The sequence below is a fragment of the Choloepus didactylus genome (assembly GCF_015220235.1).
Source record: "Choloepus didactylus isolate mChoDid1 chromosome 25 unlocalized genomic scaffold, mChoDid1.pri SUPER_25_unloc2, whole genome shotgun sequence".
Taxonomy (NCBI): Eukaryota; Metazoa; Chordata; class Mammalia; order Pilosa; family Megalonychidae; genus Choloepus; species Choloepus didactylus.
The window spans coordinates 7,704,890-7,776,978 of NW_023637607.1; the positions used below are offsets into that span (position 1 = coordinate 7,704,890).

The following is a 72,089-nucleotide window of genomic DNA, read 5'->3' on the forward strand; positions in this document are numbered from 1 at the left end:
CTACTGTCAGAATCTAAGGAAAGGAAAGGTACAACACAAGAGATGAAAAACACAATGGAGACATACAACAGCAGAGTTCAAGAGGCAGAAGAAAACCCTCAGGAACTGGAGAACAAGACACCCAAATTCCTACACTCAAAAGAACAGATAGGGAAAAGAATGGAAAAATATGAGCAATGTCTCAGGGAATTGAATGACAACATGAAAAACATGAATGTATATGTTATGATTGTCCCAGGAGGAGAAGAGAAGGGAAAATGTGCAGAAACAATAATAAAGGAAATAATCAATGAAAATTTCCCATCTCTTATGAAAGATATAAAATTACAAATCCAAGAAGTCCAGCATACCCCAAACAAAATAGTCCTGAATAGACCTAAGCCAAGACACTAAATAATCAGATTATTAAACAGCAAAGACAAAAAGAGAATCCTGAAAGCAGCAAGAGAAAAGTGATCCATCATGTACAAAGGAAGTTTGATATGGCTATGTGCAGACTTCTCAGTAGAAACCATGGAGGCAAGAAGGAAGTGGTGTGATATGTTTAAGACACTGAAAGAGAAACACCACCAACAAAAAATCCTATATCTGGCAAAACTATCCCTCAAATATATGGGAGTGTTAAAATATTCTCTGACAGGTGATGAAAGTGTTTGTTAACAAGATACCTGCTCTATAGGAAATACTAAAGGGAGAATTACAGATAGGAAAATATAGGAGTGAGTTTTGGAACAAAATTTTGGGTGATGGTAGCACAACAATAAAAGTACACTGAACAAAGATGACTGTGAGCATGGTTGAAATGCAAGGGTTAGGAGCATGTGGGACACCAGAAGGAAAGAGGAGAGATAAGGACTGAGACTATATAACTTAGTGAAACCTAGAGTGCTCAACAATTATGAAATGCACAAATATGTTTCTATATGAGGGAGGACAAATAAATGTCAACCTTGAAAGGTGTTAAAAATGGGGTGGTATTTGGGAAAAATACCATCAATGCAAACCAGAGAATATAGTTAACAATTACATTGTATTATGCTTCCTTTAATGTAACAAAGGCAACATACAAAAGCTAAATGCCTATAAGACGGAGATATAATGTAGGGCTATGAGACTGTTGGCATTGGTGATGTTGTCTAACTCTTTTCTTGTACTTCAGTTTTATTCTATCTTCCCGTTTGTTGCTTTTTAGCTATCATTTTTTCTTTCTTTTTTCTTTTGTCTCTCTATCTTCTTTGACTCTTCCTCCTCCTTACTAGAAGAAATGGAGATGTTCTTATATAGACAGTGGTGTTGGTGGTGAGTGCATAAATACGAGGATATACAGGGAAGCACTGTTTGTTTACTTAGGATGAAATGTATAGTGCGTGAACAAAACCATCTTAAAAAAGCAAAAAAAAAAACTGGTTGAGGAAGAAACCATGAGGACATTATATTTAGTGAAATAAGTCAGACACAGAAGGACAAATATAGTATGGTCTCACTGATATGAACTAATTATAATATATAATCTCACAGACATGAAATATAAGTTACCAGAATATAGAATGAGGGTAAAGAATGGGGAGTGGTTTCTTATTATGAACAGAATGCTCAACTAGGTTGAGCTTAATTGTTTGGAAATGAGCAGAGGTAACAGTAGGATGTTATTGTGAGATTATCTAACAATGCTGAATGGTGTGTGAATGTGGTGGAAAGGGGAACTTTAGAGTTACATATATCACCAGAAGGAAAGTTGGAGATTAAAATATGGGAATGTAGAAAATAGTGAAACTTGTGTTGGACAATGTCCCTGATGAACTGCACAAATATTCAAATCTCTTTCATGAACTAGAACAAAGATATGGCATAATAACTAGAAGTTAATAATAGAGGGGTAAATAGAGAAATATGTCTATTGTAAACTATGTACTCCAGTTGGTGGTGTTTAAACATTCATCAACAGTAACAATTATACTATATCAATACTATGAGTCAATGGAGAGGGTGGTTAGCATTATGGGAATAATTGAGGATTTTTTGTTTTTATTTCTTTTCTGGATTAATGGATGCACAGCTGTAGGATGTTACTATGGGCAATTGATTGTGCACTCTGAATCATTGTATGATATGTGAACAATCTCAAAATTGAATTTAATAAAAAAGGACAGTAGTTATCTACAGAGGAGAGACCAAATTCCTTGGAGTCTGCACTGTGATTCTATCATATGATTATGCCAATGGCTCCAAACAGCTTATTTGCCACTGAAACTTCCAGCACCATTCAATCATGTGACCCAAGTTGCAGAGAAGCTTGCATGGCAGACTCGACCTCTGGCAGACCCTCTTCTTTTCCAAGTTATCACTCAAAACTAGAAGCTTTTTAGGTCACTCAGCAAATGGGCTGGAAAATCACACCAAAATGAGGAATTCTTGCCTCCATAATCCAAAGATGCCAAATAGGTGTTTTGCCTGCTTTTGTGTTGTGGGAGGATCCAGATGCCACAGCTTATTTACTTTAGAAGGGATATCTCAACATACCCCATACCACTGGACACCTAGAAATTTCTTTGAGGTAGAAGACTCCTGAATTTTGGTTTTTTGTTCTGCTACCCTCTAACATGCAAATACTTTACCAATAAGTCTGAAGTAACTGCTACTTCTTGTTCTCCAGGTTCAATAAGCATAATATCATCAATATAATGGACCAATCTGATGTTTTGTAGAAGTAAGAGATGATCAAGTTTCCTGCAGACTAGATTATGACATAGGTCTGCAGAGTTGATATACCTCTGAAGTAAGACATGAAGTTTGTATTCCTGGCCTTGCCAGCTGAAAGCAAGCTGTTTCTTGTGATCTTTACTAACAAGTATCAAAAAAGCATCTTCCAGGTCAATAGCTGCAAACCAGGTGTGTGAGTTTCCCAATTGCTTAAACAAATACCTTATAATGCGTTGGCATAAACAATGGGAATTTTTTGGCTCAATCTTTTCAGGCTAGGAAAAGTCCAAAATCGAGGTGTCAGCAAGTCATAGCCCTTGTAGACTGTGGAGATCTGGGGTTGCCTGCCAGCAATCCTTGGGTCTTTGGCTTTTCTCTCAAATGGCAGTACATATGATGATGTCCTCACTTTTTCCTTCTGTGTTCCATTGCCTTCCAGGTTTTCATGTGGCTTTCTCTCTGTGGTCTTCTCTATAAGGCCTCTAGTAATAAAATTAAGACTCATCCAGATTCAGTTGGATACATCTTAACTGAAATAATATCTTCACATTGTCTTAAATTGTCTTCAAATAATGTCAAAAATCTTCAATTTGCTCAAGCAGTGTTATCATATCTGGAACAGGAGCTAATATTGGAGCCACCACCTGGTTAAAGTTACCAAAATCCCCTGTCATCTTCCAATATAAATCAGTTTTCTTCACAGACCAAACAGGAGAATTGAATGGAGATGTGGTGGGATTCACCACCCCTACATCCTTCAGTCCTTGATGGAGGCACTAATCCCTGCAATCCCTACAGGAATGTGGTACTTCTTTCATTTCACTTGGCCTTTCCTGCCCTAATGCCTCTCATTCCACAGATCAGGGAACAAATGTGGGGATTCTGTCAGTTGCTGAGTATGTGTATTTCAATTATGCATTGTGGAATGGGGAAATTACCACAGAATGGGATTGGTAAAAAACTGGAATCACCATAATGTCAGACCTGAGCTAAAACACCATTGATCACCTGACCTCTAAAAGTCCCTACATTTACTGGGACCATGGTGACATTTTGGGTCTTGTGGAATTAATGTCAGTTCAGAACCAGAGTCTGGTAATCCCTGAATGTCTGATCATTTCTTTTTTCCCAAATGCACCAGGTAAAAGACCCATTGTTTATTTGGAGACTGCTGGGAGAAAGATCCACAGTACAAATTTTTGGCAGTGTAGCAGAGTCCTTCTCCATGGTTCATGGTGTTGGCTTCATTCAAAGGATTCTGAGCCTGTAAGCTCTCCAAAGTCTGGAAAGTGATTCAGGGGCCATGAATTGTTCTCTTAAACTAGAGCTTCTGTGCTTATGGATTTCAAGTAAGAATCCAATAGACTGCTGGGTACCATTTAACTTCTGGGTACTCCAAGATCAACTAGCCAATGCCACATGTCTCTGTGTGTCAGAATATTATGATTACAGTTTTGACTCTGCTCTCATTGCAGTAGCCATGACCACTGAATCTTGGCAATTAAGTGCTGCAACTTGGCCTCTGCCAAGTCTTTATGGATCCAAGTTTAGTTATAGCAGTTCCCTCACTAGTATCTGATATACAAAAAGAGTGAGCTGAGCATCCTTCAAGGATGAAGGAGCTGCTGTCACAAATTTAGTCCTCATAGTTGTGTAAGGTGTGTCCTCTGGACATACCTGGGGTGGGTAAGCAGGTCTTCCATGATAAATCCACTTAAACTTCCCAAGCTCTTTAAGCCTTTGGATCCCCTCATTTATTGTTGTATGAGGGCAGTTCTTCCATTGCCACCTTAATTAATGTGTGCCACTTTTTGTTCCATGCTTCAGAGTCAACCAACTGAACAAAGTGATACAGCCTTTCTAACCATCAAGTTACAGGACTGAATCCAGAATCTCTACACAATGGGTATGTGATGGTTAGGTTTATGCATCAACTAGGACAGGTAATAGTGCCCAGTTGTCTGTTCAAGGAAGCACTGGTCTAACCATTATTTCAAGGACACTTATCAAACTTAAATCATCAATAAGTGGATTGGATATATGGCTGATTACATCTACAACTAACTAAGGAATGTGTCTTCAGCAATGGGAGATATTTAATCTAATCAGTTGAAGGTTTTAAAAATAGAAGTGAGTACTTCAACAGTCAGAAGAGAGAATTTTCATCTCTACTTCTGCCAGCCAGCCTCTACAGTGGAATTCATCAGAAACTCTCATTGGAGTTGCCAGCTTGCAGCCTTCCTGAATTTGGACTCATGCATGCCTACAGTTGCATGAGACACTTTCTAAAAACTTCTTATTTACTGATATTGCCTGTTGGTTCTGTTTCACTAGAGAACCCTGACTAATATGGAGCCAATTCAATACATTCAGTGTGATCCAACTTTATGTTCCTTCAACACATATCCAAATTCCTTCATATCCATTCCCACACATATTCTCCTGATTTCTGTCTGTTTACATTGGAGAAAGCATGAACTTATTTTATAGTGCAGCACACCTCCTCATGGGCCACACTTTGTACCTTAATCTTTTGGTGTCTGTTGTAACTTTAGTGTAGTTATAGGTCTGGATGTAAAGAGGGGTTATGGAATGTGTCATGACAGAAATTAGCTGTGTCTTGCAAGCCAAGTGCCTCAGGGCATTCCATTGTAGCTACATCCAGTAAAACAGGGTTAATATCTTTAGCTGAAAGTGGGAAGCCAGATTCCTCAGGGCATACAATTACAGCTTTATCTGTCAAAGACTTAGCAGAATTGAGAGTTTCAATGTCTCCACCATCATGATCATCACCCATACATCGTCATGCCAAGTTTCAGGATCCCCTTCCTTACCAATTAATACTCTCATTTTAACAACAGACGCCCTATGTGATGGGAACTCGATTTGTATTGTAATTCAGCAATTCACACAGTAAGGCTATACAGCTAGATTTCAGAAATCTGAAGCCTGCAGCTACAAATCTAAGATTTTCTTTCAAGGCACAATGTAGAAATATTCACACCCATCAAATAGTGTTTGAGAAATGAATTTGAAGCCCTGAGCTTAATCTTGTCCTGCTTGGATGGCTGTGTAAATCCCAGGAAACATGAATATACTCACTCACAGGAAAATACATGTCCAGAGACACACACAACATGCACAAAAAAAGGCATACTCAAACACAGAAATACATGCAAGCATGAAGATGCACACAAACACACACATACAGAAACAGAAACACACACTACAAAATGGTCTCCTGGTGCCATGTTAATATCATATTCTTCTTACCCACACAAAAACTGGGTAAGCCAGGTGGGTAGAGTGAAAACTGACAGCATCATATTATTTCCAAAAAATATGTAGAAATATTTCCCAGAAATTCCAGTTCAAAAAGCTCCTTGCATGTGAAAACTATGGGCTTCGTTTCAGTATGGCAATTTTCTGCCCTGTGTTTAAAGAAATATAAAATCTGTTCTATAAGCAAAGAGAGTGAAAATGCCATGTACCTGATGAAAAAGAAAAAAAAATAATCTCAAATAGCCCCTGAGGGCCTATGATAAATAAAGTTTCCTTGTTTCTGTTGGCATTTCAACCTTGCAAATATACCCTGATACCCATAATAGTGAATTATAGAACAAAAACTAGTTTAATCAAAATAAAAGTGGTGATATTTTCAGGGTATCAAGACACCAGACAGATTGAATACCCCAGAGTAAAATGAGAAAAGGTAACCAACATTTCACAAAAGAAAATATACTTAGTATCATAAATGTTGGGATTTTTTATGTGAATTAGAAGATTTTTAAATATTACATGCAAAACAACTGAAATCAGAGAAAATTGATTTTGAAGCTCAGATATATCAAACATTAGCTGTTCATATTTGATAGGAAACAAACCACAGTAGTTTTAATATAGACCCTTGTATAGAAGTGATTTTGTTATCCACCCTTATGAGATGGGTAAGATATTAAATTGATAGAAAGCTTAATAAGGTTCTTTCCTGTCAGTGAATGAATGGTTATTATGGGTGATGAAATCAGGCTGATTTTTCTTCTACCTCTTAAATGTCTTGTTCTTTCTGAATAAGTCCCTGATTCCATGTCCTTAGGATCCTTCTCAACAACCACAGTCTGTGCATCATTCTAGATAGTACAAGATAAAGTTGGCCTGTGGTCACATGATAAAGAAGGCAGTTTCCAAGTGAAGGCAGGTGTTGTGGTTTTAGAAATAGAACTAATCACAAAAGACAATGGGTATAATAAGGAAAACAGAGATGTGAAACCAAGAATGCAATACATATAATATTCTAATCATTATTAATCACTAATTCAAAGGAAGCAAGAATTTCTAAGTTTGAAAGGAAGTGAGAGAATCATAATATGTAACACCTGTAGATCAATGTGACCCTACAAAATTTATAATCTTTCACACAATGTCCCTAAATACATCTACACATACATAAAAGAACTAAAAGGAAAACAGGTAAGTTGTTTAAAAAAAACTACAGTTCTGTGTTTGAAAGGTTTCAGTCAAAAGAACAATTAAAACACATATACCCTGGTAGACAGAACAAGACTCAAACAAACGATTAGCTACAATGGAGAAGTTTGGCTAATAAAGCCACATTAATTTAACTTCACCAATAAAAGAATAAATTTCCATGAAATCTTTTGTATACCATACCTTACAGCTATTAAATAAAAATTACCTTTTCTAATTTGATACTAAATGTGGGAGTGTTTGTCTCATGAACTGCTATTGCAAGGTAAAATCTACATGCTTTGGACAGGAACTTTGCCATCAATACCAACACATGCTCAAATATACATTTCTTAAGAAAAAGCCCTGACTCCATTGCACATTCCTCCACTGCTAATACTGCAATTTCCCTGCTCCCATTTAGGACAAGGCTCCATGGACACATGTTCTGCTTTTCCTGGAATCACTTTATCTTGCTCATTTTCTCTGCTTATTTTGCTTCCATTCCCATCAATTGTCAACAGGGACCCCAACATTGCTGAGTCCAATGGACACCTCCTTTTTTAACATAATAAATTAACACATTCTTTAATTATGCTAGCAGGAAAACAAGCATGATGAACTCTCAGCCCTTGGCTAGGCTTGACAGGCTCTCACATGACCTCAGAGAAAAACTCTTGGCTTCCATTCTCCCTGACCTTTTTCCTGTGAAAACTGCTGAGCTTTCAAACTCACCAGAATAGTATCTCTGAGAAGAAAGTCTTTGTGTGCAAGTCCTATCTCCTCTGCAGATGGGTAGTGACAGGACTGTAGCTCTTTCTCCATCAAAGCAGCAGGAAGGAGTCGTGCATGAGTATCCCAACAGAGCTGGGCCTCCCAGAGGAAATAATATGTCCCATCCAGTTCTAGGTGGCACAGGATGAGGGACAGCAGCAAAGGAGATATTTACAGCTCCCTATAGCTGCTCATTAGGCACATTTCCTTGTTATTTCCACCCTTGAACCTTCCTTTCCCTTGGGACACTGGTCTGGACAGAAAGAAAATTTTTCCTACTCATTCTCTGTTCCCAATAGCCCAGGTTATGAATCAGGGGAATCCCGTTTTCATTATTTCTCCATGAACTCTCCTCTCTTCCATAGATCAAACCTCCTAGCAATCTACCCCATCCATTGACTTAAAGTTTGTTCCAAAGTTTAAGGCTGAAATCTCCACCTAGACAAGGTCCTTTAGATCTTCAAAGCTCTGACATGGGGTGATGATACAGCACTTGTGCTTATCTCCAGAAATTTGCTATTCTCCTCTTCAACAAATGAAAGAACTGTGTTAATTTGATATAAAACCATGGGTGCTACATTCCCTTGCTTGATGGCACTGTCAAAACAATTGGGAAGGTCATGCTTGTAACAAATATTAACACCTGTCATTTTGTACCTCATTTATAAAATGTTTCCTTATTATAAGATATATTTAGACTTTCTTACACAACATGCATGAGCCTAGAACCAGGTATGGATTGTCTCATTTATTTTCCCCACATATTCTTGAGTGGTACACAATTTATTTTCTTAATATATCTATTAATATTTCTATAAATTTAAGACTAAACAAGAAACAAAACTATATATTTTTAAAAAATCTTACATTGTATTAGCATAAGGACAATTCAAAATTTGCATTTTAACCATTATTCAAAGGTACAATTCCCTGGTAATGTTTGCATTCGCAACCTGTTGCTACAATCAACATCATTTACCTAAACTCTTTCATCACCTCAAACAGAAACTCTGTACATATTAAGCAATATCCCCTTCCCAACTAGTTCCTAGAAATGTAATTTACTATCTGCCTCTATGTATTTCATGTAAGCAAGATCATATGTGTCTTTTTTGTGTCTGACTTATTCTTCAAATCATGAGGTACTCAATGTTCATCCATGTTGTAACATGCATCAGAAATTCAATCCTTTTTGCTCCTAAATAATATTCCATTTAGTGTATAAATCACTTTGGGCAAAAAGAAGCTCCTTGGGGACTAGCCATATTGTGTTTCTTTGTTTGGGTTCTGGTACCATGAACTATACCCAGTTCTTGAATATCCATTGAGCTTGTAATATTGCACTTTCTCTTAAATATACTATAGACTCAATTTTTGTTGAACTTATACAGTAAAAACTGTAATATAAATACAATTTAAACAAAGATTACACATTAGAACTTTTATGAGTTTTTGTAGCAGTAGGATTGGAAAAGGCCCCAGAGAATGTTACATGTACAAAACATGCAAAGGTAGAGCAAAGAAAAAATAAATTTCTAATGGGTGAGAAGATCTGCACTTGAGTTGGGTAATTTCCATTCCCACAGCATTGAACTGTAAGGCCAAGGGAAGTCACATTTTATGGTACGAAGGTGTGATCATTATGGAGTGATAAGCAAACACTATAACTTTGGATTCCAGGTAGCAAATATAATTAAAATTTGTCAACAAGGGGAACCAATTATTATTTTCCATTTTTAGATACCTTTCCTTTTTTTTTAGTAGAGTTACGTAGTTTTCTTTGTATAGGTCTTTTACATCTTTGGTTAAATTTATACCTAGGTACTTGATTTTTTTTTTATTTGCTATTGCAAAAGTTATCTTTTTCTTGAATGTCTCTTCACTTCAGTCATTTTGAGTGCACAGGAACATTACTGACTTATGTGCATTAATCTTGTATCCTGCCACTTTGTTAAATTTATTAGCCCTAGTATCTGTGTCATTGATATCTCAGTGTTTTCCAGATATAAGAACATATCATCTGTGAATAATGACAGTTTTGTTTCTTCCTTTCCAATTTGGATTCCTTTTATTTCTTTGTCTTGCTTGATTGCCTTGGCTAGCACTTCTAGCACAATGTTGGATAACAGTGGTGACAATGGGCATCTTGTCTTGTTCCTGATCTCAGAAGGAAGGCTTTCAGTCTCTTGCCATTGAATATTATGGAAGCTGTGGGTTTTTCATATATGCTATTTGTCATATTGAGGAAGTTTCCTTCAATTCCTACATTTTGAAGTGCTTTTATCAAGAAGGGATGTTGGATTTTGTGTATAATTTTTCATCATCTATTGAGATGATCATTTGATTTTTCCCTTTCAATTTGTTAATGTGTTATAATACATTGATTTGTTTTCTTATGTTAAACCATCCTTACACACCTGGAATGAACCGCACTTTGTCATGGTGTATGATTATTTAATGTGTCTTTGGATTCAATTTTCAAATATTTTGTTGAGAATTTTTGCACCTATATTCATTAGGAAAATTGGCCTGTAGTTTTCCTTTCTTGCAGCATCTTTATCTGGTTTTGTTATTAGAGTGATGTTAGCTTCACAAAATGTGTTAAGCAGTGTTCCATTTTCTTCAATATTTTGACAGAGTTTAAGATAGGTGTCAGTTATTTTTGGAAAGTTTGGTAGGATTCCCCTGTGAAGCCACCTGGCCCTGGGCATTTATTTGTGGGAAGCTTTTTGATGACTAACTGGATCTCTTTGCTTGTGATTGGTTGGTTGAGGTCTTCTATTTCTTCTCTGGTCAGTCTGGGCTGTTCATGTGTTTCCAGGAAATTGTCCATTTCCTCTACATTATCTAGTTTGTTGGCCTACAGTTAGTTGTTCATCATATCCTCATAATTTTTTTAAATTTATTCAGGGATCCACAGTAATGTCACCTCTCATTCATTATTTTGTTTATTTTGGTCATCTCTCTTTTTTATTTTGTAGGTCTAGCCTGGGGGTTGTCAATCTTCTTGGTCTCCTCAAAGAACCAAGTTTTGGTGTTATTTAATCTATTTTTTTGTTCTCTATGTCATTTATTTCTACTTTAATTCTTGTTCCTTCTTTTCTTCTACCTGCTTTATGATTTATTTGCTCTTCATTTTATAGCTTTTTCAGTTGCTCCATTAGTTCTTTAACTCTTTCTTCCTTTAAATGTATGCATTTAGAACTATAAATTTCCCTCTTAATACCACTTTTGCTGCATTCCATAGGTTTTGATATGTTGTGTTCTCATTTTCATTGGTCTCTATATATTTAGCCATGTCTTTTGCTATTTCTTCTTTAACACACTGCTTAGGAGTGTGTTGTTTAACCTCCAGGTATCTTTGACTTCTCTAAGTCTCTGATGGTTATTGACTTCTAATTGTATTCCATTGTGGTCAGAGAATGAGCTTTGAATAATTTTAATTTTTTACATTTACTGAGGTTTGTTTAATGGCCCAGCATGAGATCTATTCTGAAGGAAGTTCTGTGAGCACTAGAGAAGAATATGTATCCTGGTGATTTGGGATGTAATGTTCTATATATGTCTGTTAATTCAAATTTATTTATCAGATTGTTAAGGTTTTCAATTTCCTTATTGGTCTTTTGTCTGGTTGATCTATCTGTAGGAGAGAGTGATGTATTGAAGTCTCCCACAATTATTGTGGAAACATCTATTCATTCATTTATTGCTGCCAATGTTTGTCTCATGTATTTTGTGGCACTTTGATAAGGTGTATAAACACTTATGATTGTTATTTCTTCTTGTAGAAGTGTACCTTTTATTAGTATGTGATGGCCTTCTTTGTCTCTCATAACATAATTGTATTTGAGGTCTATTTTATCTGAGATTAATACTGTTACTCCTGCTTCCTTTGGGCTATAGCTTGCATGAAATATTTTTTCCATCCTTTCAGTTTCAATTTCTTTGTGTCCCTGTGTCTAAGATGAGTCTCTTTTATGGAATATTTTGATGGTACATATTTTTAAATCTATTCTGCCAATATATAACTTTAAATTGCAGAGTTTAATCCATTTACATCCAATGTTATTACTCTGAAGGCATTTCTTGAATCAGCCATCCTACCCTTTGGTTTATGTTTGTCAGGTATATTTCCCCTCTCACTCATAATGTCCTTTAATATACACATACTGAATATCTTTAGTTCTGAAACTTTCTCTATACCTCTCTCTTGTTTCTTTGCTTCTCTGTCCATAGAGCTCCCTTTAGTATCTCAAGTACAGAAGGTTTCTTGATAGCAAATTCTCTCAGTATTTGTTTGTCTGTGAAATATTTAATCTCTCCCTCAAATTTGAAGGAGAGCTTTGCTGGATAAAGAAATCTTGGTTGGCAATTTTTCTCTTTCAGAATTTTAAATATGTCATCCCACTACCTTCTCACTTCCATGGTGGCTGCTGAGTAGCAACTGCTTAGTCTTATGCTGTTTCATTTGTAAGTGGTGAATCACTTCTCTATTGCTGCTTTCAGAACTTGTTCCTTCTCTTCAGCATTTGACAATCTGATCAGAATATATCTTGGAGTGGGTTTATTTGGATTTGTTATGTTTGGAGATTGCTGGGCATCTATGATTTGTATATTTAAGTTGTTTAGAAGCTTTGGGAAGTTTTTCTCAACAATTTCTTTGAATACTCTTCCTAGACCTTTACCCTTCTCATCCCCTTCTGGAACACAAATTATTCTTATATTTGTGCATTTCATGTTGTCCATCATATCCCTGAGATACATTTCATTTTTTCCCCATTCTTTCTTTTGTTCTTTCACTTTCTATTCTTTCATCTTTGAGCTTGCTGATTTGCTGCTTAGCTTCCTCTAATCTAGTAATTTGAGTATCCAGAATCTTTTTAATTTGGTTGCCAGTTCATTTTTTTCCATAAGGTCATGTATTATTTTTATATTCTCTTGAAAATTCTTCTTTATTTTCTTCTAGGGTCTTCTTCATGTTCTTTATACCCTGTGCCATGATATCACTGCTTTTCATTAGTCCTTTGATTGATTGCTCCAAGTACTGTGTCTCCTCTGATCTTTTGATTTGGGTGTTTGGGTTTGGCTTATCCATATCTTCATATTTCTTCATACGCTTTAAAATTTTCTGTTGTTTTTGGCCTCTTGGCATTTGCTTATCTTAATAGGGTTCTTTTCGGATATGTAGACTTATTTGAACAATTATCTCTAGTTTTTCAGAGCTACAGCTTCTCGGAGTACCTTTCTCTGAGTAACGGGCAGGTGGCATCCACAAGCCACCTATTCCCTTCAAGCCAGTTCTCCTCAACTTTGTCTTTGTAGTGAGTGGGAGTCTGTATCGTGTGGTGGTCCAATTGGTGCACCAAATTTGTTTGTAGTTGGTGCTGCCCACCTTGAATATGGGGTGTGTGTCTGAGCAGTTAGGAAGTGAGGGCAGCTTTAATAATCAAATCTCCCAGGTGTTCCTGGAGACTTAAAGCTGTTGCAGGAGTCCAAATATTTGGTCCAGTCTTGCCACAATTTGGCTCTGCTGCAGACCCACAAGTCCCTGTTATTGGTGTATGGTTCCTGGGCCTTTTGTGTGGGTCCCTCTTCCAAGCCATGCCCTCCTAGGGCTTCTGTTGAGGGAAGACTGTGCTATGTCTCTGGTGAGTGCAGTCCCCAAGGGAAACTCTGGGCCATGGGGCCATGTAAGGGCATTCCCAGCCCACTGCAAAGATGACTTTATGGGGCATGGTAATTATTCCCTTTTCACAGACCTCCACCTTCCTAGCTCTGGGACAATTAGCTGTAGCTGTGCAAGAGACTATCATCCATACCAGATACTGAGGCATGTGAATGAGCTGCAGGAAGGACTTCCCACCATGCTGGATTGTGTGGTGCAATTCTGGGCCATGGTGCTGGGGGCATTCACAGCCTGCTGAGAAGATGGCTCTATGGGACATGGCAATTTCCCCCTTTTCATGGACCTCCACCTTGCTAGCTCTGGAACAATTAGCTGCAGGTATGTGAAAGGCTATTGTTCATGCCAGATACTGAGGGATGTGCATGAATTGTGAGAAGTACTTCCCACTGCACTGGGTTGTACAGCTCTTGCTGCCAGATCCACAGCCACTTTTGGGTTTTTAAATTAATCTGTCTCCAAATGCCAAACCCTGGTTTCTCCCAACCACAGCATGGCTGCTGGTTCTCCAGCAGGCTCACTCACTTGTTTCAGAATACAGACTCTTGGTTTCACCAAGTGCACAGTCTACGTGGATTTAGCAGACATTGTCCAGCCAGTGCATCACTGGGACTGTTATTCTGGAGCACTTTCTATCTTTCATCTAGTATTTTTCACAGAGACCTAATCCACCATCTTCCTCCCTCCAAGAAGAACTTTTTTCATCTGAAACTCCCAAATACTGAATTTACCTCTTGGCATGAGGGGCAGCAGCAACTTTGAGAAGCAGCAATGTAGTGGCAGGAGTGCCCATAGTTGGCCAGCTCTTGGAGTCTGTCATGCTGTGAAGAGGAAGATGTTGGAGGGAGGGACCAGCAATAAAGAACCACTGCCTCATGTGTTTTATTTTAATCATTTTCCTCTATTAGGCTTTCTGTTTCTTTGGTAATTTTTTTCATTTGTCCGTTTTCCCACATTTCCAATGTTTTACTCAATATTGGATGAAAAACAACTTGGACATTCCTATTACCCCAAAAACTTCAATTTCTTTAAGAATCTTGTTTTTTTATTTGATATTTATAATCACAAGCCAGTGTTTCTTTTGTTTTACTGAAAGAGTGGTGTCAATTTGTTCTACTCTCATGGAAAAGTGTATCCATATCATCTAAGTATCTTTCTAAAATTACAATGTAAAGGGAAGTTTAATACTGCAGCTTTTCTTTTCTTTGTCTATCTTCCCATTTTATAATTGAATATTAAAATATCTTTCTACTAATGCCATCTTTCACATAGAAGTGCTTCTTATAGCAGTTCATCTGGGTTTATCCTCCTTATTAAGATGCTGTTTTCTTATTTAACCCATTGTCTTCTATGCTTATGAAGGATGATTTCTGGCATAGGGTACAACAGCTAAACTCTTTGTCCAATATTCATCTATCAGAGGAGAAGTAAAGAGACAAATTTGTAGAAATACATGGTATGATGTGGCCATATCATCACAAATGATCTTATATATGGTGAAGGGAAATTTTCAGTTATGCATTGCTTTACTAAAGATTTCTATTTCATGATGTACCTTTGAGGGCTTATATACATTGTTTGCAAGACTGCTGTGTGTTCTTTGTTAATTTATTGGCTCATCTTCCTCCTTCTTATTGACAATTGATATTGATGTCTACAAATGTTATTGCTCTATTCCCCTAAGCTAATTCTCTACCCTTTTACTAAATATCATAAAAACAAGAAAGGGCAGGTGAATGAGAAAATTTTTATTTTCTCTATCATCCTTTTATATCACTTATCATCAGAATTTGTTTCAATCTTTGTGGTAAAAGGATGCATGACAAAAGAGTTTGGATCCCTGCCCACAATATAATTCTGGTGGTGGAGTCTTCTGTTTCATGGTCCAAGTTACACCTGTACAAATACGCTTCTCTTTCCAAACTCTCCCAGTTATCTGTAAGGGAACCTTATTTGCAGTCATTTTTAAGTACAATTATATGAAGTAAACTTTAATAAATGATCAATTCTGCCTTCACATTTCTGAAGGAAGGAATGCAATGAAAGGAATGTTAATGTTTATTACTGTGTCAGTTAGCTGTTGCTGCAAAAGAAGTCATCCCACAATACCTGGCTTATGATATGGTTTAATTATTGAATTGGAGTCTATGGAATGTAGTTCTTTTGTTGCCTTCTTGACTCATCATGAGTCTGTGGTCAAAAATGAGCCAGCTAAGTCTGTTTTGATCTTCACACATAAGCTCTGTCATTCTTACTGGCACAATTGGCTGTGAGCTGGAGTAGGGTGACATTTACTGGCAAAATTGTCTTCTCCTATAATCATCCTCAAGTCCTCCAACTGACTACCTTGTCATGTGGCTCAGGCAGCATGCCAAGAGTGTTGGTGCTAAACATACAAGGGCTTCTGAGGCACACTGTCAATTCCACTTTATCTTCCAAAGCAAATAAACATCCTCATTCCCACCATGATTCATGGAGGGGTTTAAGTGATTTTACCTTCTTTTTATTCCCTTGCTGTTTTTTCTCTTGCAATTTTATTGAGGTATAGTCACCTACCACAGAGTCATATAAAGTATACAATCAGTGGTTCAGTATCATCATATAGTTGTGCAATCCTCACCACAGGCAATTTTTGAACATTTTTGTTACTCCAAAAATATTAAAAATAAAAATAAGAATAAGAATAGATATAAAAAAGAACACTAAACACAACCCATCTACCCCATCCCCTTCACATTATTCATTAATATTTTTTCACCATTTTTATACCCATCTGTCTATACACTGGATAAAGGGAGTGTGAGCCAAAAAGTTTTCTACAATTATACTGTATAAGCTATATACTTGTATGCACAACTACAAGAAACAAAGCTACTGGGTTGCAGTTCAATAGTTTCAGGTATTTCCTTCTAGCTATTTAAATACATTATAAACTAAAAAGAGATATCTATATAGTGCATAAAAATAACCCCCACAATGACCTTTCAAATTCATTTGATATATCTCAGCCCCTGTAACTTTACTTTGTTTAATTTCTCTTCCCCTTTTGTTCAGAAAGGCTTTCTGAATTCTGCAATTCTGGGTCCAGGCTCATCCTTGGGAGTCACGTCCTGCAATGTCAAGGAGATTTACTACCCTGGGAGTCATGTCCCACTTTATGGGGAAAGCAGTGAGTTTACCTGCTGAGTTGGCTTTGAGAGAGAGGCCGCTATTGAGCAACAAAAATGGTTCTCCGGGGTGATTCAGGCACAATTATAAGTAGGGAGAGTCTCTCCTTTGCAGTAACATTCTTCATAAGGGCAAGCCCAAAGATCAAGGGCTTGGCCTATTAAATTGGTAGATCCCAATGTTTTTAAGTATATAAGGAATTCCCAGTTGGGCAAATATAATATTTTTACATTTTTCTCAAGCCACTTAAGGGGTATTTTCAAATACATCTTTATCACAGGCCAATTACTCTCGGATGTATTGGGGCTTCACACCACGCTCTACAGATAAACCAGGTCTCATTCCATATTCAAGGTCCCATGTAGTTACAGTGTCTGAATAAATTTGTAATAATACAAGTTTAATTATATGGCATGTTGCAGAAAAAAAGATTTTCCACCAAATAAACATCTCTAACTTTGTACTCACACAGAAGTTGAAGTTTTAAATTTCATCCAATATCATCCCCTAAACTTTAGTCTGATTTACCTTAGCCCTGACAAGTCCATTGTGTTCACATCCCTCATTGATGTCTAATCTCTTTTTCAGCTTCTTTAACATTTGCTGTATAGGGTAATGCGGACATTCATAGCTACTGAAATCTTGCTCTGAGTCTCAGGTGTCCCCCAAATACCTGAAGTTCCAGGGACTGACCAGGTTATACATAAGAGCTCAGCATCTCAGAATTTAGAAATAACGATTACAACTCAAGAAGAGAGGTAACTATTGTAAAAGTCTATTGTCTAGGAGCCATTACAATAAGCCTTCCCTGATAACCCATGCTCTCAGATTCAATTCTCAGGGTTACTGATTATAGTTGGTCCACATTAGTGAGGTGTTATAATGTCTGTCTTTTCATTTCTGGCATATTTCATGCAATATATTGTCTTCAAATTCTGTTTGCTTATTTGAATACCTCACAATTACATTCCTTCTTGTCGAAACTCAATACTCCATTTTATATATACATGACAGTTAAGCATTCTGTTCATCATTTGATGTACTCTTACACCAATTCCAAATTGCAAAACATGAATATTGCCACCAAGAAACACCAGTTTAAAAATATCCATTCATGACCCTGCTCTCAGTTCTTCCAAGTATATTCCCAATAACAGGGTTATTGCAACCCCATACTTAGTTTCCTGTGGAACCACAACATTGTCCTCCAGATGGGTCCCACTGTTCTTTTTCCTAACAGCAGTGGTTAAATACATCCCTCTCTTTGCATTTTCTCAAATTCTTGTAATCTACTGTTTACATTTTAAACAATTAATCCTAAGTAAACCATCAGTTTTTCCCAGTATAATCAGAAACTTATGCATTCAACACCACAATCTGTATGTGGACATTTCCATTTCTTCCCACCAAAAAAGGAGAGGGAAAAAAGACAAAAAATAAAGTAAAAGGAAATAAAATGATGACTAAAAATAAAAATGGAAATAAAATAAAATACATTAAAAAGTTCAGACTCCAGTGCCACCACCAAGAATACCATATCTCTCCCTTGTATCCCCCTCTTATCCACATTTATCTTTGGTATATTGCCTTTGTTACAGTTAGTGAAGTCATGTTTCTATGTGACTGTTATCTATAGACTCTAGTGAGCATTGCATTTTTCTGCCAATACCGTCCCGTTCTGAATACCTTGCAAAGTTGTCATTCATCTGTTCTTCCTCATGTAAAAACATTCTCAAATTTGTACATTTAATCACCATCACTGACCTCTCTAATTTTCATTAAGTTATACAGTCCCAATCTTTAACTTCTACCTTTATTTCTGGTGTTATACATGCCACTAGCCTTTGTCTTTCAATCACACTCACTCTCCTATTTTAGTGTAATACAATATTTTGTTACCATCACAGAATATCATGCTATCCATTTCTAGATCTATGGAATCAATCCTGTTGAAAAATGTCTACTCCTTCAGCATCAAATGTCCACAAATGTCCAATATTTAACCTCTTTCTATCTCCTGATAACCATTAATGTTACTTCATATTAGCAAGACCATATGAAATCTGTCCTCTTGTTTCTGGCTAACTTTGCTCACCATAACATCCTCAATATCCATCCACATTGTTATATGCTTCATGACTTTATTCTGTCTTATATCTGATAATATTCCACCTTATGTATATACCAAAGTTTGCTTATCCTCTTCTCCATTGATGGACATCTAGGCTGTTTACATCTTCTGGCAATCATGAATAATTCTGCTATAAACATTAGTGTGCAAATGTCCTTCTGTGTTTTGTCATCAGTTCCTTCAAATGTATACCTAATAGTTGAATTGCTGAATCAAAAGTCAATTCAATGCTTAGCTTCCTGAGGAACTTTGACACTGCCTTTCAGTGTCAAAGGGTGTTTGCACCATTATACAATCCCACCAACAAAGATTAAGTGTGTCTCTTTCCTCATATCCATTCTAGTAGGTGTGAGACAATAGATATCTCATTGTGGTTTTGATTTGCATTTCCGTAATAGCCAGTGAGGCTGAGCATCTGTGCTAGTTTGTATGCATTATGTCACAAAAAAATGCCATTTTCTTTAATGCAATCTGTGAGGGCAGATGTATTAGTGTTGATTAGGTTGGAATCTTTAGATGAGGTTGTTTCCATGGAGATGTGATGCACAGAACTGTGGGTAATACTTTTCATAAGATTATTTCCATAGTGGTGTGGCCCCACTCATTCAGCTGGGTCTTAAATCACTATCTGAGCTCAGAGAGAAGAAGCTCAAAGCTGCAGCTTAAGGAGATATTTTGGAGAACACCATTTTGAAACACAACCTAGGAGCAAGCAGACACCAGCCACATGAATTCTCAGCAAACAGAGGTTTTCCAGATGTCATTGGTGTTCTTCATTGAAGGTATCCCAGTGAAGTCTTGCCTTGTACATTTATGGCCTTAAGACTGTAACTTTGTAACCAAATAAACCCCCTTTTTAAAAGTCAATTTATTTCTGGTGTTTTGCATACCAGCAGCATTAGCAAACTGGATCATTTTTTCACATTTTTTTGAAAAATTGTTATTTATTTTTTTAATTGTGATTGTTCAGATACCATACAACTATTCAAAGATCCAAAGTGTACATTGCCCTTGGCACCACAATACAGCTGTGCATTCAACACAATTAATATCTTTTTCAATTTTTTGAATATTTTCACTACTCCAGAAAAAAGATAAAGACAAAGAAAAGGAAACCCAGATCCTCCCATACCCCTAACCACACCCCCCTCCATTACTGATTTATATTTTTGGTGCACTACATTTGTTACTGTTGATGAAATAATGTTAAAACACTGCTAACTGTAGCATATAGTTTGCAATAGGTATATAATTTACCTATATGTCTCTCTATTATTAACTTCTAGTTATAGTGACATAACATTTGTTCTAGTTTGTGAGAGAGATTTCTAATGACTCTATAGCTAATCACAGACATTGTCCACCACAAGATTCACTGTTTTATACATTTCCATCTTTTAACCTCCAACTTTCCTTCTGGTGACAGGTGTGACTCTGAGCTTACCCTTTCCACTACCTTCACACAACTTTCAGCACTGTTAGTTTTTCTCATAACATGCTACCATCACTCCTGTCCATTTCCAAACATTTATGTTCAATATAGTTGAACATTTTGCTCATAAAAAGCAACTGCTCCCCATTATTTAGCCTCATTTCTATATCCTGGTAACTTATATTTCATGTCTATGAGTTTACATATTATAATTATTTCATATCAGTGATACCCTGCAATATTTGCTTTTATGTGTCTGTCTTATTTCACTCAATGTAGTGCCCTCAAGTTTTCATCAACCCATTTCCTTTAAGATGGTTTTGTTCACACACTGTACATTCTGTCCTAAGTAAACAATCATTGGTTCTCTGTATAGTCACATATTTATGTATTGAACACCATCGCCACTCTCTATATAAGGACATCTCAATTTCTTCCACAAAGATGGAGGAAGAGTCAAAGAAGACAGAGAGGCAAAATAAAAAGAAAATAGAGAGAAAAACAAACAAAAACCAAACCAAAACAAAAAGGCAAACAATAGCTAGAAAGCAACAAAAGGAAAGATAGTATTAACCTAAAGTAGAATAAAGAGTCACCAATGCCAGGAGTCCCATACCCTTCCCCTATTTCCCACCCCCATATGCATTTAGGTTTGGTATATTGCCTTTGTTACATTAAAGGGAGCATAATACAATGTTTCTGTTAATTATAGCCTCTAGTTTGCATTGACTATATTTTCCCCTGAGCTCACCATATTTTTAATACCTTGCAATCTTGACATTCATTTGTTCTACTTCATATAAAAACATATATGTGTCTTTTATTTTAACCATTGAGCATCCTAGGTTTCCCTGAGTTACACAGTCCCAGTCTTTATTGTTCATCTATTGTTATGGTGTCCCACATGGTCCCAACCTTCCTCTTTCAACCACACTCACAGTCATCTTTGTTCAGTGTACCTACATTTCTGTGCTGCTATCTCCCAAAATTGTTTTCCAAACCTCTCACTCCTGTCTTTTACTTTCTGTCTGCAGTGCCTCCTTTAGTGTTTCCTGTAGAGCAGGTTTCTTGTTCACAAACTCTGTCATTGTTTGTCAGAAAATATTTTAAGCTCTCCCTCATATCTGAAGGATAGTTTTGTTGGTTATAGGGTTCTTGGTTGGTGGTTTTTCTCTTTCAATATCTTAAATATATCACCCTACTTCCTTCTTGCCTCCATGGTTTCTATTGAGAAATCCACATACAGTCTTATGAAACTTCCTTTGTATGTGATAGACTGCTTTTCTCTTGCTGTTTTCAGGATTCTCTCTTTATCTTTGATGTTTGATAATCTGATTATTAAGTGTATTGGTGTAGACCTATTCAGATCTATTCTGTTTGGGATATGCTGTACTTCTTGGATCCATAATTTTATGTCTTTTATAAGAGACGAGGAATTTTCATTGATTATTCCCTCTACTATTGCTTCTGCCCATTTTCCCTTCTCTTCTCCTTCTGGTACACCAATGACACATAAATTCTTGCTTTACATTTTGTCTTTAAGTTCCTGGAGACATTGCTCATATTTTTCCATTCTTTTCTCTATCTGTTCTTTTGTGTGTAGGCTTTCAGTTACCTTGTTCTCTAGTTCCTGAGTGTTTTCTTCTTCCTCTTGAGATCTGCTGTTGTATATTTCCAGTGTGTCTTTCATCTATTGTGTTGTTCCTTTCATTTCCATAGAGTCTGCCAGTCAGTTTTTCAAACTTTCAATTTCTACCTTATGTATGTCCTGTGTTTTCATTATATGGTTCAGCTCTTTGACAATATCTTCCCTAAACTTTTTGAATTGACTTATTATTAGTTGTTTCAATTCCTGTATCACAGTTGAAGTGCAATTTTGTTCCTTTGACTGGGGCATAACTTCATTTTTCTTAATGTTGGCTGTAGTTTTCTGTTGTATAGGCATGGTTATCTTGGTTACCCCAATCGGGTTTCCAAGATCAGAATGGGCTCTGGTTCCAGAAAGAAGAAGTATTCAGTATCCAGTTTCCCTGAGGGTGTGCTTAGGAAATTGGTACAACCTGTGATGCCTCAGGTCTCTGTGATTTTCTGTCCAGAAGGTGACACCTGTTAGCCTGTAATTCTTGACTGGTGTAAGGGGGCATGGCTGTTTTTCCCCAGGCTCTGGGATCTGGTTCTGAATGGAAGGCACATAGTAGAGCTGGGCCCCATCCCTTTCCTCTTAAAGAAGATAGACTCCTAGAGGGAGGTCATTAGCATTTCAAAGGTTTCCCTCTGCGTGTGCTATCTCCACCCTTGTCTGGGTCTCAGCACTGGGAACTGAAAATGGCTGAGGCTTTCTCCACTGAGCAGAAAAAGAAAGAGAAAATCCCCTTCAGAGCTAGTCTGAGGTGACCCTCCAGCTCTCCAAGGTCAGTCATCACCCAAAGCCTCTGACTGCTTTTTGGGGATTCATACCTCACAGTGAGGAGTTCAAACTCATTAATCAAAACCCCAGCAGATATAATATTGTATTTAGCCACAGAAATGTTTGTGTAATTTGTTTTATTTTAGTGTATTGGATTTATTCTATTAAAAATGAGAGAATAAACTAAAAATCAGTGCTGAAATGAGTAAACATTTTATAATTACTTTAATGGCCAAAAGCTTACTTCCTTTACTTATAACCAGGTGAAATGCATTCCTGTGACTCTTTCATTAATTAATGATAATGGAATCAATTTTCACATAGATTTGGAAGCATCTTTTGCCAAAAATGCTTTTTATATTGCAGAATTTCAGGATAGAATTTGATAGTATCATCTATGGAATTACAAAATAATGTATTATATATTTGATAAAGTCTTGAATGTACAATTCTCATCAATAATTCGGTAATAATGAGGAGATCTTATTTGGAGATTAAAAAGCCAACATCAATTTATTTCACAGTAGGTGAACTTGGGGCTTAAGATTTTCTATTTCAATGCCACCTCAATGGGTCTGCTTACTCTTTGCAAAATCACCATGAGGGAGTGTTCTTCTAGCATTGAATTAGAATTTTTATAGCCATTTAGTATACTTACAAATAATATAGTAGTCAAAGAAAGAATAATACAGAAAGCTTTTTTAACTTATCTTTTTTGCTAAATCTTTATTGTTGGGATTGCAGTATAGCATCTCTAATAGTAGAATAATTCTGGCTGATCAGAAGTAAGAAACAGAAAGGAAATATGACATTTGTTCTACATTTAAAAAAATTAGAATGTTATCCCTGATGATTATTCAATGTCACTAAAAATTTTTTTTTTCTCCTTTTAGTTCTCTTAATTTTTCTTGTGTTTAGGAATTTTACACTTTTCTGAAAAATTGGGCTCTATTTTTATTTTATATTGTCCATGATATCTCTAGGATATAGAGGTCAACATTTTCTAATAGTACTACTTTTCACAGTTTTATTTTATGCTTATGTTTACAAATATACATTTTTACATCCTTTTACTATTCATCTATTCCTTTTTTAAAAATTCTTTTTCTATATTAGAGAAGTTGTGGGTTTACAGAACAATAATGAATAAAATACAAGATTCCCATATACCACCTCACAAACAATATCTTGCATTGTTATGGAAATTTTTTTACAAGTGACGATAACACATTTTGTAATTATACTGTTAACTAAAGCCCATGGTTTATTTTAGGGTTCATAGTCTGTGTAGTGTAGTTCTATTGATTTTTTTTTAGTTTTATTCTGTTACCATATTTACAATCTAACATTTCCCCTTTTAATAACATTCAGATATATATTTCAGTGCTGTTAATTACATTCAAAATATTATGCTACCATAGCCACCATCCATTACCAAAACATCTCCATCGTTCTTAATAGGAACCCTGCATATTTCAAGCCCGAACTTCCAATTCCCTAGCCCCACACATCCTCTGGTTACTTCTATTCTAGATTCTTCCTCTATGAGCTTGTGTCTTCTAATTGTTTCAAATCAGTGAGTCATAAAGCATTTGTCACTTTCTGTATGACTTACTTCACTCAATATTTCACTCAATTTGATGTCTTCAGGGTTCTTCAATGTTGCTGCATATATCAGGGTTTCATTCCTTTTTATGGCTTAATAGCATTCCATTGTGCTATATGTATATACTACAGTTATTTATCCATTCATTGGTTGATGGACATTTGGGTTGCTTCCATATTTTGGCAATTGTGAATAATGCCATTATGGACATTGATGGGCAAATATCTGTTTAAGTCTCTGCTTTGTGGTGGAACTGCCAGGTCATATTGTACTTACCTTTCTGAGGAACTTCCAAACTGTCTTCCACAGCTGCCATACCACTTTACAATGCCATCAGAAATGAATGAGAATTTGTATTTCTCCACAGTCTCTCCACTATCTGTTATTTTCCATTCTTTTTATCGTATCTATTCTAGTGGATGTGTAAAGGTACTTTACTGTGATTTTGATTTGCATTTCCATGATGGTTAATAATGTTAGTGTCTTTTCATGTGCTTTGTGGCCATTTGTATATTTTCTTTTTGGTTATGTCTATTTAAATCTTTTACCCATTTTTTAATTGGGTAGTTATTCTGTTAACTTGAATTTCTTTATATATTTTGGATATGAAACATTTATCAGAGGTGCAGTTTCCAAATACTTTCTCCCATTGTGTAGGTTGTCATTTTATTCTCATAATAAAGTCCTTTGAGGCAAAAATTTTAATTTTGATGAGTTCCCATTTATCTCTTTTTTTTCTTTTGTTGCTTGCAATATGAACGTAAAGTCTAAGAAACCATTGCCTAACACAAAGTCCCAAAGATGCTTCCTTAGGATTTCTTCTAAGATTTCAATAGTTCTAGCTCTTATAGCAGGTCTTTGATCCATTTGGGTGGATTTTAGAATATAGTCTTAGATAAGTGCCCTACTTCTTTTTTATTTTATTTTATTTTTTTTTTTGCAAATGCAGATCCTGTTTTCTCAGCACCATTTTTTGAAGAGACTATTTTTTTTTCCCAATTGAGTGGTCTTTGCCACCTTGTCAAACATCAGTTTGTCATAAATGTGAGGGTTGATTTCTGAGCTCTCAATTTCATTCCATTGGTCTATATATTTTCCCTTGCACCAGTACCATGTTGTTTTGATTACTGTGGCTTTGTAATAAGTTTCAAGATCAGAAAGTGTGAGTCCAACTTCATTTTTCTTTTTCAACATGACTTTAGGTATTTCACACTCCTTATCGTTCTAGACAAACTTCATAAAATTGGTTTTTCTATTTGTGCCAAAAAAGGTTTTTGGAATTTTGATTGGAATTTAGTTGAATCTATAAATTTCTTTGGGTAAGATTGTCATGTTGATATTTATTCTTCTACTCTATGAACACAGAATGCCCTTCCATTTATTTAGGTCTTCTTTGATTTCTTTTAGCAATGTTTCTTTTAGCAATGTTTTGTAGTTTTCTGTTTACAGGTCCTTTACATCGTTGGTTAGATTTATTGCTAGATATTTGATTCCTTTAGTTGCTATTTTGAATGTATTTTTTTCTTGATACATTTTTCTGATATTTTTATTGCTTATGTATAAAAACACTACTGATTTTGTGGTTGCTCTTGTACCCACCTGCTTTGCTGAATTCATTTATTGTTTTGGATTTATCAGGATTTTCTGTATATAGGATAGTATTATCTGCAATTACAGAAAGTTTCTTTCTTTCCAATATGGATGTTTTTTGTTTGTTTGTTTGTTTACTTTTTCTTATCTAAGTGGTCTGGCAAGATCTTCCAGTACAATGTTGGATAAGTCTGGTGACAGTGGTCCTGTTCCTGATCTTAGAGGGAAAGTTTTCAGTCTTTCACCATTCAGTAGAATGTTAGCTGTGGGCTTTTCATATATACCCTTTATTGCATTGAGAAAGTTTCCTTCTGTTTCTATTGTTCTAATAATTTTTTTTTTATCAAAAACTCATGCTGGATTTCATCAGATGCCTTTTCTGCAACAATTGAAATGATCATGTGGTTATTTTCTCTCATTGTGTTAACTTTATGTTACATTAATTGATTTTCTCATGGTGAACCAACCATGCTTACCAGGAATAAAGCAAATTGATCATGGTGTATAATTCTTTTCATATGTTCATGGATTAGTTTGCTAGTATTTTTTTGAGGATATTTGCATCAATTTTGATGAGAGATTTTGGACTGTACATTTCCTTTCTTTTGGTAACTTTTTCTGACTTTTGTATAAGGGTGATTTTGCCCTCATAAATGAATTAGGGAGCATCCCTCTTTAATTTTTTGAAAAGTTTGAGTAGAATTGGAAATAAGTCTTCTTAGAATGTCTGGTAGCATTCCTCTGTGAATTCATCTGGTCCTGGGCTTTTATTTGTTAGGAAGTTTCAACAACTGATCCAATCTCTTTACTAGTAATTAGTTTGTTGAGAACTTCTATTTCTTCTTGAGTCATTGCAGTTAGTTTGTGTGTTTCTATGAATCTATCCATTTCATCTAGGTTATCCATTTTATCAGTATACAGTTATTCATAGTATCATCTTATAGTCTTTCCAATCCAGCAGGGTCAGTAGAAATGTCCACTTTACATTTCAGATTTTAGTAATTTATGTCTTCTCTCTTTTTTTTTCTCTGTCTAGTAAGAGGTTTGTCAATTGTATTGATCTTTTCAAAGAAATATATTTGGTTCTTTTTATTCTCTCTATTATTTTTTCTTTTGTATTCTGTTTCATTTTTCTCCACTGTAATGTTTGTTATTTCTTTCCTTCTGCTCATTGTGGGATTAGTTTCCTCTTCTTTTCCTACTATGTCCAATTTTGAGGTTAGCTCTCTGATTTGAAATCCTTCTTTTATAATGTATGCACGTAGAGCTATACTTTCCCTCTTAAAACTGACTTTGCTGTATCCCATAATTTTGGTATGTTGTATTTTAATTTTTATTCATCTCAATATACTTCCTAATTTCACTTCTAATATTTTTTTAATTTTCCATTTCTCACTCTGTTATTGAATTCTATCTTCATTCTTTTGTTCAGAGAAGATACAGTATATGATTTCAAAACATTTGAATTTATTCAGACTCATTTTGTGGCCCATGATCTATCCTGGAGAATGATCTTTGTGTTGTAGTCAAGAAGAATGTGTATTTTGATTTTGTTGGGTGAAGTGTTCTATATATGTTTGATATGTCTAGTTGTTTTAGAGTATCAGTCAAGTCCTGTATTTGCTTATTGTTCTGGTTTGCTAAAGTTGGCATTATGCAAAATACCAGAAGTGAATTGCCTTTTATAAAGGTGATTTATTAGTTTACAAATTTACATTTCTAAGGCCATAAAAGTGTCCATACTAAGGCAACTCAACAAGAGGATACCTTCAATGAAGAAAAGTCGATGACATCCAGGACACCTTGTCAGCTGGGAAGGCACATGACTGTCATCTGCTGGTCCTTTGGTCCCAGGTTGTGTTGCAAAATGGCTTTCTCCAAAAGGTCTCTGGACTTCTTTATTTGATACTCTCTCTCAACTCCTGTGTGCCCTTGCTTCTTTCTCTGGGGTGTTTCTCTCTCTGAATCTGGGGGTCCCCTCTCACCTTCTCTGTGGCAAACTCTAGGCCTCATCTCTCAGCTTAGTATCTCCAAACATCCTTCTGTCTGAATCTCCAAGCATCTCCAAGTGTCAGCATCTGTGTCAGTTCTTGCACTCTCTTAAATATTCCAGTGGACTAATCAAGACTCACCCTGAATGGGTGGGGTCCACAACTTCATGGAAACAATTTAATCAATGTTCTCACCCACAATTGGGTAAATCACATGTCCATGGATATAATCAAGTTTCCACCTTAATCAAAAGACTAATAAGTATGCCCCCACAAGACTGCATTAAAGAACATGACTTTTGTGGGGGCCATAATAGATTCAAACTGGCCCACTTTTTGATCTTCTGACTAGATATTCCTGTCATTATTGACAGTGGTGTATCAAAATCTCCTACTATTCATGTTGAACCATCAATTTCTTCCCTCATATCTGTCAGCACTTGCATCATATATATTGGGGCTCTGCTGATAAGTGCATGTGTATTTACAATTCTCAGACTTTACTGTTGAATTGCCCCCCTTTATCAGTATATAATGACCATCTTTTTCTGTCATAACTGCTTTTGACATAAAGTGTGTTCTATCTGATATTAGTATAGCTACCCCAACTCTCTTTTGGTTACTACTCACATCTCTGCCTTTTACTGGAGAATTTAATCTATTTATAATTGAAGTCACTGCTAATAATGCAGGGCTTTCTTCTGCCATTTTGGTATTTAGCCTTTGTAAGTCTTCTGTTTCTCATCCCTTATTTCCATTAATACCTACTTTTAAATATATTTGATTTTTTGTATTGTACTATACTGAGGGCCTTCATTTGTTTATCTGGTTATATTTTTCAGCTATTTTCCTTGTGTTACCATGGGGTTAAAATTTAACATCCTAAGAAAGATAATGAGCATATTGTTTTGATACTAACTTAACCTCAGTAGCATGTACATATACTCTTCTGTCCTGCACCATTTTTAGTTGTACTTGTCACCACTTATACCTTTGTATATTGCATGTCCCAAAATATAGATTTATGATTATTTCTTACACGTACACATTTTAGCATTTCTAGGAAGTAAGGAGATGGAGTCATATGCCAAACCATAAGCTACAATATTTCTGGCATTTATAATTACCCAAATGATTACCTATACTGCAGGTCTTTATTTTTCTATGCTGCTTTGGACCATAGTTTAGCTCCTTTTCCTTTCAGTCTGAGGAACTCCCTTTAGCACTGTTTGTACGGTAGATCTAGTAGTGATGATCTCCTTCTGTTTTGTTTATCTGAGAATTTCTAAATCTCTCCCTTTTTTTGAAAGAATGTCTCACTGGATATAAAATTCCTGGCTGGCAGTTGTTTTGCCTGAATGCTTTATATATTTCAACCCACTGCATTCTTGCTTCCATGGTTTCTGCTGAGAAAATGGCATTCAACCTAGTTGGGACTCCCTTGTTTGTAACACACTGCTTTTGTCTTGCAGCTTTCAGAAACGTCTTCCTGTGATTTGCATTCATTAGTATGATTAATATATGATGAGTTGTATTTTTCTTCATGTTTATCCTGTTTGATGTTCTCTGGGCCTCTTGGATGTGCATAGTCACATTTTTTGCTAAGTTTCTGACTTTCTCTCTCATTATTCCTTTGACAATCCTCCAGCCCCTTTCTCTCTTTCTTCTCCTTCTGGGACTTCCATAAGTCATATATTGGTGCTCTTCATGATGTCCCAGTTGTTTCTTAGGCTATTTTCACTTTTAATAATTCTTTTATCTTTCTGCTCCTCAGCCTGACTCATTTCAAGTGTCTTGTCTTCAAGTTCACTGAATTTTTCTTCTGCCAGCTCCAATCTGCTATTCTATGCATTTCACATTTCAGTTACTGTTGTCTTCAATTCCTGGAGTTCTGTTTTGTGTGCTTTTAGAATGTCTATCTCTTTAATAATGCTTCCATATTGCTCATTCATTGTTTTCCAGATATTGCTTAGTTCATTCTCTGTATTTCCTTTATCTCCTTGAGCATTTTTAAGACCATTTTTTAAGGGCTTTGTTCAATATTTCCACATTCTCGTGTTGTTTGTTTGTGTCCTCTGGATTTTTATGTCATTCTCTGGATGGATCATCATTTCCTGTTTCTTTCTTTTTCTTGTACTCTTGTTGCACATTGTATCTTTTACTATTTCAAAATGAATTGCAAAGGGTTCCTCCTTGGAATTATGGATGATCATTATGTTAGCACAATATTGTGAATACAGTTAAAATCACTTAAATCTCTATTATATATGATTAAAGGGGGAAATGTAAGATTCTTTATATGACAACAGAATAATATTTTTAAAATCTGGGAAACTACATCACATATCCAGTGAATCCTAAATTAAAAACAAACAAACAAAAAAAGGCTGGTCTGGCATTCATTTCCTCAGCTGGTAATACAATAGTGATTTTCTTGAGTTCCAGCACACCTATCAGGAACATTTTTCAATGTTCACATTAGTGGTAACATATAATATTTCTCTTTTTGTGCCTGGTTTATTTTGCTCAGCATTCAGTCTTCAGAGTTCATCCATGTTGTCATATGTTTCATAACCTCATTCCTTCCTACTACCTCATAGCATTCCATCATGTGTATAAACCACATTTTGTTTATCCACTCATCTGTTGAAGGACATTTGGATTGTTTCCATCTCTTGGCAGTTGTGAATATTGCTGCTATGAACATTGGCATGCAGATATCTGTTCATGTCACTGCTTTCAGAACTTCTGGGTATATGCCAACAAGTGCAATTGCTGGATCAAAGTGTAACTCTATATCTAGTTTTCCTAAGGAAATACCAGACTATATTCCAGAATGTCTGTACCATTATACAGCCCAACCAACAATGAATAATAGTTCCAATTTCTCCACATCCTCTTCAGCATTTGTAGTTTCCTGTTTGTTTAATGGCAGCCATTCTAATTCGTGTGAGATGATATCTCATTGTTGTCTTAATTTGCATCTCCCTAATAGCTAGTGAAGCTGAACTTTTTTTCATGTGTTTTTTGGCTATTTTTATTTCCTCTTCAGAGAACTGTGTTTTGTTTTTTTTTTTTTCATATCTTTTGCTCATTTTATAATTGGGCTGTCTGTACTATTGTCATTGAGTTTTAGGATTTCTTTAAATATGCAAGGTATCAGTCTTTTGTCAGATATATGGTTTCCAAATATATTTTTTCCCATTGAGTTGGTTGTCTCTTCATCTTTTTGACAAATTCCTTTGAGGTACAGAAGCTTTTAAGTTTGAGGAGTTCCTATTTATCTATTTTTTTCTTTTGTTGCTTGTGCTTTGGATGTAAGGTCTAGGAAGTGATCTCCTAATACAAGGTCCTGAAGAGGTTTCCCTACATTATCTTCTAGGAGTTTTATGGTACTGTCTCTTATATTCAGGACTTTAATCCATTTTGAGTTAATTTTTATGTAGTGTGTGAGGTAGGGGTTCTCTTTTATTCTTTTGGATGTGGATATCCAACTCTCCCAGCCCCATTTGTTGAAAAGACTATGTCCCAGTTCAGTGGTTTTTGGGGTCCTTACCAAAAATCAGTTTACCATAGATCTGGGGGGTTCATCTACAAATTCTTAATTTGATTCCATTGATCAGTATGTCTATCTTTGTGCCAGTACCATGCTATTTTGAATACAGTGGCTTTATAATAAGTGTCATTTTTTATGAATGATTTTAGAAAGTTGAGGCATCTTTGCCTTCAAGATAAATTTGATAACTAGCTTTTCCAAGTTTGCAAAGTAGGTTGTTGGAATTTTGATAGGGATTTCATTGAATCTGTTGATGAGTTTGGATAGAATTAACATCTTAATGACATTTAGCCTTTCTATCCATGAACAAGGAATGGTTTTCCATCTTTTTAGTTCCCTTTCTATTTCTTTTAATAAAGTTATGTAGTTTTCTATGTATAGGCCTTTACATCTTTATGTTTATTCCTAGGTACTTCCTTTTTTTAGTGCTATTGAAAATGATAGCTTTTCCTTGAGTGTCTCTTCAGTTCAGTCATTTCTAGTATATAGGAGCATTACTGATATCCTGCTATTTTGCTAAATTTGTTTATTAGCTTGAGTAGCTGTGTTACCAATTTCTCAGGGTTTTCCAGATATAAGATCATATTGCCTGCAAATAATGATAGTTTTACTTCTTTCTTTCCAATTTTGATGCCTTTTATTTCTTTGTCTTGCCAGATTGCCCCAGCTAGCACTTCTAACACAATGTTGAATAACAGTGGTGACAGCAGGCATCCTTGTTTCATTCCTGATCTTAGAGGGGAGGCTTTCTGCATCTTGTCATTGAGTACAGTGCTGGCTGTGGGTTTTTTCATATATGCCCTTTATCCTACTAAGGAAGTTTCCTTCAATTCCCATGTTTTAAAGTGTTTTTTATCAAAAACGTTGCTGGATTTTGTCAAATGCTTTTTCAGCATCTATTGAGATGATCATTTGATTTTTCCGTTTTGATTTCTTAATGTGTTGTAATACATTGATTTTCTTGTGTAGAACCATCCTTGCCTGCTTGGAATTAATCCCACTTGGGCATGGTATATGATTTTTTTAATGTGTCTTTGGATTTGATTTGCAAGCATTTTGTCCAGAATTTTTGCATCTATATTCATTACAGATATTGGCCTGTAGTTTTCCTTTCTTGTAGCATCTTTACCTTCTTTTGATATTGGAGTAGTGTTAGCTTCATAAAATGTGTTAGGTAGTGCTCAATTTTCTTCAATATTTTGAAAGAGTTTATGCAAGATTGGTGTCATTTATTTTTGGAATGTTTGGTAGAATTCCCCTGTGAAACCATCTGGACCTGGGCATTTATTTGTGGGAAGCTTTTTGATGACTGATTGGATTTCTTTGCTTGTGGTTTGTTGGTTGAAGGCTTCAGTTTCTTCTCTGGTCACTCTAGGTTGTTCATGTGTTTTCAGGAAATTGTCCATTTCATCTATATTATCTAATTTGTTGGTACACAGTTATTCATATATCCTCTTACAATTTTTAAAATTTCTTCAGGATCCACAGTAATGTCACCTCTCTCACTCATTATTTGGTTTATTTGGGTCTTCTCTCTTTTTCATTTTGTCAGGTTAGCTAGGGGCATGTCAATCTTGTTGATTTTCACAAATAACCAACTTTTGGTATCATTTATTCTCTCTCTCTCTCTCTTTCTCTCTCTCTCTCCCCCACTCTGCTTTTTTTTTTTTTTTTTTTTTTTTTTGTTCTCTATATCATTTATTTCTGCTTTACTACTTGCTATTTCTTTTCTTCTACTTGGTTTAGGATTAGTTTGCTGTTCAATTTCTAGCTTCTTCAGTTGCTCTATTAGTTCTTTGATATTAGCTTTTTCTTCCTCTTTAATGTATGCACTTAGTGCTATAAATTTCCCCCTCAATACCACCTTTGGTGTATCTCATAAGTTTTGAAATGTGGTGATCTCATTTTCATTTGTTTCTATATATTTATTAATTTATCTTCCTATTTCTTCTTTAATCCACTGATTGTTTAAGACTGCAGTGTTTAACCCCAGATATTTGTGAATTTTCTATGTCTCTAATGGTTATTGACTTGTAATTGTATTCCACTGTGTACAGAGAGTGTGCTTTGAATAATTTCAATCTTTTTAAATTTATTGAGGCTTGTTTTATGGCCCAGCATATGATCAATTCTGGAGTAAGTTCCATGAACACTACAGAAGTATCTGTATTTTGGTGATTTGGGATGCAATGTTCTATATATATCTGTTAATTCAAATTCAGTTATTAGATTGTTTAGGTTTTCAATTTCCTTACTGGTCCTCTGTCTGACTGAGGTATCAATAGGAGTGAGTGATGTATTGAAGTCTCCCACAATTATTGCACAACTATTGCTGCCTTTAGTTTTGCTAATGTTTGTCTTATGTATTTTGGGGCACTTGTTTTGGGTGCATAAACATTTATGATTGTTGTTTCTTCTTGCTGAATTGTTCCTTTTATTCATATGTAATGGCCTTCTTTTTCTCTCATAAGATCCTTGCATTTAAAGTCTATTTTATCTGAGATTAATATTGCTACTCCTGCTTTCTTTTGGCTGCAGTTTACATGAAATATTTTTTCCTTCCTTTCACTTTGAATTTCTTTGTGTCCCTGTGTCTAAGATGAGTCTCTTGTAAGCAACATACTGATGGCTCATGTTTTTTAATCCATTCTGCCAGTCTATATATTTTAATTGGGGAGTTTAATCCATTCACATTCAATTTTATTACTGTGGAGACATTTCTTGATGCAGCCATCTTATCCTTTGGTTTATGTTTGTCAGATATTTTTTCCCTCTTTCTCTTAATTTCCTTTAACATATCCTTACTCAATCTCTTTAGTTGTGAACATTTCTCCATACCTCTCTGTCCTTTCTTTGTTTCTCTGGTGGTAGGGTTCCCTTTAGTATCTCAATTAAGGCAGGTCTCCTGTTAATAAATTCCCTCAACATTTTTTTTGTCTATGAAAAATTTAAGCTCTCTCTCAAATTTTGTGGAGAGCTTTGAAGGGTAAAAAATTCTTGACTGGCAGTTTTTCTCTTTCAGAATTTTAAATGTCATACCATTGTCTTCTCATCTCCATGGCAGCCACTGAGTAGTCACTGCTTAGTCTTATGCTTTTTCCCTCGTATGTGATGAATTGCTCCTCTCTTGCTGCTTTCAGAACTTGCTCCTTCTATTCAGCATTTGACAATCTGATCAGAATATGTCTCAGAGTGAGTTTATTTGGATTTATTCTCTGTGGAGTTCATTGTGCATCTATGATTTGTGCATTTATGTTGTTTAGAAGGTATGGGGAGTTTTCCCCTACAATTTCTTTGAATACTCATCCAAGACCTTTTCCCGTCTCTTCCCCTTCTGGAACACCAATGATTCCTAAATTTGTGCACTTTATGTTGTCCACCACATACCTGAGGTCTATTTCAATTTTTTCATCTTTTCCCATTCTTTCTTTTGTATTTGCACTGTCCATTCTGGCCTCTTCCAGCTCACTGATTCCCTCCTTAGTTTCCTCTACTCTAGTACTGTTTGTATCCAGAATCTTTTTAATTTGATTAATAGTTTCTTTTATTTCCATAAGATCATCTATTTTTTTTATTTAGTCTTGCAAATTCTTCTTTATGTTCTCCTAGGGTCTTCATGTCCTTCATATCCTGTGCCATGATCTCATTATTTCTTATTAGTTCTTTGATTAATTGCTCCTAGTACTGTGTCTTCTCTGATCTTTTGATTTGGGTGTTTGGTTTTGGGTTATCCATACAATCTGGTTTCTTCATGGGCTTTAAAATTTTATGTTGTTTTTGGCCTCTTAGCATTTACTTATCTTGATAGGGTTCTTTTAGGATAGGCAGATTTATTTGAACAACTAGCTCTAATTTGTCAGAGCTACAGATTTGTGGTGTGCACTTTCTCTGAGTTACCAGAAGATGGCACCCACAAGCCACCTATTACCCTCAAGCAAGTTCTTCCCAACTTTTTCTATGTGATGAGTGGGGGTCTGAATCTTGTGGGGGGGCAATCAGTGCATAAAATTTCTGTGTATAGTTGGTGCTGACAGCCCTGAATTTGGGGGTTGTGTAGTGGTTAGGGAGGGCAGCTTTAAGAATCCAATCTCCCAGGCATTCCTGGAAACTTAAAGCTGTTGCAGGAGTCCAAACCTTCCACTCAGTCTCCCCACAGTCTGTCTCTGCAATGGGCCCACATTTCCCTGCTATTGGTGTAGAACCACTGGGACTTCTGTGCCAGTCCAACCTCCAAAGGCCTCCATGGGGGGAAGACAGTGCAAGGTCACTGGGGAGTGCAGTCTCCAAGGGAAGCTCTGTGCAGCTGCACCTCACAGGGGCTTACCCAGCCCACTGAGAGGATGGCTGAATGGGGCATGATAAATTCACCCTTCAGCAGACCTCTGCCTTCCTAGCTCCAGAACAATTAACTGTGGGTATGTGAAAGGCTATTATCCATGCCAGATATGGAGGTGGGTGCCTGGGGTTTGGATGGCACTTCCTGACACACTTGACTTTGTGGCATAGCTCTGAGCTGTGGTGACATGCAGGGGCATTCCCAGCCCCCTGAAAAGATGGCTGTATGGGGCATGGTAATTTCCCCCTTTCCATGGACCTCAGCCTTCCTAGCTCTGGGACAATTAGCTGTGGTGGTGCAAAAGGCTATCATCCATGACAGATACTGAGGCAGATGCCTGGGGGTGGGGAAGGCAGTCCCCCATGCTCGATTGCATGGCTCTTGCTACCAGATCCACAGCCACTTTTGGGGGTTTTAAACTAATCACTCTCCAAATGCCAACCCCTGTTTTTTCCTGGCCATGGCATGACTGCTGGCTCCATAGCAGCCTCACTCACTTGTTTCTGAATGCAGATTCTCAGTTTCACCAAGTGCACAGTCCTTGTCAATTTAGCAAACATTGTCCAGTCAGTGCAGCACTGGAACCAGTATTCTGGAATACTTTCTGTCTTTTATCTAGTGTTTTTCATGGAGTTTTTTTTTGCCCTGAATCTCCTAATCTGCCATCTTCTCTGTTCCAGTTTGCTAATTCTGCTGGAATGCAAAACACCAGAAACAGACTGCTTTTATAAAGGGGGTTTATTTGGTTATAGTCTTAATGCCATATAGTGTCCAAGGTAAGTTATCAACAATTGGGTACCTTCACTGGAGGATGGCCAATGGTGTCCTGAAAACCTGTGTTAGCTTAGAAGGCATGTGGCTGGCATCTGCTCCTGAGTTCTGGTTTCAAAATGGCTTTCTCCCAGGATGTTCCCTTCTAGGCTGAAGTTCCTCAAAAATGTCACTCTTTGTTGCTCTTGGGGCATTTTTTCTCTCTTAGCTTCTCTGGAGCAAGTGTCTGCTTTCAAAGGCCATCTTCAAACTGTCTCTCATCTGCAGCTCCTCTCTCAGCTCCTGTGCATTCTCCAAAGTGTCCCTCTTGGCTGTAGCAAGCTTGCTTCTTCAGTTTGAGCTTATATAGTGCCCCATTAAAGTAATCAAGGCCCATGCTGAATGGGTGGGGCCACACCTTCATATAAATTTTCCAATGAAAGATCTCAGCCACAGTTGAGTGATCACATCTCCATGGAAACATCCAATCAAAATTCTCCAACCCAATCAACACCAATACTTTTCCTGCCCACACAAGACTGCATCAAAGATAATGGTGTTTGGGGGGACATAATATATCCAAACCAGCACACTCTCCCTCTAGGTTTGTTTTTGATATATGATATAAGAGAACCTCCTAAGTAGTTGACTCCCACTATTTACATAACATAAAAAAATACAATTCTGTTTATACTTATTTCTCTATTCTATAAAAAATATATCATTTGAGAAGGAATATGTCTGTAAAGTACTATACCTTATTTAATGCATACATAGGAAATATTTGGAAAATAATTCTATAAAGAGAATGTTTGATTAAATTAGCATATTTTGAATAGAAGCCCTTGCAAGACTGTCCACACACCAAATAAATATAAAACATGATGAATTATCACTGTGCTTTCCCAAGTAAACAGAAACAAAAGAAAATTAGTATTGCATAGCATGTGTGACTAAACTCATGTACCTATAAATGCACAGATATATATTTGCTATTCTGTGATCAATACTTACTTGTATAGTTTTTATCTGATACATGTGCTAGAGGCTGTGAAGAACACAAATATGAAAAAGCAGACTCCTCTCTCAAAAAGAGTACAGTCTTCTTGGACAGACACACACACACACACACACAAGCACACACACATGAAAAAATCTTATTTAAAAGAGCTTCATTAAATTTATTTTTGATTCTTTTTAAAATATATTTCAAATGCTTTTTAATAATTCATTTTTATTGAAATGCATCCACATACCTTACAGTCATGCAAAACAAAGCCTACATTCAATTGTTTACAGTACCATTATATAGTTGTGCATTCATCACCAAAATTAATTTTTGACATTTTCATTACCACACACACAAAAATAATAAGAATAAAAATTAAAGTGAAAAAGAACAATTAATGTAAAAAAGAACACTGGGTGCCTTTTTTTTTTCTTCCCCCATTTTTCTATTCATCCATCCATAAACTAGAGAAAAGGAAGTGTGGTTCATATGGCTTTCCTAATCACATTGTCACCCCTCACATGCTACATTTTTATACAATTATCTTCAAGATTCATGGGTTCTGGGTTGTAGTTTGATAGTTTCAGGTATTTACTGCTAGCTACCCCAATTCTTTAGAACCTAAAAAGGGTTGTCTAAAGTGTGCGTAAGAGTGCCCACCAGAGTGACCTCTCAGCTCCTTTTGGAATCTCTCTACCACTGAAGCTTATTTCATTTCCTTTCACATCCCCCTTTTGGTCAAGAAGATGTAATGGCCCAGCTCATTCCTTGGATTTGTTCTCAGTGATTCATGTACAGTTGAGACAGTACTGACAGACAACATTTCTAATGGTCATGTGAAAACAATGACTGGGAGAGTACACTCATCTAGGTTTTCATTAAAGAATATTTTTTCAGCCGTGCAATTCTCTCTTCAAGGGAAAATCAATTCTTATTAATATGTTAGATCATTATTAACATTTATAGCTTGATTTAGAGACATGAGAATCTCTCTATGTACTTCCAAATTGTTTCAGGAACTGTTGTTGAGCTAGTGCTTCATTTATCTACACATGAAAACACACACACACACACACACACACACACACACACTCATTTATTGTCTTTGTAGTTAGAGAGTCATACTATAGTTATTCAAATACTGGTCTCTGTTGTTTTAAGTGGAAAATATACTCTACTGAAACAAAACACTTTTTTTTGGTAACCCCAAGACAATAGCATGTCTAATCACAGGTAAATGATCAAAATTTTAAATATCATAGCAAAATGACCCCACGTTAGCCAAACTACTCAATAGCCCCATTGGAGCTTGCACCTCACCTAACTTTTCAATGGGGCTTATATATACTATTATTAGTTCAACACTGTTTCCTGCTTTACTGTAAGGCTATCAGCAACCATTTATTGTCTTCCTTTAATTTAGAAGTCCTCACATCTTTATTTCTTAATATTCTACTCTTAATTTATTAAAACCTAAGAGAACAGAATGTCAAGCTATATCAAGCATCAGTTAACTATTTACACAGGTTACTGTGTGATGCATTATCATATATCATTTTTATGTCATAAATTCCAGGCACTACTCAGATGTCTCATTACTTCCATAAGTCTATATGACCTTCAAATACACTGTGTCAGTGTTCAATCAAAAAAATAAAAAGATAATTCATCTCTGAAATTTAATGACTGAAAGTGATTACTTTGTGTCATCCTGTTTGATGTTAGTGTAATATTTTCCCAATTGCTGGAGCAATTGAATGCTATGGCCATCCAGGTTTGTTTCAATTGTTACATGCATAGAATACTCTGAAAAATAGTGTTCTGTGTATGACTCTCAGGGAAGCTGTTTTCACCCTTTGTTCCTCAAACTATACATCATTTGATTTAGCATTGGAATGACAATGGGATAGAATACAGAAGCCCATATACCTGTGTTGGGGAAGGTGTCAGTCCATAAGCTATGGCTCATTGGTTCAACTCCTATCATTTCCAAAACAATCAGATCAACTGGTTAACTTACTACACTGTATTCTATTAGATCCTTTCATATTAAATGAGACTTAAGTTTTTCTATTCCCTTAAACAGTCTGGTAGGAAAGGTAAGAATTACTATACAAAATTCAAGAAATTATTTTTATTCAATGTAGTATGCTTGTTTATATATTGTTGACTGTGAATTTAGTGAAATACCAACTAAATAACTATGATCTATGTAATAATTAAAGTAATTTAAATAATTAAAATAATTAGTTATTACTGTGAAAGTGAATAAAAATCTTCACACCTAGACATAGACTTAATATTTAAGAGGTAAAAAACAGGAAAACAAATGGAAGTTAGAAAAAATTAAACATATTTGTAGATAGTCTTATAGTTAAACAAATTAAGAGTCAAAGAATTACCTGTGCCAGAAACCATAATTTCCTTTATTATCCCTTAGATAACACTGTTTGGAGTATAGATTTTACTTGTTATTTAATACAGATATTTTTATTTTTCATGTGCCATGTCATTGGAATTTTGAGTCACTCTTGAGGTCACATAATCTTCTACAAATAATATTCTGTAAAATATTTAAGTTTTCCATGTTATTCAAGCTTTAGTTTTACTATATTGACATGAATCCTACCAGTAAAAGAAATAGCCATTTGGAGTGGAAATGATGGAAAGAAAAGGAAGTCCCTTTCCAACATTCCACTGGGAAAGTTAAGGTCTAGATTGCTTAGACTAATTGCCAATATCAGGTGAAAACACCTTCACAGAATTAGTGAAAATATGAATTCTTGAGAAGAAGCTGGCTGGCTGAAATAGAGATGGAAATTCTCTTTTCTGACTGCTAAAATCATCACTTCTCGTTTTAAAGTCTTCAACTGATTTAATGAATCTTCTCTCATTGATGAAGGTAATCTCCTCAGTCTATTGTAGATGTAATCAGCCATATATGCAAACAACTTCCTGATTATTAAAGTCCATGATATATCTCACAGTAACAATCAGGCCAGTGCTAGCTTGACCAAACATTTGGACACTATAATCTGGCCAAGTTGGCACATGAATTTAATCATCACAATCCACACCTTGTCAACTAAGAACCCATGACCTTCTCCTTCAAGTGTATGTAATCTCTAAGTAAAAACCGTAATAACCATATTTCCACCTAACTATATTCAACTATCCTCCATACAAATGGACATGCACTAACTCTCCCCAGAGTAAGATGCAAATTCATGGGTACTATTCACTCTTTAACATAATATCCTACAGCTTAAGTACTATGACATGAAGCTAATACAACTTATGTCGTATGAAAAGGAAATAAGATAGGGAAGAAAACAAAGATGTGCTTTATGCATAAATACATATATAATCATAGAAAACCATGGAACAAATATTCAAAACAATGACAGATCTCATTTCTGTAACTGGTCACATGATCTTAGCTCATATTTATAACTACCTACTTTAACTATCCATTTCATATCTCCTTTACATTCAGCAAGCACCTCAGCTGGCTGTGATCTTTGCCTAGTGAGGTGACACAAACCTTCGTTCCTGAAGTCACTGGGCCATTAATAATCCCGTCTGGTTGGGATGCTGCAGTTTTCCATTGACTTTAATCACAGTACTTAGAGACACACCATGGGATCTCCTGTATTCCAGGCAAACTATTTACCTACATTCTGTAGTTGTATTACAGTCCTGTTTCCTCTTGATAGCCAGGATCAAGCACCCCAGATAGTACAGTAATTCCCTTGTTTGACTCTTGATTCAGAGTCATGAGGAGCCTGAAGTGGACATGTGGAAATCTTAACTATGAGTTCAATAGAAACATTGTGTTTCCTGGTGGAAGCACTCCATCTTTTAGTACTAGTACCTGTACACCAGCACAGCTTAAGGTAGCAAATGTTTTTATAGTGAGTAATTAGGCATAATACTGAGTATTTGCACCCTAATTTTCACCCCTTGATTCCTGGACCTGTGAAAACTTGGCTATGGATATACAGCATCACAGAATGGTCACTAATTTAGAGCATAGACAGCTTCCTGAAGAACATTGCCCCAGGTCTGTTAGGTATTTCTAGCAAGTTGGCACCATATTTGAGTCTTCAAGAGACCATTCCAATGTTCCATCAAGCCAGTTGTTTCAAGATGATTGGGTATATTGTAAGAACAGTGAATTTGATGAGCCTGTACCCATTGCCACACTTCATTTGCTGTGAATTGGGTTATGCTGTGTGGAATACCAAGGTGGTGGATAAGTCATTCTGTAAGTCCATGGATGATAGTTTTGACAGAAGCATTGCATGCATGGAAGGTAAAGCCGTATATGGATAATGTATCTATTCTAGTTAGAAAAATATGCTGCCCCTTCCATGATAGAAGTGACCAATGTAATCAACCAGCCACAAGGTAGAAGCCTGCTCACCTGGGGGAATACTGCCATATCAAGGATGGAGGGCTGCTATCTTTTGCTGGCAGATTTTGCACTTAGCTGTGTCTATACCTACATTAGTCTTGGTAAGTGGAAGTCCATGATGCTGCTGCACTCATGCATAAGATCCATCACTATCACTATTGTCACTTTGCTCATGAGCCCATTCATTGAAAAAGGACAGGAGTGCCTGGGGAAATGCTCTGATTGGTATTCACAGAGTGGCTCTTCTTATTCACTTGATTATTAGTATTTTCTTAATTTGAATCACCCCTTGGTGAGCATTCACATGGGACAAAATTGTCTTCATGTTTTGCCAACTCAGACAGCTCTATCCACATATCTCCTCCCTGACCTCTTTGCCACCAATTGTCCAATCATGTTCCTTCCAAGTCCCTGACCATCCAACCACACCACTGGTGACAGCCCATGAATCAGTATACAAATGCATTCCAGCAATTTTGCCTTTATAAAAGGATTGATGTGCAATTCTCAAAGTTCTGCCTACTGGGAGGATTCCCTTCAACACTGTCTTCCAGGGATGTCCCCAAAAGGGCTATCATGCTATGGCTATCCACTTTCAGGTGATAACTGTATGTCATGCGGAACCATCTGTATGCAGGGCCATATCTTCTCTTCCTCAGTCAGCTCTCTGTAAGAAACTTCCATAGAGAAAGATCTTAGCAGTCATCTGGGATGAAAGATAATGTAATCAGAGTGGAGGACATGGGCATTTTTGTCACTTACCCATGTAACTTACTGCTGCCTTCAGGACCTCCTCAAGACCTATCTTGTATTACTACTTGCATTTTATGATGGAGTGCTCCTGTGTATGCCCAAATTTATGGCTTAGGGGGTCATAAACAACACTAAGTTTATAATGGACAACTCAGTCTTATGTTAACTTGGGGCCCATCGTTAAGCATTCAGTCTCTACCTTAGCAGTCCAAAGCTGTTCTCGAAAGGAAAGTAGTTATATGCAGAGAATGGAAAAGTTTTGCCCCCAAATCCTAAAGTTTTGCATCATGATTCTCCTATAGAGGCCTGCCAAAAAGCTACAGACAGCATCTCTATTTGCCTTGAGATACTAGCACAGTTGGATCTGCTGGAGCATATGACCCAAGTGGCTTTGCAACATCCTGGACCTGTTGCAGAGCCTCCTCTTGTTCCAGTACCCACTCAGAACTAGTAGCTTTTTGAGTCACTTGTCAAATGGGTCAGAGTTGCACACCCATATGAGAAATATGTTGTCTATAAAATCCAGTAAGGTCAACTCAGCATTGTCTCTTCTTGGTTGTAGAGAGGGCCAGATGCAACAGCTTATCCTCAACCTTAGAAGGATTTCTCAACATGCACAAACATATTGAACACCTAGATATTTCACAGAGCTGGAAGGACCCTGAATTTGTGTGGGATATATCTCCCACCCTTTGATTACCAAATAAATGCCCAATACGGTTAGAGAAGTTGCTACTTCTTGCTCAATAGGTTCAAGAAACATAATTTCATTAATAAAATGAACTAGTGTGATGACTTTTGGGAGAGAGAGATGGTCAAGTTTCTTTCAAGTGAGATTATGACATCAGATTGGAGAATTGATATCCTTCTGTGGCAGGACAGTAAAAGTATATTGCTGGCCTTGGTAGCTGCAATAAAATTATTTCTGGTCTAATTAACAACAATTGAGAAAAAAAGTTAATAGCTGCATATCAGGTACCAGGGGATGTGTTGATTTGCTCAAGAAATGATACCACTTCTGGCACAACAGTTGCAATTAGAGTCACCACCTTGTTAACATTTCTGATAATCCATTGTCATCCTCCAACATCCATCTGTTTGCTGTCCATACAAAATAATAGAGTTGAATGAGGATTACAAGTTTACCTAACTAAGACTCATTAAAATCTGATAGGATAAAACTGATTGGATGGCCAAGATATGGTGTCCAGTTGTGTGGTCTCCTGGGAAATTAATTATAGAGCTTCATCTGAGTTTCCAACTTCTGTCTTCCATACAGAATTTGGACATAACCACCTCACAGTAACATGAGCCAATTCCAATTAAAACACACACACACACACACACACACACACACACACACATATATCTTCACATTTCTGATTCCCTTATTCTCTAGAGAATCCTGATCAATACATAACATTTTCTTTCTTCACACTCCACAAAATTAGAAACAGTCTTATGGTAAGGGAAGGCTATCGGAACTCAAATACTACTTGGGGCAAATAACATGATATATTTCTTTTAGCATTGGATTTTAAAACAATTTTATTAATGATCATTTGGTAACATTTAATATTATTCTAGAAACTACATAAGCAATGATAGTATATTAATGAAATGACTGTGATTTCTTATTTACAGAAACGTGTCACAAAAATCCACAAAAGAGCACTGCAGGGATAATGGGGATATGAATAGATAAATACCTTATATTTTCATTAAGTCAATATGTGAAATACAAAAATAATGGTAAAACATGCTGCAAAGTCCAAATCAGGCAAGGTATCTATATGAATTTCAAGAAAGAAAACTGATAAAAAGGACATTTCATTCCATTTTTTTTAAAACATGTACATCTACCTCCAGAATAATTTCTTTGGCTCTGTTCAATATTATCTCTGAAAGACTAGTGGAAAAACATTCAAAGCAAAGAGCACAAAATCATTTGGCATTATGAGCTGCCCTGTAAGACTGGTTGACATGTGAATCTAAATTATCCCAATTTGTAGTCATCTGGAAATGCTTGAAAATTACTTAATTTTCAGTCCTGCTTCTCCTTTAAATTTAATACAATCTTGTGATATGAATGTGGTTGCTAACATTCATATTTACAACAATTAAGGAAAGGCATTTTTTGTGGCCTATTGTAGCAAATGTAGGACTAATACTCAGATATGCTCTTTCCACAATAACATTTTATGATTTTAAAATTCCAATATTCATTTCTGTTTGTAAAATTTAAGGTAATGTAATATGAGAATAAGATATAGAAAATTGATCAGAAGTGAAGTAGAAATTAATGCTTGATTTGGCAGATTTTTTTCTAATAGAATTATTTAGCAAACAAATGATGTAATTCCTTCCTTTAATTTTCACAAGGAAATTCATTAACTTGAACCCAAATTCTTTTTCATTGCTGATAGTAGCAATACCTTGGATTTCATTATGCCCTTCCAAGAGATAAAGATGAGGATATAGTTATGTGGATGATATTTTTACAGAATATTTTCTGGGGGACCTGTAAATATACACTGAAATGTCAGGGATGCCATACAGTTTGGATACATACAGGATTTCACTGAAGAATGTGACTGCAGTTACCATGTTTATGTTGATGGGATTCATGGATGATTTTGAGCTGCAAGTCTTCCTATTTTTTTATTATTTCTAGCAATTTACCTCTTTGGAAGTAAATTTGGGACTGATTTTATTGATCATTGGTGATTCCTGGCTCCACAATTCCATGTACTATTTTCTGAGTCTGTTGTCATTCTTGGATGCCTGCTATTGTTCATTTGTCACCTCAAAATGTTTGTCAATTTCCTGGAAGACAATAAAACCATTTCTTTTCTTAGATGTGTAACACAGATGTTTCTGCCTGTTACCTTTGGAACTAAAGAGGGCTTTCCCTTGGCTGCAATGGCTTGTGATCACTATGTTGCAATCTAAAGCTCTCTGCTGTACTCATTTAACATGTCACATAAAGTCAATCTGTTACTCATTGTTGCTTCTTATGTTGGTGATATTTTGGGTGCTACTTTCCACACTGTGGCCAATTTTATCCTATCCTGTGCATCCAATGAACCTAGACATCAACCAGCTTCTTCTCTACTAACTTCTTGGGATATCAACCAGCTTCTTCTCTACTAACCAGCTTCTTCTCTACTAACTTCTTGGGATATATTGAGATAGCCACCATGAATTTTCTTGGTCTCTATTGTTTCAATCTGTTGTCCAGTTTGAAGCTGTATACTGCTCAAGGGAGGCAAAAAATCTTTCCCACTTGTGACTCTCACCTAACTGGCTTGGCAATTTATCATGACCATCCATTTCATGTATATGAGGCCAATTTCCAGCTATGCTTTGGACCATGATATGAAAATGTCTATATTTTACACTATTGTGATTCTCATGCTGAATCCTATCATCCACAATTTGAGGGAGAAAGATGTTAAAGAGGCAATGAAAAAACTGAGAGAAATTGGTTCATAAATAAAGTACAATTTTAGCATTGAATAAAACTTCACAGAATGTTAGATGTAAGTCCATATATCTAAGGTCAGAAAATAGGGAAGAAAATGTTTGCATATCTTAGAATATTTCCAAAAAAGAGCATTAATTAGTCCTTAAATGCAACATTTTACATAAACAGATAAATTGTGTCTTCTATATGTCTGATTATATTCAAATTGATCCATATTGAATATTAATTGAAATAACATATTGATATTGTTACTCTTTACATAATTTATCTTATATCTTTATGTAATTTGATTTTTAATGTATTAAAAAGTTTAATTTCTGGTATAGCAAAGAAGATGCCAATTAAACTATAAAATATCATTTTCAATACTTCAAATTAACAAAACTTAAAGGGATGGTGCCAGTACAAGGTTGGTGCACTGAAATCATGATTGGGTGAAATGAGATCACATAGATAGTAAAAGAATAAACTGATAAAACATCTCTAGAAAGCAATTTGATTGTAAGTATTCATAACTTTAAAAAAATTAAAATACTGTGATCCAGTATTTCTGCTTCTATCAACTTATTCAAAGGAAATAATCTGAAGTACATTTGAAGATTTCTGTAAAAACATGTTCTACTATGGTTATTTATTTTATCAGTTAGGAAGGCATTTGGCTGTATGTAACAGAAAATCTAGCAAAGGATTATATTAGCATTGTGCTTATTCTTCTCATTTATCAGGAAGCCCAGAGGTCAGCATCCGAGGCTGGTGCAGCCGGCCCACGAGGCATGCCATCAGGGATCCAGTGATGCTCCTTGAGCCTTTCCACTGTATCACCCACAGTAAGTGGCTGGCTTCCTCATGCATAAAAATGCCTAGGTAATTCTAGGTTTTGTGAATGTGCTTCAGGCAGGATAGAGAAAGAAAGGCAAAGGTTCAGACTTGCCACATCTTTCCTTTTGTATCCAAAAACCCAGTAGCTTTACTGTTATGTATCATAAAAACCAGTAGCTTTTCCACTTGCGGCTCTTAACTTTGCCAGAGTTGAGTCATATGGCCTCCTCTAGCAGGAGCTGGGGAGGTATTTTTAACTATGCACATTATCATCTCCCTCACCGTAAGAAGGATTCCAATGATAAGGAAGATGCAAAAGGGGTTCCATTTAATTACAAAATCCCTTGTAGCTATAAATGTCAGTTTTTAAAAGTTTTTGACCTAGAAAATGCTCACAATTCTACATCAAGTGAGACACAGGACACTGAACATACACAATAAAATCTCAATTTTGCCTAAAAAATACGTAATTTCTGTAGGCACACCCACACATATGAGAAATAACAAAATGTTAATGGTAATTAACTTCTCTTTTATATTGTTAGCATTTCAAGTCAGAGGGGTATTGACAGTGGGACATAGTTTTATCTTTTAATTTTTTTTCTGTATTTTCTAAATCTTCTATATTGAAATTGTATTATGTTTAAATAGGGAAAAGTAATTACTAAAAAATACCCCATATACACTCAAAGGAGACTAAGTCCAAAATGTGTATGCATATTTGTTTTCATCTTCATTATCAAAAGAAAGGAGGCTATTGTTTTTTTATTTGCTTCTGTGAGTTCTTTTTAACTGTCTTTCCTATTTATTTCATCTTCCTTTGTCATCTTCTTTTTTGAGCTTGCTGTTAAACTTGAATGTTTTTCATCTGATTGATGCTTGATTGGTTTTCCATACATGATTCTTCCATTAGCTGGAGCTAGCTAGTCATCTGCTTTGAAAGTCTTTATCTCTGCTTTAATTTTCATCACTTCTTCAGCTGACAGGTCTCCCTTTTTGAAAACCACCACTTGAGGTTGCTCATCTTTGTTGCTGTAATCACCATCTTCATCTGGGAGCTGAGGCTGGATTCCCTTGGTCTCAACAGTGGGCCCTTGCCTATAGCCAGCCCTTTCCTTGAAGTGATCCAGGAACTTTGGCTCAGCAGTTCACACATACACTTGGTTCCCATGTAATTTGATTTTAACTTAACAAAACTACTATAATTATGATGTTAATTTCCCACTCTGGAATCCCTCTGAAAGATTCATTAATGTTACCTTGATTTCTCCATAAGCCCTTACACTCTCAGATCTGCCCCAGCCTCTGGACATGCCCTTTCCACTCTTTGGCTCAACACAATAAATATTTATCCTATTATTTCTTTCCCACTGTCCAATTACAGAAATTTCTTGGATTCATTCTGAAAATCCCAAAGGTATATTGAGATGATACAGAAATATTTATTGAATGTTTAATTAAGGTTCAAGGAAAACAAAATACAGTTCAAATAATAACTTACAACTGGTTACTATGTACAGATGGACCAATCTGAAAAACTAGCAAGCCTACCTTTTTAAGTTCCTTTGACTTAGATTCTTGCTCATTTCCTAGCTCTCTGTTTATCCTCTATCTTTAAGAAAAGAACTTTCATGTGTCATCATCTCCTCACAGTTACACTGAATTAGCAAAGTCCTGAGAAATGATCTCCCATTACCTCAACACACACCTGCTTCTGCTTTATTTATTCTCCTTTGTTTAATTTGTTCTAAGATTTGTTTATTTGAAGGGATATTAGGAATGGATATTTACTTTTCTTTCAATTAAATTGACTCTTTTCCCAGCAGGGATGATTGACCTGTGTATCCACCAATAAAAAATCTCAAGTAAACATGGTGATCAAAGAATTGCTTCTTAAGTCTGAATTTGATATTCAATGTAATAATTTTCAGGATGTCAGTTTTTATTCACTTATGCAAAGAGAACTCATACTTCTCATGGGAAAAAACACGTTTGATAGCAAAGTTTGGTTTTAATCTATACTTAAAATTCCTCTTGAAAAAAAGAGAAAATTTCAGAGACAAATCACTGAATACAATTTGGATATCATGCTGTTTTATAAAGTAATCAAGCTATTTGAAACCAAAGCACCTTAAAATGTACTTTCTTGATTATGGTCTTGAGTTGATTTTGCTTGAATAAACTCCTTTAAAAGGATTTCTGATTATACATCTCTTACACAAATTAAAATTTTTACAGCATCCCAGAACATTTATGGCTTCTTCTATTCAAATAGCTTCTCAAATTATTAAGACAAAATTTTAGTTATGGCTGTACACTCATTTATAAGTTGTTGCTCTTTCAAATTAACAAATTGTTTTTTCTAAGAGAAAGAAAGAGGTTAGCACTAGGACCAAGGAAGGACTCACTTTTGCCTACAAATAACTGATAAATAATTCAGCCCACAAATTATACAAATTGTATTAAGTTAAGCTGCATGAAAATTAAACTACCTCTTTTTTTCCTAGTAAAGTAGAAACAAAATGTTGTGCATATAAAATATCCATGATTTTCTAAAGTCAATACTGAAAACTGGTGTATTGATTCTCAAGTTCAAAACTTTTCACTCAATATCTCAGCTCAATTGTCTCACCTTCAATAAATAATTCTTGGATTTCTATAGCTCACATTGAACTTCTCTTTTTTTATCACTTAGCATTGTTCATTTAATAGATGATATGAATGTTTGATTAATATCTAGGTCTATCACTGCACTGACAATGTAACTTAAAGACAAAATTTTGTCAGTCCACATCATTTGTCAGTCCACACTGTTGTATCCCAGAACATAATGTAGTTCCTGGAATCTATAGTTTACTCAGATATATATATTAATATATGTATATACATATATGTGTGTGTGTATATATATATATATATATATATATAAATGGTGAGTTAAGAAATGAGTAGTAGTTAATAGCTATAGCTGTCACTTCTATGCAACGTATTAGTTACTGGAAAATATATAATGTTTTTCATATACTAACTCATCACATCCTTATAACAACTCCAAAAGGGGAGTCAATTCTTACTCATCATCAAAGATAATGGATGAAAAACAGTGGTATATAAACCTTAGGTTATTTGCTCAAAACTACATAATTCATGAGTGTTACCAGAATTCAAAACTAAGTTTCCTGACTACGGAGTCCCTTCTTTTAAGCACTTTAATATGTAGAATGAAAGCACAAAATGATCTTTTTCCTTTGTCCTGGGATTATCAGGCCTCCTAACCATACCTTACAAAGCAAGGAAGGTCCTCATTAAGTCAATGACAGAAATAAGAGAGAAAGGGATGCATTTATGAAGTAGGGGAGTATTCATTTCACTAGATTTGACAAATCCTTTAGTTGGTTGATAGAATTTGCAGGTTTTCAGCCTGGGTGATCAATAAAATGAAGATGTTAGAAATAGAAGTAGAGGCAGAAAATCTAGATGAAGGAGAAGAAGGAATACAAAGAGGAGAGGCAGGAGAAGGAGAAGTTGAGGTAGAAGTGGACATAGAATAAGAATTTGGAGAAATAGAAGCAGAAGGATAAGAGATGGATAAAATGAGGAAAATGAGAAAAGGAGGAAGAGGGTGGAAAAGAAGAACATCTGGAAAGCAAAGTAGATTAGATCAGTTATGCTTATAATGATTCTTTGGTTTCATTCCATTTTCAAGTTATTAAACTGGAACCTCAGATAGATACTATCTTGGCAAGTATGGAGTTATCCAGAAAGGAGAGATTGAAAGCAAACACACTGGATACAATTGAAAAGGGAATACAAAACTGCCACTTCTAATAAAGATGTAAAAAATCTGCAAAAAAAACATTGCTCCAACTCTACCAATTTTTAAAAAACTGGATAATCTTAAAAAGTCATTTCTTTCTTGAGCCCACCAGAAAGTTGAGAATGGAAACACCCAAGTAATTTTAATTCAATGAGGGACATGACCTTCAAGGAGGAGATGTGACAAGTGAACCATTTCAACTTTGTCAGAGGGTGGTAAAAAGAGGTGGACATAGTACAGCCACCAATGAAGAAATCAGCTAAATTATAAAGAATTGTTAAAGCCAAGTGGGGGCTAGAGTGTCAGTTGGAAAAAGGAAAGAAAGCTGGATTCCAGGGGTTGCCTTAACATTCAATACCTTCTCTGTAGGTCTCTACCAGTGTTCATGGAAAAGCCCGCTAGTAAGCTGGAAGATCTTCATATAAGATCACTTTGCAACCCTCAAAATGCCAAATATCATCATCTCTTACTAAATGAGGGACTGCTATTACTTTGGCAACTACAGTTTTATTCTTACTTTAGTCTGCCCTAATGATAGATAAGATTTACTGAGATACCCAACCATATAATTGTCCCTGCTTTCTGAGAGAATCCAATCTATAATCCACCTTTGTTTCCTTATACACCCACCCAATTATCCAAACAAAGCCTATATCTTATTGTAAGTTCTTTCTTATACCCTTTTATTGGAAACTTCTCATTTCTCCATGGGTGTGTTCTTCCTTGATATATTGAGTAATAAAGCCAATGTCTTGAACCACAGGTGTTCCTAGTGGTCTTTGACAATTATTTGTTTCAAAGATCTAGTGCACTGGATAAACAACATGCAAAGATACATGAGAACTTTCATCAGGGATGTTTTTCTTACAAGGTAGTGTCCAATGAAATGCTATAAATAAATTTTTTAAAGTATACATGCACAAACATAATATCAGAAACAAATTCCTTCCACAGGTTCATCAGTAGTGTCAGTACAGCTGAGGAAAGAATAATTGAACTTGAAGACAAGCCTATCATAATTAACCTAATATAAACAAAATTAAAGAAAAAACTAGAGTAGAGGAAAAATAATTCAACAGTTGTGGGGCGTATCAAACAATTGAATATACATGTAGTTAGAATTCTACAACAAGAATAGAGAGGGAAAATATTCTGCAACAATTAAGCATTCCCCATCTTCCTTCATTTATAGCACAAGTACCATGTGAATACTAAGTGTCAATCATAGGGGTGTATATGAGCATGGGGTTCTTCTTATTGGAGCTATTAAAATGTTCTTAAAATGATGGTGTCAATGAAAGAACAGCTCTGTGATTATAATGAGAGTCATTGGTTATACACATTGAATGAATTGTAAAGTGTGTGAATAAAACTGTTTTAGAATAAAAAGAACAGAGAGGGTGTGCTGGTTTTAATGAATTGTGTCCCCCAGAAAAAGCCATATTTTTTGATGCAATCCTGTGGGGCAGACATTTTAGTGCTGATTAGATTGGAATTCTTTGAGTGTTTCCATGGAGATGTGCCCCACCCAACTGTAGGTGATAACTCTGATGAGAAAATTTCCATGGAAGTGTGGCCCCACCCATTCAGCATGGGCCTTGATTACTGGAGCAGTATATAAGCTGAGACAGAAGGAGCAAGCTGCCTGCAGCCAAGAGGGACATTTTGAAGAATGCCCAGGAGCTGCAAATGAGAGACAGTTTGAAGATGGCCATTGAAAGACTTTTGCTCTGGAGAAGCTAAGAGAACAAATGCCCCAAGAACAACTGAGAGTGACGTTTTGGAGGAACTGCAGCCTACAGAAGAACATCCTGGCAGAAAGCCATTTAGAACCCAGAACTTTGGAGCAGATGCCAGCTTCATGCCTTCCCAGCTACAGAGGTTTTCCGGACACCATTGGCCATCCTCCAGTGAAGGTACCTGATTGCTGATGTGTTACCTTGGACTTTATGGCCTTAAGACTGTAACTGTGTAACCAAATAAATCCCCCTTTTATGAAAAACAATCCATCTCTGGTGTTTGCATTCTGGCAGCACTAGCAAACTAGAACAGAGGGGATGGAGTAGAAGAAACATTGAAGGAAATAATGGCTGTGCTGGTTTGAATCTATTATGTCCCCTACAAAAGCCATGTTGTTTAATGCAATCTTGTGGAGGCAGACTTATTTATTAGTCTTTTGATTAGGATGGGAGGTTTTATTAAGTTGTTACCTTGGAGATGTGACCCACCCAACTGTAGGTCAGACCTTCTCATTAGCTAATTTCCACAGAGGTGTGACCCCACCCATCCAGTGATTAGCTCACTGGAGTACTTTAGGAGAGCTCATGGAGAGTAGAAGCTCAGAGAAGCTGATAGAGACACTTTGGAGAGAAGCTAAGATACATAATCCAGAGTTATCCCCCAGGAGAAGCTAAGAGTTGACACAGGCCAAGAGGCTTGAAGATGCTTGGAGATGCAGACAGAAAGACATTTGGAGATGATAAGCTAAGAAATAAAGCCCAGAGTTTGCTCTGGAGAAGCTAAGAGAGAACTCTCAGATACTTAGAGAGAAACTCCACAGGAGGACCAAGCTGAGAGAGAGAATCTAAGAGAGATGGAAGCCTAGAGACATTTTAGAGAAAGCCATTTTGAAACCAGAACCCAGGAGCAAAGGACCAGCAGACAGCCATGTGCCTTACCAGCTGAAAGAGGTGTTCTGGACACCATTGGCCTTTCTTCAGTGAAGGTCTCTTCTTGTTGATGTCTTAGTTTGGACACTTTTATGCCCTTAGAACTGAAAACTTGTAACCTAATAAATCCTCTTTATAAAAGCCAATCCATTTCTGGTATTTTGCATAAAAGCAGCATTTGCAAACTGGAACAATGACCAAGAATTTTACAAAAATAATGAATGGCATCAAATCATAGGGCCACAAAATATCAGTGAATCTCCAGGAATGATGAAAAAGCCAATCAACTAACCATTTCTTTTTAATTCTGAAAAACAAAGATAAGTATACAATCATGAAGGCATTCAGAGGAAAATACTTGTCACATACAGAAGAAAAGGAATAGTTATTGTAAGAGACTTGCCATCTATAATGATTCAAGCCAGAAGATAATGGAAAGATATATTTAAAGCACTGAAAGATAAAACTCATCCCAGGGTTCAATGCCACTGAAAAAACTTTCCAATATAAGAACAAAATAAGACTTCATAGGAAAATTAATACACATGCACACAGAGAAATATTTTTTGCTAGCATTTTGTGCATTGAAAATTATCCAGGCAGGAATATGATAACAGAAGGACACTAAACATGGACATAAATTGCACTGAAAATTTAAAAATGAAGGTAACTATATGAAATATTTGATTTGTAATGGCTTTAAAATGATTGCTTACAGCAAATTTAGGTTCATGAACTGTTGGGTTTAAACTACCCATAAAAGTACAATTTATGACAAAAAAGAGGAATTGAATTGCTACTACTTTACATTTCTAATGTTTTGTCATGTGATATATTATTTTAAGTAGACTATGGGAAATTAAACATGTGTATAATGGTCCCAAAGGCAACCAGTAAAAAAGAAAGAAAACCAAAATTACAGCATAAATTTTAAAAGGATAGTAAGAAAATCTTATAAACAACTTATAGTTGTTAGCTTTGATTATTTGAGGAAATGTATGAAATGCTCATATCAGAAGAAATGGGTAATCTCTTTAGTCTTATGTCTCTTAAAGAAATTGAATTTCTCCTTTAAACCCTTCCAAATGACAAAAAAACATGAATTTTTTTCTAAATGTAAAAATGTCACCTTTCCCTCACTGGAATGTGGATGGGGGCTATGTGAAATCTATTCAACCCTCTACAAGAGGACATCTTCAGAGAAAGCAGAGTAATGACATAACAGGAACTTGGATCCCAGAATTACCTAAGGGAAAAGAGTTGCCCAAAAGCCTAATCAGCTAAAGTCTGCATGGTTACACCGAAGGACAATATTTTTCCTTTTGCTGATATGTCTTGTTTCTGAAGCCCTTTCCTACACCAACCAGCCTGTACCTGACTAATACAGGTGCTCTTCCCAACCCAATCACCCAATCACATCACCTGATAAAACACTTTCCACAACACAGTTCTTTCTTTCTGAAAATAGGACTTTATTTGTCTGTTTGAAAATATTTAGCAGCTATCTCCAAAATTATATTGCCTTCTAATAGCAGCTCTAGCAAAGTCTGCTAGTAATATACCCATCTCATTCCTGTATTTGTTAGTACTTTATATTATAATAAAATTATGTATTGTATGTTTTCAACTCTGGTAAGAGTAGTATGATATTGTAGAAAAAGAGTCATATGATAAAATGCCAAGTAATAATGTGAACTCTATAGTCAGACTGTCTTGGTTCATATTTGAGCTTATATTTTAACCTGTTGACTGACCATGAACAAGCTGTGAAACCACCTTGTGCCCTTTTCAACATCTGTAAAATTCAGCCAATCAAATACATTTACTGAGGCACTTACCTGTGGGCTGGGGATCCAGCATTGACCATACGTTGCAAAATTCATCTGCTTATTGAGGTTTTGATGCAGACAAAAACAGAGCAAACAAAAGTCCTAATAAAAATACATAGAATGTTTGATGGTGATAACTGCTGAGAAACAAATGCAGCATTGGTGAGTGACGGGCATGTGTGAGTTTAAATACATTGTAAGGGATGGTCTTATGAGGAAGAAAATGAAAAACCCAGGGAGTTATGGGTGGAAGGAGAATTTTAGGAAGGAGAAAAAAATGGAAATATTCCAGGCAGCATCAGAACTAATGTGTATAGGGAAGGATGAGGTCAGTACGGTTGCTTCAAAATGAATGTGACAGACACAGAGATTAAGGATGAGTTCATAGAAGTAAGAAGTAGGGGCAAAATCATGTTGGACTTGTAGTCCCTTGTAAAAATTTCAATTTAAACTCAATGTGATAGGAAATCTTATAGGTTTTGTGAAGAGAGGTGACATGATACAACCTGTATTTTAACAGTATTACTGGCCCCTACCTTAATATTAGACTCAAGGCACAGAAGAGGGAGACAATTTAGAAGACTTTGGAAATAACAAGACAGAGGTGGTGGTTTCTTGGGCCAGGATGGTAGCATGAGCAGTGTTTAGAAATAGTCAAATTCCAAACATATTCTGCACAGAGACTCAAGATGATATGCTGATGGGTAAGATGTGAGGTATGTGACTTAAGAAAATTCCACGATGACTCTTTTATGTCTTTGCCTGAACAAGTAGGATAGCTTTTCATCTCCTGAGATTAAGAATCAATCTGAGAGTTATCTTGTAAAAATGAACTATTTTATTTATATACCTTAAGCCATTAGAATATTTTCTGGTACCCAGTAGCTGCTCAGTAAATATGATCTATTTTTTGCCATTATTATATAATATCTATCATTTGTAAAAATAAAATCCAATTGCTCATATTTTGTCATGCTCTATCCCAGGCTTATTTCCTTTATCATTTTTAATGTAGTTCAACTTTTAAAATACATGGAGCTTTGCTGCACCACCATGAACATAAGAATTTTGTCTTAAAAATAATTCAGACCACATCCTATATAAAACACAATATATATTGACATAAACAGGGAAAATAGAGGGACAACATAAATACTCTTTTGCTTTCACATTCCCCAAAGGTTATGTGACCTTTGTTTCATAACATCATAAATGCATTCTGGAGTAAGTTATAGGAGGACAGGGTAATCTGAATTTAATGAAAACATAAGCAATTCCAGAACTTACTACTGTCTGGAGAATTAGAATATTTGGTGACCATCATTGCCAGCACAAACCAACAGGATACCTTTATACATCATAAAATGTGCATAAATGAAAGCAGGACTAGCACAGTTCATAAAAAACACCAGAAAATGTAAAGGGTGTATAAATATAAGAAAAGACAATTGCATGTATGAAGATGAGAGAGTAATTTAAAAAGTATATTAAAAATGTAAATGGCTATCAAAGACATAGCTATAGGCAAACAAAATGAATTGCAATAAATATAATTCTAGATATGATAGAGTTCAGATCAAAATTCAATCTCAATACAATAAGTTATTTGGGTATTATATAAGTCAAAAATTTTATATGAGCTCAGGATGTAGAGGAAAATAATGCACATTTTAATTATTTGAATAAATTAATTAACAGCAATGAACTTGTAAGAATTCCTTAAAATTTTAATCCTAAAACAGAGGTTGAACTTTCTTTTCATCTCTCAAAAATCATTTTAAAAAAATGAAGAATATAATTCCATAAAGAAATCCTTAATATAAATTAAAAGACTATAAATCACTTGCAGGGAAAAAACATCTCTAACAATCATTGCTTAAAATTTAAATACAAATAATCAAATATAGGAAAATGAATAAAACATACATTCTTAAATATACACTAAAGAGTATAGAAAATTAAAACTGCAATTCTGGATAGCATAGAGATATTTTTAAAAGGAAATATCAGCCAATCTAACAAAAATATATGGGATGTAACAAAATTTGGAAACATTATCAATTCCTGGCTTTACAACTTCTTTTTCAAATGGTTAGCCACTAGACAAAAGACAGATAACTGCATGCAGATATTTAACCTGATGAATTTTAAAATCTTCAGTGCTGAAAGCCTTGCAAGTTGGGATTTTTGACCTAACTCATAAACCAAGAAAACTTTCATCTCCCAAGTTTAAATGTCAAAGGAATAACCAAATTTTATAATGATGAGTGAAAAACAAAAGCTGCAAAATATAAATTGAAAATGACAATCATGAATATATATACATAAAATTAGTCCAGAAGACCATGAACAAAGACCTCAAAAAATGGGTAGGTTACTCCTATTTTCTTTAATAATTTAAAGTATTTTCAAAATTTTCTTCAATGTTCACATATACTTTTCTCTTTAACTTAATTCTATGACAATATTTTACTTTGGGCTACAAACACATATTGAAGTGATCGTTTTCCCTTTTTAGCTGTTTTCGATGAATGAGACTAGCCAAAAGTACTTATAAAATACCAGTGAAAATTTTCATAAGCTCTTGTGTATTCAAAATTTTGCAAGAATGTAAACATTCTGATGATTGTCATCAAAATTTATTAGTACTCCAGTGAAGTCTTCTTAGTCGTCATCTGATATAATCTACAAAATTTGGTATGGATTTAGAATTATTAGTCTAATTTAGTTAGTCCTCTGGAGCAATGAGGAAACAGCCAGGAACAACTAGTAAACAGTCTGGAACAACTGATGGGGGACATCCATAACTGGACACGTAATGTACACCAGCCTGGAATGGGTGAATGGCTGAGATCATAACACAGAACTGTTAGTACAGCTCCCCAAACTGAAGGGCTGGCTCCCCTCCCCCACATGCATGGCAGGCTGCTGGAAAACTTCACTGTGGGAAAAAGAAGCAAGCAAACTGGAGTGAGGGAAAGTAACTCAACCAAGCTGCAATTGTGGTTTTAATTAACAAATTTGGACCACTGAATACAAGCACAGATAAACCAAAAGCAAGCAGGAACGTACCCTAAGGCCATGGCTTCAGGGGCTAACTGAAGAAAAAAAATAAAAACAGAAGCTTTTAGAGATGGCTGAGCACAGAATAGTGGAAAATGGCTGTGTCTCAAGAGAAAGGGCAAAGAGAACTGGGTACCAAGAGCCATTGACTGGTGAAACTGGGGTCTAGGGGTGGCCCAGAAAAGGGGCTTTCTCTCTTTTTTTCTTTTTTCCTTTTTTTTCCCATTCCAAGTAGCTCATTAGAGAAAGCCTCAGAAATTTTCAATTGTCAGTGCTGACCCAAGCAAGGGTGGAGTTAAGAGAATCAGAAAGACAAAGGAGGAATTCAAATGTAAGAGATAACTCCCTAAAGAGTGCATCTTCTCTAAGAAAAGTGGGGTGGGGCACAGCTCAAGTGGCTTCCTTCCCTCATATAATTCAGACTCCAGGGCCTGGTGAGGGGTGAGAGGAAAAAACCAGAAACAACTTAAGCTTCATTTCTGACACCCTCAGACCCTGCCAGGGAAAGGGTCTGCTGAGAATTAATGGGGCTGTACTTCTTTACACCAGTGGGGAGCTACAGGCTGAAAAGCAGCACCTGGGGGCAGGATAGGAAAAGCAAAGAGTCTAGAGGCCTCAAAGGAAAGTCTGACAACCATCTGGGTCTCACCCTCAGGGAAAACTGTTACTGATACAACTTCCTCCTGAGACCTGGGCCTATCTCTCTGGGAAAATATGATTGGGAAAATCAAGGAAACCATAGCCTAGACAACAAAGAATTACAAGTCACATTAGGAAAAAGGAAGACATGGCCCAGTCAAAGGAACAAACTTACACTTCAATGAGATACTTGAAGTGAAACAAATAATTACTGATCAAATATCCTAAATCAATTCAATAATCAAATCAATGAGTTGAGGGAAGATATGGAAAAAGAGATAAAGATATGGGAAAGACATGGGGAAAACATAAGGAATAACCTGAAAATTTGAAAAAAAAAATTGGAAGAATGTACAGGAATGAAAGTTACAATAGAAGAGATGAAAAACACAGTGGAGACATACAACAGGATATTTGAAGAGGCAGAAGAAAGGATTCATGAACTGGAGGAGAGGAGAGCTGAAATCCTACACTCAAGAGAACTCATAGGGAAAAGAAGGAAAAATATGAGCCGGGTCTCAGGGAACTGAATGACAACTTGAAGCACGTGAATATACATCATTGGTGTCCCAGAAGGAGAAAAGAAGGGAAAAGGCAGAAAGAATAATTGAGGAAATAATCAGTGAAAGTTTCCCATCTGTTATGAAAGTCATAATATTACAGATCCAAGAAGTGCAGCATACCCCAAACAGAAGAGATCCAAGCAGATGTAATCAAAGACACTTAATCAGATTATCAAATATCAAAGATGAGAGAATTCTGAAAGCAGCAAAAGCAATCAATCACATATAAAGGATGCTTGATAAGACTATATGGACTTCTAAGTAGAAACCATGGAGGCAAGAAGGCAGTGGTATGATATACTTAAGATACTGAAAGAGAAAAACTGCCAATCAAGAATTTTATATCTGGCAAAATTGCCCTTCAAAAATGAGGGAAAATTTAAAATATTTTAAGACAGACTCTGAGATCAAATACCTGCTCTACAAGAAATACTAAAGGGACCACTACTGACAGGAACTGACAGGAGAGAAAGATTTGGAGAAAAGTGTAGAAATGAAGACTATCCATAATGGTGAAAACAAAGAAAGAAGTAAAAATAAAACTAGAATAAGAGAGGATATATAAAATCCAAAAGACAAAATGGTAGACAGTAGATATTACAATGAGTGAAATTATCCAGATAAAAAAGGTGAGGTACCTTATGGTCTAACTAATATGGACTAATATTGATAAGCAAAATTTGAGAGTTGAGAACACAGGTTACCAGGAGATAGAGGTTGGAGATCAGACATTTGATGCTGAAGGAGTACAGAAAGTTCAACAGGATTTATTGTATAGATCAAGAAATTGAATGGATAGCTTAACACTGTGTGATAGTAACACAATATTGTAGTACTCTGAACAAAGATGACTGTGAGCATGGTTGAAAGAGGAAGGCTAAGGGCAGGTATGACACCAGACAGAAAGATATAAGATAAAGACAGGGATTGTATAACTTAGCAAAACCTAGAGTAGTCAATGGTGTTGATTTAGCATGCAAATATAAGAATGTTTTTATATGTGGGAGAACAAATGAATGTCAAAATTTCAAGGAATTGAATATTGGTTGGTATAGGGGAAAAATACAATCAAAACTAGAGTCAATAGTTAATGGCAACATTGTAAAATGCTTCCATTAATTGTAACAAAGGCAATATACCAAAGCTAAATATCTATAAGAGGGGGACAGAGGGAGTGATATGAGATTCTCGGTGGTGGTGATGTTGTCTATCTTTTCATTATATTTTATTTTTATTTTTCTTATATCTTTTGTATTTTAATCTTCATTTTTTTCTCCTTTTCCTTTCTTTGGGGAAGAGATGGAAATTTCCTCATATATAATGTGGCAGTTAATGCATAATTGATTATACTGGGAATCATTGATTGTTTACTTAGACGGATTATATGGTTTGTGAATAAAACTGTTAAAAAATAAAGAGGGGTACAATTGCTGCAGAAAAGGTGGAGAAATGGATGTACCTATTCCCTGTTGGCAGGGAAGTAGAATGGCACAGCCCATCTGGAGGGCAGTGTGGTAGTCCAACAGGAAGCTAACACTGAGGTTGCCAAATTGTCCTGCAATCCCATTTTTGTGTATATACTTAGAAGAATTGAGAGCAGGAACATGAGTGGACATATCACACTGATGTCTTTGGCACCCATATTCATGATTTGCAATGGATGGAGGTGACCTAAGGGTGCACTGACTGATGAATGGAATGGTGAACCATGGTGGGTACATAAAATGGAATACCAAGCAGCAGCAAGAAGAAAAGAATTTGTGAGGTATGCACTTATGTGAATGGACCTTGAGGACAGTACATCAAGAGAAATAAGCCAGAATAAAAAAGACAAATATAATGCCTCACTAATATGGGCTAACTACAATGTGCAAACTTTGAGAATTGAATCTGAGAACATAGATTATCAGGGGAAGGCTTATGATAAAGGTTCCTAGATTGTAAGCTCTTGCAGCAGTCACACCTATCCATGAGTTGTAATGGTTATCTCTAAATTCTGAGATGCTGAGCTGGTCAGCTTCTGTAACTTAGGGTATATGTGTGACATCTGAGACTCAGAGTCAGAGTTTGTCAGCTATGAATGTCAGCACTACTCCATACAGCAAAAGTTAAAAAGCTGAAAAAGAGATCAGACTTCAATTAGAGATATGAATGAAATGAACTTAATTAGAGCTAAGGTAAACCAGACAAAAGAGAAAAGGATCATGTTGACTGTGTTTTATAACCTCAAATTCTGTGTGAGACCAAAGGAAGAGATGTGTATTAGCAGCAAAATCTAAACTTTCTGTAGCATGCTACCTAATTTAACTTGTATGGTCAGTTTATTCAAACACCATAATTATATGGAACCTTGAATGTGGGTGAGATCTGGTTGGTTTGTACAGGTTAGCATGAAGCCCTGATACATCCCAGAATAATTTGGGCAGAGAAAAAAAAGTGTTTGCAAAGCCACCTTGTGGACCTAGGGGAAAATGTGGAAACGTTAAAATTCTCCCCTGGGAAATTCCTGATATTTTTGCAAGCTTTGGGGAGTACCACTGTAGTAGGCCAAGTCCTTGACCTTGGTGCTTGATCTTTGAAGCTTGTTACTGCAAAGGAGAGAGTAAGCCTATTTATGATTGTGCCTAAGAGTCACCCCAGAGAACTTCTTCATTGCTCAGATGTGGCCTGTATCTCTCTAAGCTCACTTAGTTGGTAAACTCACTGCCCTCCCACCTACAGGGGACATGACTCACAGGAGTGTAAATATTCCTGGCAATGTGGGACATGAATCCCAGGGAAGAACATTGACACAGCATCATGGGATTGAGAAAAACTTCCTGACTGAAAGGGGGAAGATAAATTAAACTAAATAAAGTTTCAGTGGCTGAGAGACCTCAAATGGAGTTGAGAGGTCATTCTAGACGTTATTCTTACACATTATATAGATATCCCATTTTTACTTTTTAGTGTGCTAGCATAGCTAGAAGGAAACACCTGAAACTGTTGAACTGCAACCCAGTATCCTTGATTATTGAAGACAATTGTATAACTATATTGCTTATATGGTGCGACTGTGTTTGCCATAATATTTATAATAATATTATTTCAAGAATTATAACAAAAGCACCACACAGAAATGAAATGCAAACAATTGGGGAAATTGTGTTTATGAGAGGTGTAAGAAATATCTTTTTCCTACATGGTTTTTCTTGAAATCTACAACTTTTCTAATAAAAAAGAATCAAATATTTTCATACCTCTTCATAAGAAATGCAAGAACTTTAAATGTTTCTAATTTCATTTGCTTCCTTTCATTTAAGCCATTGCTGTTTTCATGTATTTTGTTTCCATATGTCTTACAATCCTGAAAATAAAGTGGTAAGCTTTCTGTTGCACACAGTTAACTTTTACAAAATTTCACATATTCTCCATGCCTTGTACTCTTAATTTCTTTTTCCTCTGGTATCATTTTGCTTATGCTGGATGACTTCTATTAGCTATTCTGTGTCACAAGACTTTTGTCAACAACTGTCCTGAGCTTTTATCTTAAATGTCTCCATATCACACTTGAGTTTCATTAATATTTTCACAAGATATAGAATTAGTTTTCTTTTTACCTTCTCACACTTTGTACATTATTTTTCTTATAGCATATTTGTTTCTTTTCTTAAGCCAGCCATGATTGATATGCTCAATGATGCTAAATCCTTTCTTAGTTACTATTGCTGTCTTTATCCTCTATGAGAAATGATTTTGCCTTCCTGAATTTACAGTAAGTGAAGAAATCCCCAAGAAATGATCTTCCATCACCTCAACTCACATTTACTTCTGTCTAATTGAGTCTGCTTTATTCATTTTTGTTATAAGATGTGTTTATTTGAAGACAACTTAAGAGTGGAAATTTATTTTTCTTTTAATGAAATTCACTCTTTTCACAACAAGGATGCTTATCCTGTGAGTCCACCAGATCAATCCCATCAGGATGAAATAATCAAAGAGTTAATTATTAAGAGTGATTCTATGACCCAACTCAGTAATATCAAGTTTCTCTTACTCTAATCAAGTACTCAAAGAGAACAAATACATCTCTATTGGACAAGCATATAAATTTGATATCAGCATGTGGTTTAAATATATACTCAAAATTACTCTGAAAACAACTACAAGCAAATAAATTTTCAGGGACACAGCAATGACTATCATATGAACAATATATTCTTCTTTTAAAGAAATTAAGTTACTGCAACTACAGCATCTTAAAATTTTCTTTCCTGATCTTTTGAGATGATTTTTCTGGAATAAAGAAAAAAAAAACTACTTCAATAGTATATGTAAATATCCATCTTTGACAATAAATATATTTGTAGCATTCCAGGATCTTTTTCAAGGCTTCTACCATTCAGATAAGGGTTTCACACTGTTAAGGGAAAGTTCAATCAAGATGGTCCTCTGGTTTATCAGTTTAGTTGTTTTCTCAAATTAACAAAAATAATCTTTCTATAGGAAAGGAAGAGGTGAGCACTAGGAAAAAGTATGCACTCACTTATGCCTAAATATTAGGCCAATATTTTCAAAAACAAGGCCAAAATATGTCAATGAAAACATGCATGCAATTCCAGTATTCTCCCCCTATTTGAAAACATGCATGCAATTCCAGTATTCTCCCCCTATTTTCCCTAAAAGTTGAATCCATATGGTAAGATCTAGTAGTCTCCCATTATTTTCTCTCTTAAAATCAATACAGAATAATGGCATATTTAAATCTCAAGTTAATAACTTTTCACTGCTCATATCTCAAGTCAATTATGTTTCGTTTGTCGATGAATTCATTGATTTTCTTGACCCCATGGACCCTCACTTTAATATCATTTGGTAAAGTTATCATTTAATATTTGCTGTTGTGGAGATTTGATTACTATTCAGCTCTACCACTTTATAGAACCTGTAATCAGCATAAAGCCAGGAATTGTGTCTGTTTGCCCTCACTATTGTATACCCAAGACATAACATCACCTGGAAATATAATTATTAAGAAAATATTTTTTCAATGAATGGTGAGTCATGGGATGAGTAATAATAGTGTTTGATAGCATTTATAAGCAGTTTTTTGTTTACTTGACATCATATAAATGCATTGCATTTACAAAGTCATTTATCTCACAACAACTCTAAGAAGTGGTTCTATTATTACCCATAATCATAGTTGAGGGAACAGAGGCACATAAACTCTAATGAATATGCTGAAATATACCTAGATATTAAGGGTGATACCAGGGCCCAAACCTGAATTTCCTTGCTACAGAATCCCAGTTGTCATGAATTTTTGTACATAGAATGAAAGAACAGACTGATCTTTCTACTTTGTTAACTACATTATTAGGGCTCCAGAAAATGCCTTATGAAGAAGTGAAGGTCTTCATTTTGTCAATTACAGAACAAAAGTGAAAAAGGAAAATTGTAAGAAGTATAAGAAAATTATTTTCTACTGGTTTTGACAATATATTCAATTGGTTGATATCGGTAGGATTTCCAGTTTTTGAGCCTGACTGATCAATATCAAAGACGAAGATGATGAAGATGAAGAAAAAGAAGAGAGAGAAGAAGATTGTAAAAGAACATGGATGAGATCAGTTATACCTATGATGATTCAGAGGCTCCATTACATTTTCAAAATGCAATACTAGAAACTCAGATATATATTGTACAAGCAAGTGTGGAGATATCAAAAAAGGAGGACTGGATTAAAAGAACATGGCCTTTTCTGGGGTACATAACAGCTGCCAATAAGCACAATGGTCTTTGACCAAAGAACATTGGCAAATACTATTTTAAAAGATCTAGTGGAGAGAAAAACACTTGGACCTGGGAGTGGTGAGGAGCAGAATTTCATCTCTCCCCTAGAGCAGCTGGCAAATACCCAAGAACTATATGAAACAGTGTTTTCAGGGTCTCCAGTAACCAGTCACACATCGGACGCAAGTTTGGAATTGGAGGAAAAGCTGAGATCCCAGCAAACATTGTAAGTTCCCCAGACCAGGGGTCTGGTGCCCCTCCCCACCCAGACCTCATAGAATGTCTTGCTGCGGGCTCCCTGAAAGGGGAAAAAAAAAAAACAAAAAACAGCAATCTGCTGAGGGCAAGAAGGGAGGCTCAACCCAGCCTCAACTGCAGAATTAATTAACAAATTAATTAACTAATTTTGGGAGCTGGGGTCCTACAGAAGGGCTGGGCTCTGAGAAGTGGGGGCACATAAAAGCGGGCACCCATTCCCAGACTCCAAAAAAAGCCATTTTTTCCCCTACATTTTGTCCCTTCTGGCTTCTCACAGATCCCTTATCTTTTTGCATTTCAATAGCCCCCAGCAGGGGTGGAACTGAAGCTGTTGGAGAGTAATTATCAGACAATAGCCCAAAGCATATCTTTAAATGCTCTGTTCTGACACTGACAAAACTTCCAGGCTGGGGAAAGACTTTTAAAAGAGACTTTTTTTTTCTTTTCTTTTCTCTTTTTCTTGTTTTTCTTTTCTTGTTTTTCTTTTTTTTTTTTATCTAAAAGTAATATACGTGGTTATTTTCTATCGGAAAGCCCAGGTTGAGGGACTAGGCTGGGCTTGGGAGGAGACAGAGTACCCACGGTGTCTTTGAGTTCCGTATTCACTACTGAAGGTCTCCACCCCTGTCTTTAATTGACAACTCAGGCTGACCAAGGAATCTACATGGAGAGACCCCAAAGAGGAGAGGGGAGAAGGGAATAGTGCCCCTGAGAGATAACTGGAGTTCTGAGGATTGGGAGAGTGGAGGGAGGTCCAGCTCAACTGGCAGTCCTCCTCTTGGGAACTCAGACCCCAGGGGCTGGAATTCAGATTCCAGCTTCAGTCAGCCACACCCCTGACAGGATCAGAGTCCACAGGAGAACTAAAGTCTACATTCCTCCTTACACTGGTGGGGGAGCTGCAGGCAGGCTAGTGCCACCTGCTGGACAGAAGAGGAAAAGCACCAATTCTAAAGGCCTCATAGGAGGGTCTCATTCTTAGGAAAACTCCATACCCTCCCAATGAGACCTAGACCTCACTAGACTGGGAAAATCTGACTAGGGTCGACCATATCTGAGGAGACCCACTCACAAAAAGGTTACATAGAGGCAGAGCAATAAAAAGAAAAAACAAGAGGGGAAAAACTCTTATCAACTAAATAGAAGCTAAGTTAGAGGTCTAGAATAAGTTGAACTGAGTAACAGAGGCCAGTGAACAAAGCCAACCAACAAGAAAACCACTAGGTAAAAGATAGAAAACAAGCTCCAAAATAAACTAATCAAGAAAATCAGATGCCTAGACAACTTAAGATAACAAGCCATACCAGGAAACACAAAAACATGGACCAGTCAAAGGAACAAACTAATAGCTCAGCTGAGATGCAGGAGTGGAGGCAACTAATGCTAAATAAATTTGATAAAATGAAGGAAGATATAGCAAAAGAGCTGAAGGTTATAAAGAAGACACTGGATGACCATAAAGAAGAATTCATAAACTTAAAAAAGCAAATGGCAGAACTCATGGGAATGAAGGCCACAATGGAGGACATGAAAAACACAATGGAGGGACACAACAGTAGATTTGAACAGGCAGAAGAAAGGATCAGTGAGCTGGAAGACAGGTCATTTGAATTCATACACACAAAAGAACACATGGTGGAAAAAAGGAAAAATATGAGCAGGGTATTAGGGAGCTGAGTGACAACATGAAACGCACAAATATACGTGTTATGGGTATCCCAGAAGGATAAGAGAGGGGAAAAGGGGCAGAAAGAGTAATAGAAGACATAGTCACTGAAAATTTCCCAACTCTTATAAAAGACAGAAAATTAGAGATTCAAGAAGTACAACATACCCCAAATAGAATAGATCCCAACAAACCCACTCCAAGACACTTACTGGTCAGATTGTCCAATGTCAAAGACAAAGAGAGGATTCTGAAAGCAGCAAGAGAAAAGCGATCCATCACATACAAGGGAAGATCAGTAAGACTATGTACAGATTTCTCTGCAGAAACCAGGGAGGCAAGAAGCAGTGGCATGATTTATTTAAGATACTGAAAGAGAAAAACTGACAACCAAGAATTCTATATCCAGCAAAACTTTCCTTCAAAAATGAGGGAGAGATTAAAACATTTTTGGACAAATAAACACTCAGAGAGTTTGTGAATAAGAGACCAGCACTACAAGAAATACTAAAGGGAGTGCTACAGGCTGATAGGAAAAGACAGGAGAGAGAGAGCTGGAGAAGAGTGCAGAAATGAAGATTATCAGGAAAGGTAAAAGGAAAGGAAAAAATAAGATATGACATATAAATTCCAGAAAACAAAATGGTAGTAGAAAGTGCTGCCCTTACAGTAATAACACTAAATGTAAATGGATTAAACTCCCCAATAAAAAGACACAGACTGGCAGAATGGATTTAAAAACAGGACCCATCTATGTGCTGTCTACAAGAAATTCACTTTAGACACAAGGACAAAAATTGACTGAAAGTGAAAGGTTGGAAAAAGATATTTCATGCAAACAACAACCAGAAAAAAGCGGGAGTAGCTATATTAATATCAGACAAGTTAGACTTCAAAAGTGAAACAATTAAAAGAGACAAAGAAGGACACTATATATTAATAAAAGGGTCAATTCATCAAGAAAACATAACAATCATAAATATTTATGCACCAAGCCAGAATGCCCCAAAATTCATGAGGCAAACACTACAATCACTGAAAGGAGAAATAGATACCTCTACAATAATAGTTGGAGACTTCAATACACCACTCTCATCAATGGATAGAACATCTAGACAGAGGATCACTAAAGAAACAGAGATGTTGAATTGTACGATAAATGAACTAGACTTGACAGACATTTATAGAACACTACATCCAACAACAGCAGGATACACTGTTTTCTCAAGTGCTTGTGGAACATTCTCTAGGATAGACCACATGTTGGGTCACAAAGCAAGTCTCAACAAATTTAAAAATATTGATATTATACAAAACACTTTCTCAGACCACAATGGAATGAAGTTGGAAATAAATAAAAGGCAGAAGGTCATAAAATTCACAAACATATGGAGGCTAAACAACACCCTCTTAGTACCTGTGGGTAAAGGAAGAAATTACAAGATAAATTAGTAAATACCTTGAGGCAAATGACAATGAAAACACAACTTATCAAAACTTATGGGATGCAGCAAAGGTGGTGCTGAGAGGGAAATTTATTGCCCTAAATGCCTATATTAAAAGAGAAGAGAGAGCAAAAATTGAAGAGTTAACTGCTTATCTGGAGGAATTAGAGAAAGAACAGCAAACTAACCCCAAAGCAAGCAGAAGGGAAGAAATAACAAAGATTAGAGCAGAAATAAATGCAATTGAGAACAGGAAAACAATAGAGAGAATCAACAAAACCAGAAGTTGGTTCTTTGAGAAAATCAATAAAATCGATGTACCACTGGCTAGGCTAACAAAAAAAAAGAGAGAGCAGATACAAATAAACGCAATCAGAAATGGGAAAGGAAATATAACTACCGACCCTGCAGAAATTAAGGAGATAATGAGAAGACACTATGAGCAACTATATGCTAATAACTAGACAACTTAGATGAAATGGACAACTTCCTAGAAAAGCATAAACAACCAACATTAACTCAAGAAGAAATAGATGACCTCAACAAACCAATCACAAGTAAAGAGATTGAGTCAGTCATCAAAAAGCTCCCAAAAATGAAAAGCCCAGGACCAGATGGTTTCACATGTGAATTCTACCAAGCATTCGAGAACAAATTAGTACCAAGCCTGCTCAAACTCCTCAAAAAAATTGAAGAAGAGGGAAAGCTACCTAACTCTTTTTATCAAGCCAACATCACTCTAATACCAAAACCAGACAAAGATACTACAAAAAAAGAAAATTATAGACCAATTTCTTTAATGAATATAGATGCAAAAATCCTCAACAAAATACTCGCAAATCAAATCCAGCAGCACATTAAAAGAATTATACACCACGATCAGGTGTGATTTATTCCAGGTATGGAAGGCTGGTTCAACACAAGGAAATCAATTAACGTAATACACCACATCAATAAATCACAGCAGAAGAAACACATGATCATCTCGATTGATGCAGAAAAGGCATTTGACAAAATTCAACATCCTTTCCTGATGAAAACACTTCAAAGGATAGGAATAGAAGGGAACTTTTCAATATGATAAAGGCAATATATGAATAACCCACAGCTAACATCACACTCAATGGGAAGAGACTGAAAGCTTTTCCTCTAAGATCAGGAACAAGACAGGGATGCCCACTATCACCATTGTTATTCAACATTGTGTTGGAAGTTCTAGCTAGAGCAATTAGGCAAGAAAAAGAAATAAAAGGCATCCAAATTGGAGAGGAAGAAGTAAAACTTTCACTATTTGCAGATGACATGATTCTGTATGTAGGAAATCCAGAAAAATCTACAGCAAAGCTACTAGAACTAGTCAATGAATACAGCAAAGTAGCAGGCTACAAGATCAACACACAAAATCTGTAGTGTTCCTATACACAAGTAATGTGCAACAAGAAGAGGAAATCAAGAAAAAAATCCCATTTACAATAGCAACCAAAAGAATCAAGTATTTAGGAATAAACTTAACCAAGGACATAAAAGACCTTTACATAGAAAACTATAAGAAACTGCTAAAAGAAATTGAACAAGACCTGAAAAAATGGAAGAACACACCATGTTCATGGATAGAAGACTAAATATAGTTCAGATGGCAATTTTACCTAAACTGATTTACAGATCCAATGCCATACCAATTCAAATCCCAGCAACTTAATTTACAGAAATAGAAAAACCAATAACTAAATTTATTTGGAAGGGTAAGGTGCCCTGAATAGCCAAAAATATTTTGAGAAAGAGGAATGAAGTGGGAGGTCTCACACTGCCTGACTTTGAAGCATATTACAAAGCTACAGTGCTCAAAACAGCATGGTACTGGCATAAGGACAGATATACTGATCAATGGAATCAAATTGAGTGTTCAGAAATAGACCATCACATTGACGGACAACTGATCTTTGATAAGGCAGTGAAGCCAAAGAAACTGGGAAAGAGCCGCCTCTTCAATAAATGGTGTTTGGAGAACTGGATATCCATTTCCAAAAGAATGAAAGAGGATGTCCATCTCACACCTTATACCAAAATTAACTCAAAGTGGATCAAAGATCTAACATTAGCACCAAGACCATAAAACTCTTAGAAGAAAATGTAGGGCAATGTCTTAAAGATCTTGTAATAGGAGGTGGTTTCTTAGATCTCACACCCAAGGCACGAGCAACCAAAGAACAAATAGACAAATGGGATCTCCTCAAAATTAAACACTTTTGTACATCAAAGGACTTTGTCAAAAAAGTAAAAAGGCAACCTACACAATGGGAGATGCTATTTGGAAACCACATATCAGATAAGGGTTTAATATCCAGAATATATAAAGGAATCCTGCATCTCAATAACAGAAAGACAAACAATCCAATTAAAAAATGGGCAAAAGACACAAACAGGCATTTTTCTGAAGAGGAAATACAAATGGCTCAAAAACATTTGAAAAAATGCTCAACTTCACTGGTTATTAAGGAAATGCAAATCAAAACCACAATGAGATATCATCTCACACCTACCAGAATGGCCATTACCCAAAAAACAGAAAATGACAAGTGCTGGAGAGGATGTGGAGAAAGAGGCACACTTATTCATTGTTGGTGGGAATGTAGAATGGTGCAACCAATCTGGAAGACAGTGTGGAGGTTCCTCAGGAAGCTAAATATAGATTTGCCATATGACCCAGCTATTCCATTGCTAGGTATATACTCAGAGGAACTGAAATTTAAGACACAAACAGACATTTGTAAACCGATGTTTATTGCAGCATTATTCACAATTGCCAAGAGATGGAAACAGCCCAAATGTCCATCAAAGGATGAGTGGATAAACAAACTGTGGTATATACACATGATAGAATATTATGCAGCTGTAAGACAGAACAAAGACATGGATCATGTAATAATGTGGATGAACCTTGAGGACATTATGTTGAGTGAAGTTAGCCAGAAACAAAAGGACAGATTCTGTATGGTCTCACTAATATGAACAGACATTAATGAACAAACTTTGGGAATTAAAAGCTAACACAGGTGACCAGGAGATAGAAAGAGGGCAGAGACCAGCCATTTGATGATGAAGGACTACAGAATGTTTAGGATTGATTGCATAGATCCAGAAATAGATAGCATAATACTGTGTGATGGTAGCACAGTATTGTAAGTACACTGAACAAAGATGTCTGTGAGGAAAGCTGAAAGAGGTGGGATAGGAGAATGAACGACACTAGAGGTAAAGATAGATGATAAAGACTGGGACTATATAACAT

General features: G+C 36.0%; 1 pseudogene; it reads right to left on the reverse strand.

The window, feature by feature from the left end:
• Positions 1–47,772: 47,772 nt before the first annotated feature.
• Positions 47,773–55,422, reverse strand: LOC119525575 (annotated as a pseudogene).
• Between the last annotated feature and the right edge of the window lie 16,667 nt (positions 55,423–72,089).